Source organism: Cervus elaphus, chromosome 13 (assembly GCF_910594005.1).
Source record: "Cervus elaphus chromosome 13, mCerEla1.1, whole genome shotgun sequence".
NCBI lineage: Eukaryota > Metazoa > Chordata > Mammalia > Artiodactyla > Cervidae > Cervus > Cervus elaphus.
This window is the reverse complement of record NC_057827.1, coordinates 29,404,405-29,465,352: the sequence shown is the minus strand read 5'-3', so window position 1 is coordinate 29,465,352 and position 60,948 is coordinate 29,404,405. Positions and strand designations below refer to the sequence as shown.

The 60,948-nt window shown below is 38.1% G+C and overlaps 1 protein-coding gene across 5 annotated transcripts; it reads right to left on the bottom strand.

Annotated features, from left to right (window-relative positions):
* Positions 1 to 1,922: 1,922 nt before the first annotated feature.
* On the bottom strand, positions 1,923 to 54,389 carry ZFAND6 (zinc finger AN1-type containing 6). Of its 5 annotated transcripts, none has more exons than XM_043921675.1 (7): positions 54,196 to 54,389; positions 25,286 to 25,446; positions 11,251 to 11,421; positions 9,916 to 10,024; positions 8,901 to 9,001; positions 5,119 to 5,232; positions 1,923 to 2,835 (listed from the first exon to the last, which is right to left on the bottom strand). In XM_043921675.1, the coding sequence occupies exons 3-7, from the start codon at positions 11,402 to 11,404 to the stop codon at positions 2,687 to 2,689; spliced, it is 627 nt and encodes a 208-aa protein (XP_043777610.1). In that variant the 5' UTR covers positions 11,405 to 11,421; positions 25,286 to 25,446; positions 54,196 to 54,389; the 3' UTR covers positions 1,923 to 2,686. The 5 variants fall into 5 exon arrangements, with proteins under 5 accessions (XP_043777610.1, XP_043777611.1, XP_043777609.1 ...); XM_043921676.1 differs by lacking the exon at positions 54,196 to 54,389 and adding an exon at positions 43,179 to 43,265; XM_043921674.1 differs by lacking the exon at positions 25,286 to 25,446 and having other exon boundaries at positions 54,196 to 54,385.
* Positions 54,390 to 60,948: the final 6,559 nt, after the last annotated feature.

The following is a 60,948-nucleotide window of genomic DNA, read 5'->3' as shown; positions in this document are numbered from 1 at the left end:
CTGAACCACTTTTTTGGTTAATGTCAGCAACCCTTCAAGCACTAGATACTGCTAGACACTTTTAAATCTTTGTCAACTGAATGGGTATAAAATAGTACCTTAATTGTGGTATTGATTTGCATTTTAACTTTTCCTGGTTTGTAACTTGGCTTTTCACTTTCTTTGATGGTTTTACCATAAGGTATTTTTGGTTTAAAATGCCTCATTTTAATAGACAAATTCATCAGTAACACTTGCAGTCCATGCTTTGTGTCTTATATAGTCCTTCTATACCCAAGGTTGAAGCAGTAATCATCTTTTTTTGAGAGTTAGAAAATTTTGTTTTACATTTAACTCATGAATTTTTTCGCTGTGGTATGAAATAGGGAACAATTTTCACCTCTTTTCTATGCTGATGACCAGTTGGGCTAGCGGTCATGATCACAGTCTCCTTCCCCCAGTGTGGTTGGTGTGCCGTATCTCTTATACCCAGTTCATCTCATGCATGGCTTTTTTGGGGCATTTTGGTCTAATCTGTTAGGATTCTGTACGACCCTTAGTGAATACCATGCTATTTTAATGAACGTGGCTTCATGATGAGTCTTACATAAGAGTGGAAAAATGCTCACCTCCCTGATTTTTCTTTATTGAAATGTCCTAGCCTTGGGCTCATCTTTATCTTTTAATTTAGAATCGCTTTAACAAGTTTCAGGAGGAAACCTGGTGGGACTCTGATACAGACTGCTTTGAATCTATAGGTCTAATTGGGTACTAAATACATCTTCTTGACATTGTCTGCCTAGCCGCAAACTTCTCTCTCCCTACTTTTTCAGGTCTTAGTTATTATCTCTTAATAATGTTTGAAAATTTTTTCTTAAAAAGAGGTCTTCAACATACATTGTTAATTTCCTAGGTACTTGGTGTTAATACTATTGTAAAACGTGTCCTCCAGTTTTGATTGTTACTGATACAAAGAAATGCAACTGGCTTCAGAAAATAAATGTTACACCTACCTCTGTAATGAAACCCTGGTATTTCTGGTACTTTCTCTTTAGATTTGGGTTTTCTACAAAAAAAGAATGTGTAATGTACAAATAATTAGTGTTTCCTACTTTTCATTTCTTACAAAATTTTTTTTCTATTCACTAGGATGGAGATCTAACACAATTTTGAACAAAAGCAGTGATAGTGGAAAACCAGCCCTTTGTTTCTGAATTTAAAGGGGTATGAAATTTCCTCTTTGTGGCAGATGCTTGTTTTTTGTTTTACAGATTTACACAGAAACTATCACCTTAAGGAAATTCCTTTCGAGTCCTAATTTATCGAAGTTTTTATTATGACTGGGTGGTGTTAAATCCTATTATATACTTTAATTGGATCTACTAAGATAGTCATAATGGTTTTCTCTTATTTAATATTTACAGATTCCAATGCTAAGTCATCTTTACATATGGAGGGAGAATATACATACTAAGATGGAATACACAAGTATTAAGTAAACAAATATAAACTTAGAAATCTGTACTGTAAAATACTATTTAATCTGTTTTACATACTATTTCAAGTTTTTAAAAGGCTGGCTGCCAGGTAAGTTTAAAAACCACAGAACAAATGGCTTTTTAGAGATCTTTCTACTCCACAGTTCTCCTGCTCTCCATGTTTGAGTTATGCTCTTTCAGTTTCTCTAATCCTACTAGAAAAAGAAGCTTCTACTAGAACTAATTCGTTGTGACAGAGTTCAGAACAGAGAAACAAACAAGAGCTAGAAAATATGACACGTTCAACTCATGAGAATGTAAGATCACAATTTATCATCGTTAAGTATCAGTCACAGATAGATGTGAGAGCTCATCTCACAAATCAGTAAACCAGAAAACTAAAGGACTAGAAGTCAAAATGAACTACCAGCAAGAGTAACGGAGAAAAAGTAACACAAGGAAACGTTATGGTTTTCCTTTTTATTTAATCAAAGACTGGAGGATAAACATAAATACAGCACAATTACTTCAGATCATTCTTCATATTGTATACACACAGACCGATGAACATCATCTGAAAGAAACCTGCAGTCAGCAATGAAATGCGTACAGCTTTTCCTTCCCTCGCTCAAAAAAACTTAAAAACACACAAACTTAGAATCTCATCAGCACACACTCTCCTGTGACAAATGATTCAGACATAAATAGTGGGTGCAAAGAAACTATATGCTAACATATGTATAACCTTTGTTAAGGAAAAACAGAAGCAGCCATAATGATTAAGATACATTCAGTTACTGGTAACTAGCTGTGCCCTAAAGGACATTATCAAAACAGAAATCGTGCTGCAGAGAAAAGCTATATATACATACACAATGAGAAAATAAACTGCAAGATTAAAGCATGCATGTTTAATACTGGGAAAAATCACAGCCCTCCAAAATTTCTCCACATTTGTTATAAAAGCCCTCTGCACTCAACTAAAATTAAAATGATCTTAAAAGGATAATACTCGTAAAGTTTACTTTTTTCAGCCACAGAAACTGCAATGGAAATAAATGTTCAGAGTCATTTTCAAAACAAAAACAAAAATCTATTCTTCTGATGACATGTATGATTAAAGGTCTATGCAAGATACATTGCTCTACATTCCCAATGACTAGGAAAAAAAACCTCAAGTCAGTTTTTAGTTTGCAGATGGTCAAAGGATTTTGTATTCCATCAGGAGTTCAAATCTTCTGGATCTTTTCACCAACAACTACTGGATTTTCTTTTCTGATTTTCTCAGCAGCATCAGCTTTGTAATTGTAAGAGCAATTGTGTACATCTGAGTAACGGTGTACACCACAGTAAACATTTCCACACCGGCATTCAAACCCTGAAAATGGATTAATACACGTACATGAGTTGAGTGCAAGGTCTAAATATTAAACTCTCTACATAATTAATGTTAAAAAGATCATGTCTTTAGGGCAGCAATCTAAAGAATCATTCCAAACTAGCAGTTGCACCACCTAGTACACTCTCAAATTCACCAGCTGATGGCTTCAGTTCTTGTTACCACCTACAAACAGGTCTGTGCCAGCCCAAGTCACAGCCACTTCTCTGAGCTCAAGTTTCTTCGCCTGAAACACAACCGCTTCCTATCAAAAACAGGACTGATAAACTGAAAATGTAAGACATTTCTCAAATACTACAATGTGAAAAAATAAGCATACTGTCAGAAGACAACCTTAAGATTTAGTTAAGAAAGATGAAACTCTGGACAGAACTGTTACCAAAAAAAAACCAGTACACTAGCTTTCCTTGGCCAATCTCCAATGGAGATGTGAACTGTAATCTGGCTGGGTGACTAAGAGCATGAGATCCAGCTGCGGTTGCCCAAGCATGGATCTGTTTACTAACACAGGCAAACTACCAAGCCTCCCTGAGCCCGTTTCTGCACCTCTAATTCTGGAAATCAGTTATAGTTAAGAATTAAACGAGAAAGTATTACCTGCCTAACATACAGTGAACATGCAATAAATGCTACTTATTTTAGGGAAATGCCCCAAGAATTGAAGCCAAAAGAGAGAAATAAGCAGGGTGAATAGTCTTTAAATAAAACTCGTCCTGCACCCCTAAAAAGGATTTTACTGTATGATGGAATTGTTAGAACACAGGAATCAATATTTTAAATGTTGACATTTGATACAAACTTCTTTTGCCACATTTTTAAAAAAAACTTCCAAAAGATATTCTGTAACTTCATATTTTATTTTTAAAATTTTATTACTATTATTTTGGCTGCACTACACATCTTGTGGGATCTTAGTTCCCAGGGAGTGGAAGCATGCAGTCCTAACTCCTGGACCACCAGGAAGTCTCCTGTGACTTCATAATAATGAATGAAAAATGAAGCCAAAAGTAACACCAGACTAACAAGACTGTACAAGATGGAAATTACCAAGTCGCAGCCTTCTATTCATGAAGTCTAAGTTTCTGAGATTTAGAAACAGTATTTGATACTATACATATATATTATATAGTATATATACATACACACACATTTTAAAATGCCTTATTTGTTCATGTTTGTATTCTTTAAATAAATACATTTGCGAAAGCATAAGCCAGTCTTAAAACATCTTTGATATCAGACTATAAATCTCCTTTCCTCTTCTGTCTACTCCTTAGCCACATAACTTTCCTAAAACATAATTTTGCTCAAAATCCTATCTATTGTTAAGTCAGTTTCTTAGGCAGAGTATTCAGCAGAATGCCCTTCACACAGTAAACAATAAATGGAAACTATTTATAGCTGCCACTCTTCCCCATCAGTTAACCACAGCACACATCATCAGCTTCATCTGATGGTCTCAAACACCCTTCTGCACATATATTGTGCTACATTCCCTATTTATGGTCCCTAAACATGCCCTATTCTTTCCTTTCTCTGAGCGTTCATTCAAGCTATCTTTTTTTCTGCCTGAAATGCTCCTATGTCCATCAGTTGTAAGTTCCACTCATTTTTCAGGACCCAGCTGAAACATCCTACCTTCTGGATTCTTTGATGGGCCTCTGCTCCTCTCCTATGAATTATCAATAACTACACACATCTCTGAACTCCCAAAGCAAGCTACTTGACTGCATTTAAATGTACTTCCTTTGCCAAATAGCCAAGTAGTATTTCAAACATTTTTCCCCTCTCTTAATACCATCTAATAGCTCTGTTACAGCAGTCAGCATGTACTGATTACTTATTGGGTGGCAGGACAGGTCCATCACCTTACATGTATGAACTCTGTGAGCCCGCACCACCAACCAGTGACTGGCCGTTTTACACACGGCTCACCAAGTACTTAAATGCCCTCTCTCACACAATGATCTGGCACTTTAAAGGCAGGAGCCACACCCCTGCCCTTTCACAGCGCCTGGCACACTGACCTTACTTGTCTAACATTCTCAAATGCAGCTAAAATGAATTTTAAAAGAAAAGCTACTCATTTCACTATTAGGTATGTAATTAAAGCTACTTTTACTTAAGAAAATTCAGGAGGTGAAGCATATCCATTATTAACTCACATGGAAACAGAAATAATCTTAATTGAAGCCATTAATATTAAGTCAAGCATTATCTTAAATAAAATCTTAATTTAAACCTTGTGACTCAGGCCCTTACCAGTAAGTCCCACTTTCTTTCTGCACATGAAACAGCGATTCTTTTTCTGTTTTGGTTTTTCAAGAGACTTGCTTTGCTCTTCAGATGCCTGCTGTGCCGTTTCTGATACTGAAGCTGACAAAAATATGAAGGTGGTGAAACTTAATTGTGCAATGAGATTCTGAGGTGAGGTGGCTGCTACCCTCACCTGCCCCCACTGATCTGTTTATTTAGAAGATAACTGAATTTATTTCTTTAACATGAAAAGATGCCCACAGTTAAGTTACAAAGTAGTTTATATAATATGACCCCCTTTTTGTTAAATGCATATATGTATGTTAAGTATGTATGTATATACACATGCAGAAAAGCTAAACTATACATTGAGATGTTAATAACTCTAGAAAGTGCTTATTTTTTAAATTTTCTGATAATTATGTATTTGACCAATAAAAGACATACAACACATAAACACTACTTGGGTATCTGAGGGGGAAAGAAAGAAAATGTGTAAGAAAATGGTCACATGCAAACTTTCTAAATATTGCTGAGTCAGAACTATGTAGATTTCAAACAGTACAAGGGAAAGAAATCCTAAAACCAAGATTCAGTGGACTACTAAGTATGTTCAAAATTCTCAGAATATTTCATATAAAACCTTTAAAATATGGGGAATAAGATATATTGATTAAAACATTACAATTAAGATAGTAAATTAAGTAGTGAACCCAAGGCCATCTGCACCAAAATTCAGGTCAAATTATTGGCCCTACACCCTAACTTATGGGTTTAATAAACTGGAAACCTGTCGTTCCTAACTGATACACATTCCTCACTGTATAAGTGAGATACTGCTGTTTATTAAATCACAAGGCATAATTAAAAGAGAAAGATGCTTTAATATAGTAAATTCTCAATTAAACATGAAAAAAATTCTTCAGAGCCATGAGGACCAAATGGAAGCAGTACCACCCACCTGGTGACAGCGTAACCTGATTATGAGCAGAATACCTACAGAGAAAAAAGCTGTTTCAAGGACACCACTCTGAAAACTCCAATAAACAATGTTAGGGAATTCTGGTTTAGGCACAGAGCGGCTACTCATGTGCCTGCTTCCATTTGGGATGATTTTCCTATCTAATAATAATTCTGCTTGAGGGATACAAGTGGAACAATAAGGAAGAGAGAGAACAGATACCTGGGCAAATCACCAAACCAGCTGACCCTACCCTGGGAACTGAGGGGGGCTGGAGCTGGGAGCAGGAACACACACACACAGCCTACTCTAGGAAGCACCACAGCTGTCTAGTGGAAAGAATAATGGCCTGGAGTCAGGTGCCCAGGTTCCAGTTCCAGCTCAAATGACTACAGCACTTAAGTCAAAGATGTCTTTTGTTTTTGTCCATCTATTAAGTAGATGAAAAAAATATTCTCTGCATTTATTCCTATCAAATAGGGAAATCACAGGTATACTGTGTGTCATGAGTGTGTGCATAGATACACAGTTGTATGAGGGTTTATAATAAGACATTTTCAATTCAACAGTATAAGCAAAAGACTTTTTTAAAAAAAAAAAAAAAAAACTAGCCTAAGAGATTTTACACATGAAAAACTAACCCTCTCAAACTCGTATGAAACTTATACCTGATTGTTCAATGATTCTGCTATGCTGAAATTATGAATGCTAAGTTCTTGAAAGGTACTTAAGTTAATACTGGTTTAAGTTAAATCACTGAAATTACACATGAAAAAAAAAGGAGTCTATACAATTTAAAACCCCACTATTTAAAACCTCAATAGTGGTACAGAACGCGCTTGCCAATGCAGGAGATATGAGAGACATGGGTTCGATTCCTCGTCAGGAAGATCTCCTGGAGGAGAGCATGGCAACCCACTCCAGTATTCTTTCCTGGAGAATCCTATAGACAGAGGAGCCTGGCAGACTATATACAGTCCATGGGGTCGCAAAGAGTTGGACACAACTAAAGTGACTCAGCATGCACAATTTCTCCTAACATAGCATCAAGACCATCTTTTGCATTAATGTGCTCAGCACTAGGTGAAGAAAACTGTTGTTATTATCCATATACCATAAATGAGTCTTCGTATTATAACAGTTTACCAACTTAAAATCTTTTTTTTTGGTCAAACTTGTAAAACAACCAGTTTTATTCTTAAGCAGCATATATTTTCTCACTATCAACATTCTAAAATCTGTTCAACTTTAAGACGTAAATAACACCTTCATGGTTAGCAGCCTGTTTTCATTCTTCCATCCTTGGCTCTCTCTGGAGACTGCCAAGCAACCCCTGTTTCTCAATTCTCTGCATCTGGGGCCTGAAAGTAACCAGGATCCAGATAATGTATCCTCTCCCTGGTGCAGACTTGGTACCCTACCTGCTCTTCTCCATTCTGCCTCTCATCTTGCAAACTGGGCCAAGGACTTCCAAACCTCAGACAGAAGACTGCTCATACATTTAAACACCCATTTACCCACTTACTACCTCCAATTGAGTCTTTTAAGTTTTGAAATGTGACCACTTCCAATTTGCTCTATCTAAAATCTTGTCTCACCATCACTTCTTTCAACTTCCCTGTTGAGAACAAACACATCACTGTCGTTTCAACTGTCATCCAACTGAAAGCTTTAACATCACCCTTGTCTTATTTCCCATGTCTGATGGGTAACTAAATTTTGGGAATTTTTCTATTTATGCTTTAAAAAATATCCTTTGTCTCCGTCCACCCTTAAACTTTTCTATTTAACTAAAAATAATAATAATTCACTTACAATAATCATGAATATTTACAATATTCATAATTGCATGGAATATTTATGCTGATCAGACAGTTACATTTTCTTTCTACAGCAAAATGTGTAAGGAGGCAAATTATGCCAATCATTTGTTGGGCATGAAATCAGAAGAAGGGGAATTAGCTAGCTTAACTAAATTTAAGCTTTAGCAAACTTCAGCTAAGATTGCCAGGTATACCTATCATCGCCCTGTGAACACCATGTACAGTGGAAGGCTTCAATGGGTACGGCATCGTGTCCATTTAAATCATGTCACAGATCAAATGACACACAGCTCATCTTCGGGCTTCTTCCCAGAGTATCCTTCTCAATTAATACATCGTTTCCACACACTAGTAGAATATAACTAACCAAGCATAGATTTTTTTCACAGCATCCTAAATGTCTCCTCTACCAGCTCTGCCCACTAAGAAAGCCTTCATACACATATTCCAGTCTTCCTAGATCCACTTCACCTTGGTTCACATAATGGGGATACAAAGAGCATGGGCAAGAACTTGAGATGCCATGCTATAAATAAGAGTAACTGAGCATGACTGTTGGGCTCAAAGTCACACGTGGGGAAAGGGAGGTCACTGCCAGTCAAAGTAAATAGATAATCCAAGTCCAAAGCAAGAGATTCCTCTTAAACCAGCAGCCCCGGTTCATGGGAGAGGAAAGAGTATTTAGGTTAAAACAGACAAAACAGTAAAAGAGAACAGTATAACACAACCACTCATTCATTTAATTATATTTGTCAAACAAAACAGATTTTTAAATTTCTATGTTGATGCTGATGACCTAATTACATATAAGTAGGAAAGGGCTTCCTATATTTCAGTCAATTAAATACTTAAGAATGTAAAACACCCTGATCATAAAGAAAACAATTATAAAAAATATGTATCAGGCAGGTAATTTAAGAAACACATGCATCTAGGAGAGTGCCTGGCTAGGAATACTCAAACATTAAATAAATGACCAAACATATGCTAGATCATGTACAAACCTTGCAGGTCTTCTGTTTCAGGTATTGCTTTGTCCACAGATGTACTGTCCACTTGGGAAGACGCTACAGATTCTGATAAAAGTGACTGATTTGACACAGGGCTAGAAAAACAAAAATATTTAGATTTTAAAAGATGATCTCTATTCATGGCTAGAAATTAAGTGATTAATAAGTAAGAGTTCAACATTATTTCAGCAGATCATTAAGACAGGAATTAATCAGAAATTAAAAAAAAATAACTTCTACATAACTACAGAATTTTGAAATTTGAGACCAATTTGGACCAGAAATTTTTTAATTTTGAAATAAAGCCATAGAATGTGTCCACTGTGTATGAATTCACTAAACCACTGTGTATGAATTCACTAAATGAACACTAGTATGATAAAGACATGCTTCAGGAACCCTAACACAAAGTTGTATATGATGTACTGATGGACACAGGAGAACCAGAAAAAGGAACTCCAGAACAGAAACTTAGTATATGTTTCCTAACAGCAGGGTAAGAATGAAACAAATATATCTGTGTTTCCAGCTTCTAAAAGACTTCAGTTAAAAAGAAAATACACTACAATACAAATAGATATCAGGACATTATAATATTAAACAGAGAACAGGATCACATGATATTAAACAGAGAACCTGTGACAAACCCGTTTTTTAATACAAAGCACTAGTGTTAGCATCAAAGGCCTATGACTAGAAGAACTTAACATGCTTCAAAAGGACTTCAGGGGTTGGTCAGAATACATTATGAAGAAAAAAAAAAGCTGTCTGAAAAACAACATCTTTTCATTAAATTTTAAGACAACTCCCTACTCTCACCGTAATGTAATACCAATAAAAAGATTTTTTTGACTAGTCAGTGATAATAATGAGACAGATATGATTTTCTGCTAGTTAATCCTAAAGTGACTTTAAATCGTTTTCCTTAAATAACAGAACTGACCAGATACAGAAAAAATGCCTTACTTTTCAACAGCTCTCTGGTCACAGTTCAGAGGCGGCCTCTTACCTTGGCTGCATAGATGAAGCTGTTGAGTCTAGCGCTGACTGAGCCTCTGGGACACTACCGTCTGTGCACTGGACTGGTAAGGACTCAGACAGACTTGTGACAGAAGGCGCTGCAACAGGACCACATCGCACATTAGAGACTCTGTGCCCTGGACGGGCTGGCACCTTATCTAAAAAAACCAAGACCAGTTTCCCACGAAATACAGTATATGGGTTTTGTTTTACTATGTAATATGCTGGTTCATTACTTTAGCTAAAAGTTTTCAATAATTTTCCTATGAAAAGGATGCTAATTTTACCACATACAAAATATACATAGTCAAGACCTAAACGACTGTTTTTTAGGATTATCGCCCAAACTCTTTAATTCATAAATGTCTTCCAAATAATACATAGTGCACAATGAGATCTTTAAAATAAAAAAGAATTCAGTAGTAAGGCAAATGTAAATTCAGAATTAAAATCTGCACTCAGGTTATATTATTTTACCTGTTCTTCATAAGGCAAAAATGTAGATAATGATTTTACAAAACAATATAGTAACTTATATTCACTTGATTCTAGCCTCAAGAATATTTAAAGAAGTCTGGCTTGAACAGGAAGCAATGATGAAAGACTCCACAAGCAATTTTAAATGAACTAAGTAACAGCCTGCACTTATCATTAACCACAGAAACCTACACATTCAGGCATTAACATATATGAGAACTATCCTAGATGAGTAAAGTTCATGTTCAAAATCCCTTTTTACACAATCACTGAAGCAAAAGCCACTTCAATTCCAGGAGAATCCTCTGACATAAAAATGAATAAAGAACTCAAGTGAACTGGGGATGAACAAACACCCTTTTCTCTGAGTCAAACTGCCCCACCTCTCCTTCCTATGCAGAATGGAGGAAGGCTTTCTCTGAAGTCATCTGTGGCTATCTATGTGGAACTCTCTCCTCCTACAATTATGTTGGCCTCAGAAGTCATCCTAGAGAAAAGAACCAAGGTCCTCACACAGCCCCCACTCCTTCAGAGCTTATTTTCCAAGACAACTCTACACACTTGGAGTGTGCATCTATTTTATTAATTAGTAAGATAACAGTTCTCGAGCACAGCACGTAAGTCTGAGATGGATCTACAGTAGTTCTTTTCAATGAGTGGAGATACTCCTCTTCCTCTTACCTTACCAATGATCATTACAATGTGTAATGAGACATTTTCCTGACGTAAATGTAATAATGCAAGTACAGTGTGAAAGCAGAAAGAGGTGCCAGGTATCCTGTGCTATTCAGGTGTATCTCAGTTATGAACAGCGCTGTGTTTTACTTACCAGGTAAGAACTACTTACCAGGTGGACTTATTCTACCATTACTACTATTCTGTCTTTGAAGATGTTCTTTATAGCACACTGAACACATGCCATTCGTACGAGGGTTTCCATAAAATCCGCAGCCAGTGGAACAAAGCATAGGCACTTGGCTGTGATTAGTTTCTTGAGCCATGTTCCTCTGTTGCACACCTGAAATTTACACAGAATGAGCAGAGAACTCTGATACATACTACAATCATACATTATCCAAATCTGCTTTATGTAATAAAGGAAAATGCACATATACTCCTCCCTAAACCACTCTACAGCTGTCTGAAGTAGAGAGAGGGAAAAAAAAAATATCGAAAGGATACAAAAACTGAACTTTTATCTCCGACCCTCACTGTACAAAAGGATTGTACTGGCTCCAACAATGTTATGAACTAGAGAAAGGTATCTGATCTAAAGACTCCATACCATCAGAATGGTAAGAAAAATCCTTTAAGTTTAGTTCAGCTCAGACACCTAGGAATGAGAAATAGAGTTTGCTCTTTGTTGTATTAGTAAGGCCTCATCACTTAACTTTTGCTTAAAAAGTTCATGTTTTAACTTGCATAATGTTTTCTGTTTAAAAAGCATTTAACATAGTATCAATGCTGGTGAAGATGTGGAGAAATACAACACTGGTAAAATGAGAAATTGAGTCAGTCATTTTAGAAAGCTACACTGACAATTCATCTTAAGAGCCTTGTGAAAGATTGCCCTTTTGAACCCATCATCTCCTTCAACAGAATAACTTGGGTAGAATCAGAAAAAAATTATAAATACATATGTATATATACACACATATACACAAGGCATGGATGTCACAGCTTATTTATAATGCTGACAAACCTATTAATCACCAATAATTATAAGAAAGAATAAATCTAAGGATGGGAAAGCTAACAGATTTTTTTTTCTGATGTGTATCTTCTCTGTACTTTTAAAATCCTTTTAAATGAAGTACTACTATATAATTGGGCCAAAATATTTAAAGTACTTAAAATTTAAAAACTAACAATCAGAAGAACTGTTGGGAACCAGAGGCAATAATCAATTACGGCAGACAGAAGAACCCTGTGTGCTGTTTCTCCCACATGGCACGTGGCTCTCTGGCATGAATGACGAGACAGATGGTAATAACAGGCTCTATCTTATTAAAAAAAAAGCCTACCAAATGAAATGAAGGTTACTCCAAAATGGGTGCAGGTGTCTTTACAGAGGAGTCTATGTTCAGACATCATAAATATAAGACTAACAATGAAGGACAGTGTTTTGCCACTGAAGTTTTCTCGAATTGATAAACAATGAAAGAAACCTTCACTGTTTACCACTAACATTTTTTTTTCCACCTGAATTATTTGCAAACACTGTTGTGGATTGAGCGGTGAATGGGGTGGGTTTAATGCAAATTTCAGAACCAAGAGCAATAATGCATTTGACTGGATTATAAAACAAAGCAGGTTTAGCATTTACCTTTAAAAAGAAAAACCTAAAACTGTTGATAATCTTTAGACCTTTAGGCCTAGGAATAGAATCTGACATTTTGAAAAACATCTTTTTACTTTATGAAGCCAAGTCATCTCAGAATCCAATGATGAGTAAACAGCAAAGGTGGTAAGAACCTGGAACCTCATCAAGGAGTCAACCATGACATACAGTACCATTATATTCTTGATCACCATACTGTCACAGCAAAATTCTTAATTTATTAAATCCTGAGACTGAACACACACAACTTGTTAATATTTTGTGTGACAAACTGGGAAATACACATAAAGCATTCCTGCTGCATACAAAGGTATGGTGAGTGAAGAAAAAGCACTTGAACAATTGTTTGAGTTACAAGCCGAGTCATCTTCACAGAACAGGTTTTTTGTTTCAAAGAACTGACAAACTGATTATTTAGACTTGATTATATCAGATATTTTCTCAGAAATGAATGAAGCCTATTACTTCAAGGAAAATAACTAACAGTATTTACTGCCAAGGACAATATTTAAATAATAAAATAAAAAAGCTTGACAAGTAATTTTTAGAGAGTCTCTGAAATGATTAGTGAAAAAAGTGAAAAAAGTGAAAGTGAAAGTGTTAGTCGCTCGGCCATGTCCTAATCTTTGTGAGCCCATGGACTGTAGCCTATCAGGCTCCTCTGTCCATGGGATTTTCCAGGTAAGCCTACTGGAGTGGGCTGCCATTTCCTTCTCCAGGGGATCTTCCCAACCCAAGAATCAAGCCCATGTCTCCTGCATGGCAGGCAGATTCTTTACCATCAGAGCCACCACGGAAGCTGATTAGTGGTGATATTAATGACATGTAAGTATTGGTTCTATTATCAACATTTGGGAGATCTGCATAAGCCAGGAAACCAATATTTTCTAAATGACCAACATACGATGGTACAAAATTATTCATGAACAAAACACTCACTCAAAGGGAAAGATAGACCCATGGGTTTCAGAGTAACTGAACAGAACATTTTTACACAGTATGAGATTCCACACTGCAACTTATCCCTTTAATAAACTACAAATTGTCACATTTTGGTGTAATATCAAAGAAGAGAGATATCTACTATCTGAAAAGGTTATCAAAATACTCCTTCCTTTTCCAACTACATATCTGTATGACACCAGCTTTTTTTTTTTAAACATTGTAACAGACTGAATACAGAGGCAACCATGAGAATCCAGCTTTTTGTTCTAAGCCAGACCTTGAAGAACTTGCAAAAATGCGTAACAATGTCATGTTTCTTACTGAACCCTTTGAAGGGGGAGTTATTTTTCATAATAACTTTTAAATAAATTAATAACTAATAAATATTTGTGACTGTCTCACTTTAATTTGTAATATGGTGAAATTCTCACAAGATATGACAGACACAGGCTAAAGGTTTTCAATGTACTCAATAACTTTTGAAAACTCTAAGGTCCTGAAACCAAAAATTCTGAGACCCTGCTGCTGTAACTAGCACGGCAAGCAGCACCAGCTCAAGAAGACAGACACTGACCCTGGCGATGGGAGTACAAAACCCCTTACTCTGTGTGTATGAAACAGATGCACATGTAATACATACACAGGTAACTGCATCTGTGGGATTAAAATTTTATGGAGGTAGGAAGCCAATAAGGAAAAACTGTTTCAAAAGACTCCTGGGAGTGGGGTGGAGGGCAATAAAGGAAAAAGATTGAGACACAGTGTTCTTACTTATTTTCACAGCTTGCTGGATCTTAGTTCCCTAACCACAGATCGAACCTGGGCCCAGGCAGTCAAAGTGCCGGGTCATAATCACTGGACAGCCAGGGAATTCCCAAGAAACTCTGTTCTAAATCACCAACTATTCTATACTGCATATTAATGACATTAAAATTATATAAGAATTAAAAACTTTCCCTACCAGTACGGACAAATTTTTCAATATATGCTGGCAATTACAAGCATCCAGAAAAGAGAATTATCTTATTTCTATAAAAACTCAAGCAGAGAGTCACAGGTAAGAAGTACAACATGACCAGGACGCTTTTTGTATCACAACCTCTGCTTTTGAACAGTAAGACTAAAATTCAAAACGTTGTAACAATTTCCCCAAGCCAAAATACCCTGCACAGTAGCAAATTAGCAGTAATTTTGTAAGTCAAAAGCTTTCAAAAACAACTATTATCGTGGCAGATAAAAAGCACAAAGGATTTCACAGGAAAAGAAGAGAGAAATAAAAGGAAAAAAATCAGTTTTATTTATTCATGGTTAGGCCACAAAATGTAACTTTCCATGAAGATTCAGAAAAAAGACCAAGAGCCATAAAAGGGTGTCCCAGTTTACCTTTATGTGTAGTGGCAAAGATGGGGTGGCTCTGGAGAAACTGAAAGCCCGGTGTCCCCATGCGCCAGTACCTTTCTGGTAGGTAAATATGAAGGGACAACGAACCTGGCCTTCAGGAGGAAAAGAGGAAAGAGAAGGAGAAAGCAGAACAATTCCTTGATTGCTCTAGGTATTGTGGGATTATAGAACCACAAATCCAAGGAGGTAAAGCCTGAGATCTCAGAGATACAGAGAAAAATGGATTAGCACGGTGGAATTGAAAAAAAAAAAAAAAAGTACGAATTAAAAGAATTCAGAAAATGTGATTTAACTCTTAATAACATTCATAATCAAACCCACACCTGACTGTCCTCTCTACCTTCCTCGGATACTTAGTTACTCAGAGTTTACTACGGGTCACAAACCATTTTTATTGTTTTATTTATATTATCTCACTTAATTCTCTCCAGAACCCTAGGACATCGGTATTACTGATATCCCTATTTTAAATGAGGACACTGATATTCAAAGAAACCTAATAACTTGCCCAAGGCCACATATCTGTAAGCTTTGAGGTCAATGTCCTTTTTTTTTTTTTAAATCAAAAACAAAATTAAAAGAGAATGACTTTTAAAGTCCATCCTGTCCTGCCAAACCTACAAATCTGTGAACATTCATGAATTCTTATTCTTTTCATTTAAAGGTAATTTAAAATTTCATTCATTTATTCAACCTTAAAGTTGAATATGCAGCTTTTAAAAAATTTTAATTATGCAGCTTTAACTAGCTTAACTAAGTTCTTGAGAAACTTTTTTCCTTTATGTCTTTTAACCTAAGAAATTTTCATTAGCATAAAAAATTCAAGATCAAATACTTTTAAGACTACAAAGAAAGTTCATTACTAATTATTAAAATTCTGACAAAAGAACAGCAATGAATGAATCCAACATAGACTCAATTATAACTGCAAATACACATCAAACTTATTTCACTCTGCTTCATTCCTTAGAGTTCAGTCACCAAGTTACAATAATTTTCATTTGGAAATATCTCATGCTCTTTTCTTTTGCATCCCAATTCTGATTCTCATCATTTCACACCTGGGTTATTTTAATAGTATTTTTTCTTCTGTTTTACTGCCTCTCCTCAAAATCCACTTATTTAAATTCTCTTGAACACCAAGTTCTCATCATATTTCTTCCAGTTTAGTTACTCTATATGTGCTCCAGGAAGGAGTACTAGACCTGGGATTCTGAGCTCTACATAATTTACCGTAACCAGTCCAATTTCCCTGCAAAGTAAATGCCAAGTGAAAAGTGAATAGGCTTGGGGTCAGGGCCCAGCTTTGCCATTTTTATTGCCAAAAAAGCTTGAACATGTTACTAAACTTCCCTAGGTTTCAACTCCTTAAAAGGGTGTTCATATTTATCTAACTAGATCAAGTAAGACAATGTATACAGAAGGCGTCCATACAGTGCCTGGCACAGAGTGGAAACTAAGTAACTGCTCTATCTCTGCTCTGCCTAAAAGTAGAGGGTCCTTTGCTCCCATCTGTTTGAAACAAATCATGCTCATTGCTGGAAACAAGAATCTAACTCATACTGCTCCTTCCTTCATAAATGCCGTCTGCTTCTTCACTCTGCCTACGACAGTCCCATTCAGGAATCAGCTTAAATTCTATCTCTTCTGGTTTCATTTCTGTCCACCTCGATCCTCCTCTGTTTTGTATTCCAACAGACACTCTCTGTACCGCCTTTTGGGGGCACTTAAGCTCACCCATTACTCAGATGCTTTACAGGTTATACAAGTCATTTCCCAGGTAATGGTTTCCTTTTCAAATTCCCTTTTTGCCTAATATGAATACTACAAAGTATTTTGTTGAATACATACATTTCATTTTTGTTGGACTATTCACATCAGGCCCCCCAAAAGGGTTACTTTCCATTGAAAGGGGGAGAAAACAGACTGATGAAAAATGTTTCAACCACAGTACCCATGATTCATATATTGAAACAGTCACTCAGCAAGAATGATCAGTAATCCAAACCAGTTATAAAAGGCACGTATAATTTTTCATTTTATTGTTCTCCCTCCTGAAATAAATAGGGAGGATACATGGTTTACAATGATGAGTTAAATACAGAAGTTATGAACTGGCAAACAAGTGAAATCTGACCCACAGGCATGTGCATGTTTGGTTAGCCAGCACATATTAATTTTTTTAAACTAATTGTTAACTTTCAAAAGTTGGGGAAATGTCAAACAAAAAATCCCAGAGTTTCAGCTCCTCTTGAAAACAGCAAAACCTGACAATAGTAGACTGATGTTCCCAAAATTAAACCAATTAGCTGGGATCCTTTCTCAGAGAGAGCCTATACTCTCCAACGCAAGGCTACCTTCACTTTCAGTTAACTGGCTGGTAAGCATCAGAATTTTAATTCTTAGGTTAACACCAGAACCGTTTCAACTTGAAATCGTTACTATTAATTTCAGGAGAAGAAAAAATATACATGCTGAGTTACATAAGAATGCCAACTAAACTTCGAACTAATACTGTAGGCACAAAGTGATAAAGACAAGCTTTCCCTTTGCCCCTGGCCTTTACTACTCAGAACTGGCTAATCTTCTGCAATTTTATCAAATGGAGATCTCAGAAAAGAGCAACATAGAATATTCTTCTATAATTTGTTTTATTAATAATAATTGATCAAAAGAAGAATACCCATTCTGTCACAGGTGTTTGAGATTAATGTCTTCTGGCAGCATACAGTAATTTCCCATAGAGTTCTAAGCATTTGGCTCCATCAGCTATCATATAGGCAAGAGACATGTTCTGGGGGTCAGGAACCTCTGCAGAGGTTACAGAAAACCTAGGGACATTCATAAAGCGAACAGATGAAAGAGAAGATGCGGCGATGATGTTGTTCACTCTGATAGTCTAGGATTACCCTACTCACTCTGAGTTAGGGTTCCTACTGTCCTGAGGGTGCCCTGCAATACTCTCTCTGTACAGCAGTTCTTAGGTCCCTATGTTAGCGTGTCTTTCCTGCCGCTGTGTGGGCTGAAGGACAAAAAGGCTTGAGTCCAGCTAACACGAAGATGACATCCTGGGGGATACCACATATTCCTTCCCGGCAAATAATTAATCCATCAGTTTCAACACACTCAGTTATACAAGGATGAGAGACCTCCGAGCCAATTCTACTATACTCAAACCTCACTTCCCTGGTTATTGACGTAAAAAAGTTTTCACTGACCAGCACAACAGGTCTCACAAATCGAGGCCACTATGGTACTTCCAGGCGAAGAAGATAGGCTTCAGGAAAACTCTGACTGGCATTCCCACCTTAGATGACTCTACTCTGTTGCACCCAAAAATGTGTAAATCAGGGGCCAGCAAACCTTTCTGTAAATGACCACATAGTAAATATTTTAGGCTGCAAGGCCATGCAGCCTCTGTTACCATTATTCAATTCACTGTTGTCACATAAAAGCAACCACCGACAATGTTCCAACAGAACTGTACTTAATGACCACCAAGATTTGAATTTCCTAGAATTTTCACATTATAAAATGCCCCTCTTGATTTTTACCTTAAAAATACACCACTTAAATATGCAAAAGCCATTCTTGGGTCATGTGCTGAACAAAAATAGGTGATGAACGAAAAGTCTGCCAACTCCTGAATTAAATAAGCAAATGGTGTTAATGTAATCATCACCGGTGAGAATGTGGGGAGTCTAGGTGGGCCTGGGACTCCCAGGGGCAGAGGTCCTATTAACTGTGGGACTCTCTCTAATTCAGACAATGTAAATTTAAAGTATTATTTGCTCCCTAAGCTTCATCTCTTAATTAAGTATATGTTCATCACCCAATAAGGGGAAAAAACTATGAAAGGCAATATTTCACACAAATCTTTAACAGCAGGTATAATTTACACAAAGAGTTGTAGCTATGATGGGAAAAAATGACAGCAATGCTCTTGGTACAAACTGTCCTCTATTTAGCACACTGCTTTCTATTCACCAAGGCTAAATAACATCCATGGTGTCTTAATAATTATAAAAGCATTCAATAACTGGACATGAAGATATCATATTCCTGAACTGACAGTTTCTGTCTGCCTGGTACATCTTCCTCCTTACCCTTTCAGATAGCAGAACCTCTCACTTGCTGGGATAGGCCTAACCCCGCCTCCTCAGAGCCACACCTGTCTCAGGGGTGGGCATGTGATCCGAGTCTGGCCTATGACTCAGTCACTCCTCCCTGGATCTCACTGGTACTGCAGGGAGAGAGGCAGGCTTTGCCCTGTGAGGACACTGAGACAATACCATGTAAACCAGGTGCCAGCCTCCAAGACGACCCCCAGAGAGCCCAAGGATTCCTGGCATTCAAGCCCTTGGTAGTCCCCACCCGCATTTTCTGGGTGTTGGTCTGGATAACAACAGAATGCTGTGCACGTGATGGTCTGTATCTGAGTCTAGTCATGATAGATGCTGCACGCTGCGGCTGCTGGCTTGCTCTCTCTCGTGGATCACTCGCTCTGGGCAAGGCCCTATGGAGCTGTAGGGAGGGTCCCACCTGCTCAGTCACTGAGGCCTCAGGCCACGAGGCATGTGAGTGAACCTGGAAGCAGACCCTTCAGTCCTGGTGAAGTCTTCAGATGACTGCAACCTCTGCTCACATCTGAGCTGCAACCTCATGAGAGACCCTGAGCCAAAATTCCACAGCTAAGTCGCTTCTCTATTCCTCACAGAAACCATGCAAGACAATAAACATTTGTTGTTTTAAGCCATTAAGTTTTGGGGTAATGTGGTATACGGCAGCTGATAACCAATACAGTTATTGATACATCTGTCTCCCCTGCTTCTCTTATTACGTTCCTATGGTGTCTTTTCAACACAACAGCCAGTGATCATGTTAACTGTAAAACAAAGCACACTGCATGCTTGCTCAAAATCCTCCAGCTGACCAAGTAAAAGCCAAACTCCCTATCGACATAAAGGCGCTTTATAATCTGTTCCCCCATTACCTGACCTCCTCTCCCACTCCTCTAGATCACGCACACTGCCAGGGATGCTCTGGTCTTAAGGCCTTTGTAACTGCTGTAACTTCTACCCTCCAGAATCACTAGGAGGACAGGAGTCCCTCATCTCCTTCAGGTCTTGGCTCACCTGTCATCTTCTGAAGGAGGGTTTCCCTCATCCCTTTATTTGAAATAACCAACAGCATCCTTTATTACCCTATCCAGTTTTATTTTTCTTCAGTGCCCTTATCTTAATGTTTACTATTAAATTATACTTATTTCATCTATCTTCCCTCTACTAAAATGTTACCTCTGCAACAGCAGTGATTCTGTCCATTTTGTCCACTGATAACTTACAAAAATGCTTGGCACATGGTAGATATTCAGTATTTGCAGAATGCGTGAATGAAACTGTGCTGCAAAGTAGCAGCCATGTACTACAACCTGCAGTAACCAAGTATTTACCCCAAAGCAAATAGGCTGCAATAGGCTCCTCCTAAAGAAACTGAATTTGCTGTTCTAGACAGGATCTAGGTTTACCAGCAAGGACCACTACATGTTATACAGTTTGTGCCCTAAACAAAGACGCTTAGACTCATGCTCTTGAGCTTCAGGATATTTTTTCTAATTCAGTTCACTCAGAGAGGGCTTCATTTAGCAATGTGCTTAAGCTGGCACACCATGTTGTGATTTTATAATGAAAGTTGTAGTCAATTTTATATTCTCAATTTTATGCAGGTTCCATACTGCATATCTTAAAGAAGTTGACATAGTCATTATCTGCACAAAACAATATCATTTTTTTTTTCTGGCAAAATAGGGAGCCCACTCAAATTTTCCCATTGGTTCCCACATTTATGTGTTTTCATTTACTTTTCTTCTCCAAACGACTAAATAAGTGGGCATAGCTGTGTTCCAATAAAACTTTTATTAACAAAAAGAGGTGGCAATGGGCTGCAGTTTGCCCATTTCTGTTCCAGAGCAATGGCAGGTACACAAGAGGCACTCAAATATAAGACAGATGAAAAAACACCTTCAAAACTATGCAATTTAGAGTGTGATCAGAAAAGATACAGCAAAATTACATGACTATAGGTCGATTTTTCTTTCTTTTATCCCAGTTCTTCATTTAAGGGGCCTTGCTTATACACTTGTGCTGCGTACTGCTCTCTGAGGTACCATGAAAGATGAAAGTTATAACAGACGGCTCTGCTTGTAAGGATCAGTGCAAGTGTTAGGACAGGAATACAGATGTGTGACTTCCATGTATATACACAGATGTCCCTTTTAATTTCAATAATCCCTGTGAGCCACAAAACTATACAATGTACCCAAAACACTCTACTTTCATACAGTTCCTCCCTTCTTTTTAATCAGTTAAAGAAACTAAACTTAGGCATGCCAATTGACTCCATCAATTCCTTTTTAATACAGTCTGTACAACCTACAGGTCTTAACTCTAATTGCCCCACTGGTACCATGGGATAATATTTCCAGAAAAGTTAAGTAGAGAAGGGTGAAAACCTGACCCAATGACTCAATGTGAAAAGGTGGTGGAGAAGAGGAAGAACACCAAACACAGAAAAATGTACCAAAGCTGTAAACCTCTTGCCAATTCCTTGAAATTTTTCACATTTCTTTTAAAATAACCTCCCTAATTCCCTTTTTCAGTTAGAATGGTTATCTGTTCCAATGTGTTCTGTCCCCTGATTAGATTCCAGAAAACATCAAGATCTTACAGAACATAAAACCATGTTTCTACTTCTTGCTATCAGAAGAAGCAGAAACACACACACACACACACACAGTGAGTGATATAAGGTTTAGCAGGACCATCTCCAACAGAGGAAGATTCTCTTATAATAAAACACTGATACTGAGTCTTTCCTGAAAGACTTAAGTCTGCCATCCATTACACTGCCAAGCTTTCAAAAGTGCTTCTAGATTAGAAAGCACTCCTCCAGCATTAAATGTAAAAAGTAGCTCACTTTAATCCAAGGAGCAGTCACTACTGACAGAACCCAAGACCTTCAACACTGCTTAGTTCATCCATACATGCCTTTACTTTAAAATATCATTATAATGACTCTTGACTTAGTCAACACTATGATTTTTCCAGTAGTCATGTATGGATGTGACAGCTGGACCATAAAGAAAGTTGAGTGCCAAAGAATTGATGCTTTTGAACTGTGGTGTTGGAGAAGACTCTTGAGAGTCCCTTGGACTGCAAGGAGATCCAACCAGTCCATCCTAAAGGAGATCAGTCCTGGGTGTTCATTGGAAAGACTGATGCTGAAGCTGAAGCTCCAGTACTTTGGCCACCTGATGCTGACAATTCACTGGAAAAGACTCTGATACTGGGAAAGACTGAAGGCAGGAGGGGAAAGGGATGACAGGGGATGAGATGGTTGGATGGCATCACCGACTCCATGGACATGAGTTTAAGCAAGCTCTGGGAGTTGATTATGGACAGGGAAGCCTGGTGTGCTGCAGTCCACGGGTCACAGAGTCGGGCACGACCGAGTGACTGAACTGATACTGACTTTGCTGAACTGCCTAAAAATCACTTGACCTAAAACTCAGAGAAAATATCCCTAACTTTAACCAATATTCTTCAGTAAGTACTTTTGCTTCCTTTCTTCCTCTTTTGTGGAGTTACATCTGACACCAAGACCAATCTTTCATGTTCTAGACAAATATAGCTGCGTGTCATCAAGATATGCCATGTTTAATGTAAATATATTACAGATTCAAATCCAACCATCTAGAACAGCACTGTCCAATACAGTTAGCCACATGTGTCTACTGAAAACTGAAACTTGGCTAGCTAATATAGCAGAATGAGAACAGAAGACAGGAGAGTAAGGTTCTCTATTCTACTGGTCAAGAGAGATCTTCCATGATACCCAAGTGAAAATATCCTCCTTTTTGAGTTTCCAATTCTAGATCCTGAAGCCTTACAATTGATTACTTTAAGGACTTGGAATAGGCCACTTACTATTAGTCCTCTCAAAGAAGAAACAAAAGATTAAAATAAAAGCAATAATTTGTAAGTATCAATGACTCACTTAAACCTCACAAGACCCCATATCAGGTAACAAATTATTACTGTATCTATTTTACAGATTAGAAAAGTGAGTCACAGAAAGGTTTAAGTCATTTGTTCACTATCACGTTAGGATCTGAATCAGGCAGCCTGACTTACACCCTGGGCCCTTAACCATGTTACATGGCTTTCAGTGTAACTCAGGAACTCCATGTTACTACATACTGCAAGACACAACAACATAAGAAGTTAAAATGTACATATGATCTAAGCAAAACTCTGTCACAGAAGTGAGTGCAAGATCAACAAGAAGCCTATGTGGTGTGCTAAGGGTAGGGCAGGCCAGGGACAGAGCAGAAGCAGAGTTTACAAGCAGAGTTTACAAACGGTGCTCACTCTCTCCTGCAAGCACTTCCTAGCCCAGGAAACTTAGTTTCTCAGCACTCTGCTCTACCTGCTCAGCAGAAGTATAACACAGACACAAAGAATCATCTCAGAGCGATAGGAGGAGAAATGGAAACAGGACCAATCTACTGGCATACAGTTTCCCCCAAATCCTCCATAGTTATTTATATATAAGCTTCTTTTGTTTCCTACTGTGTGTCCTTTCTGCCTAATTTCATCTTTAAAAATCAAACTTTCGCCCATGGCTGATTCATGTTGAGGTTTGACAGAAAACAACAAAATTCTGTAAAGCAATTACCCTTCAATAAAAAAATAAATAAATCAAACTTGCACTAAGTATGTACTAAAGGCTTCCTTCACCTACATTTTCTTTATTCGACAATAAAGAAACACTAAATAAAGAGAAGAGCATAGAGTGCTAGAGTACTGCACAAAATAGTACCAAATTAAACTCACCCTCTATAGGGGAAATGCCAAATGACTGTAAACTGAAGAGTTGAACCTCATATTATAGACCTTAAAACCTCACTAAAGTGAGACTTGTCATCATTAAGCACGAGTTCTTTAGAGCCACTGAAAAATTAGGACTAAGGTAAGCCCTGGGGATTCATACAGGACTGTCCATTTACTGACCAGCCCAGAAAAGAAAAAAAAAAAAAAAAAAAACCGACCAGACTGAAACTTCAAGTTTTTTAACTACTTTTAAAGGTACCCACATTCCTCTCTTCATTTCTGGCATGTAACCTTTGACTACTTTCATAAGAATATCCATATTCACTACATGTTCTTCATTATGCTTTCTAAGAGACTTCTCACTCACTGATTCTAAAATCAGTCAATTTTTATTTCCCTTCAGTCAATACATTCTGATGTGAAAGAGAAAGTAAGCTCATCTTACTGCAAACAGCATTTCTTTTATTTCATACTTCCCTAAATAGTGAGTAAGATTTGATAAATCTTAACCTACACGTTCATCACACTGCTCATGGCAATGTCTTACATTTTAATTATCTTTTCTATAAAACTGCATTTCTCTACTATGGGAAACATTTCAATTAAAGAATCTTACTCCTAAATCCATGGAGGAGGAGGAAAAAACCCAAAACAAAAACAAAAAAGAAAGTAGAAAAAAAAATCACACCCCTCTATCCCAAAATGATTCTTAAGGTGATAGCTTTTAGTAAGAGAAAAAGGAGAATCTTCTTTCCACAATATCTATATTAAGGCACTTTTAAAAACAGAGTTGGCAAGTGTAAAAGACTTCTAACTGCATTCAGTAAACTAGAGTTTCTTTATTTTGAAGTATATACTCTCTCTGATTAAACAGTTATTATAAAAATTATTAATTACAATTTAAGTTATTAAATTATTTCCAAGAGCTATTTTCTATATTAATATCTAACATCATACTTCCAAAATACATTTTATGATTGATTAAAATATTAATTTTAAAAGGATGAAATCAACTATAAAATAGAGTGATCTACAGAATTTTCTTCTTTTGCTTCACAATAATAATGAAAAAAGATGCATGGTCACTAATGATACTTAGTTGTTAAGTTTTATTCTCGAAAATACTTTGTAAATAAAAACCTATCACCCACTCCACCCTCAACATTCTACCCACCAGAAAAAAATAGACCCTAAAAAATACCTCATCATGCTGACTTAAGTGTATCTTTAAGTACTTTAGATTAAAAAACTGTAAGTTATTATTATGCCTAAGTACACAGTGTTACAGGCTTAAGTCTACTCACACAGTTGAGGTTGATGAGCAAACAGCTGTCCTGTATCTTGAGACAGACATTAGCTTCCTCCCTTCCCTATCCTCATAAGCAGCTACTTAAAGTTTGAGTTTTATGCAAGAAAACATTTTAAAGCCTTCAGTGTTTTATTGCAGCAGACTTCAGATTCATTCCTGTAACACATTTAACATGAAAGAGAGTTGAGACAGTTCAAATTAACTATGCACACTTTAATTGTCTAAAAGTTTAAGGAGTGCTTTCACTCTTACAGCTACATAAAAAGGGTTGCAATGTAAAGTTAAGGGTAACATTTCACTTGGTATCTGACACCAATGTACAATATGTAACTGTAACATAGATTTTTCTACCTTTTATAATCATTTATACCCAAAGTGAGCAAAACTAGGTCTTTCTTTGTTTCCTAAAGTTTAGCTTATTTCTTTAGCATAAATAACCACCAATGAAAGAACTTTTTATAGAGAGACAGTCAATGGGGTACCCTGAGTGTACCAAGAATATCCCTGGGGACCTCTGATTGAGGAGAATATGACTCTTGGTCCTGTTGTGACAGAAAGAGGAGCCATACTTCTAACATTACAATGAAGGGTTACAGCACATTTCCCTACAGACTCAAATTCCTATAGTATCATTATTGAAACAGGTTCTTCAAGTGTTCTAGACAGCTTATCTGGAAAATAAAACTGCGTTCAATCAAGATGTCCTAAAATACCTGGGTAACTATGTTCCCCCAATATTGTGTATTAATAAACTCAGTTTCTACAGTAAATTTTAGGAAAAGTTTTAGGGTTTCACAAAGTCAATTTACTATTTATATTAACAACATGGTTTTAAAATGCCGTAAGAAATAGCATACAAACACTCAAAATTCACTAATTTTTAAAATACTATTTAATGCTGAAAAACTGATTGTGTATTTGCTATGCAATAAAAGGCTAAAGGTTTTAGGATTCAGTCAAAATAACTCAAATGTTTGTGTCTTTACAATCTACTTATAATGGGCATATAAATAATTTAAGAAATGACTCTAAACTTTATCAAAGTTGTCAGTGATAGAATAATATTCACATAAGTTAAAATATTTATTCAAGAGTCTAACTGTGCTTCAGTAGCACTTATTGAAACTTTCTGATTATCACCACAGATTTAAATGAGCCTACAATAAAAAACAAGAGCTAAAAATAAATTCCACCAATCTTGGGTGTAAAAATAGAAGCATCCTTTCTATATAATAACAATAAACATTTGATAAGTGATTGCAGTGCAACAGACACCATTCCCATAATTTTACATGCACACTTAATCCTCATTCCCCCCTAAAAGGTAGCTGCAATTATTACCAACTCTTTTCAGATTGTGAAACTGAAGTTCAGAGATGTTATGAACCTGCTGAAGAGGACAGAGCTAATAAGTGGCAGAGACAGGACTTGAAGCCAGATTTACCTGACTCCAAAGCCTTGTGCTCAAGCTAGATTATAAGCAACAGCAATCTACTGTATTGAATAAACCATATATAAAACTGGTATCTGGATCTGGTGCTAGATCTATGATATTGATAAACGAATGTTAGCAGGAAACCAACAGTATGGTTATAAATTCAGGAAAGCTCTCTCACAAGAAACAACTGTTAGAAATGGGAGTAGTAACTGAGAGAAAAGACAAAAGTGGAATGCATTCTGAGGGGTTGTTATGAAGAAGAAAACAGCAGGCTTATCTCACAAGTAGCATAAAAGTACAAAATTTGAAATAATGTGTCAAAGTCTCAGAAGAGAAATTCCAGTTCAACACAAAATACTTTATAAAGCCAAGGAACCCAACAGCTGGAACAGACTCCCTCCTATACTACTGGGTTTGTGCAATCAAAGATTTGAACTTCAACAACCATACTAACGATAGATTCTGGCAAAACTGCCAAAGAATGTTAAAATTTTTTGAGGATGAAAGTTTGATGATGAAGAGATATATTAAGTCTCAAAGTATCTCCCCAGAAATTGCTTACTGGAGAAAAAAAAAAACAGTAACTTTCCCACATTAATGGGAAGATCAAAGCTGGTATCACTGCAAAGAGGACAAGTGGATACACTCCTCCTGATGAGAGGCCCTGAGAATCACATGCAGTATCACAGCATTCCTGCTCACCTCCTACATTCAATCACAAGGACACATCGGACAGACCCCAATCGAGGGAGATTCCATAAATAAATGGTCTGTCACTCTTCAGAAGTGTCAGTGTCATAAAAGACAAAGAAAGGCTAAGGATAGGGTTGTGATTAAAAGAAACTAGAGACATGACAAGTCAATAAATGATTGAAGATTGGATCCTAGACTGGAAAAAAATTATTAAAGAACATTACTGAGGAAACTAGAGAAATCTGAATGTGGGCTGTGTATTAGAGAAGTATACTGTATCAGTGTTCAATTTCCTTGATAACTGGAATCTCCCTGAAACTATAAGAATGCTGTTCTTAGATAATATACGTCTTTAAGTATGACATGGTAAAGGGACAGGGTGCACGCAACTTCTCAGAAAGTTCAGAAAAAAATAAAATGACAGCCCGAATGCAGCAAAATGCTAACAATGAGTGAATCTTGCCAGGGGGTAGATGGGAACTATTTGTATTATTAATGCAATTTTCTATAATTTCCAAATTAAACCTGAGAAAAATAAATATTTGGACCTGATGTTCTAAAGGAACTCAACCAGACACCAAACAACAAGAGAACCATCATTTCCTATTGCTATCTCTATACACTCAAATCCAACCCAACATCAGGCTAAACTGATTTGTGACTATCCATTTTAGTCAATTATAAGCAGTGCTCTCATTTAAAACATCGATGTGAGAGCTAGAGAGTCAAGTGAATGTCTGCCTCTTCTCAACCTAAAGAGTCAAGTGAATGCCTCTTCTCAAACCTGTTACCCTATGCAGTTAAAGAGACAAACTTTTCCCAAGAAAGCACAGCTGTTCTTCAATTGGATATGCAGTGGTGGATGTGTCCTTGCTAAAAACTCCAAATTAAGTTAATTTCTGGGTATGCCAGGTAGCAAAGCATTACCAAAGTCAAGAGATAATCAGTGATCAGTAACCTAGAAGGGAAATACTGTTAATAAAACAAACGTCCCACCCAAGCAAATCCTGCACTGCCCACAGTAAGCGGACAATGCCACAGTGACTACAGAGCACCTGGAAAAGACAAGAGAATGTTAATCACTGAAAGGCCAAGGGATAAATGGATAGTATACAACATTTCAGTGGTCTAAATCTACAAAATAAAGAGAGGGAGGAAAAAAAAGAGGAAAGGGGGAGAAAAAAAAAAAAGAGAGAGAATAAAGGAACATAGCAAGAAAGGAGAAAATCCTGACAGCAACATACCACTTCACTGATTTCATGTTCTCCTCTCTCTCCAATGGCTTAACACACTCTCTCTCACTTTAACTTATCTTCAATTGTCTTTTACTAACTCTAAGAGTCAGTCTCTGTAAGACGGCAAGAACTGTTAAGAACACAGCTTTGACTATACAATCATTATCTGCATCCTATGCCCACACTCCACATTTTTGTTTTACTTGTCAGGAGGCCCAGAACAGTAGTCTCTCTAGTAGGAAATCTCACAAACAGTTCATCTCGAAAAGGAACAGAAAAACACATCACCTTGCTCACAGCCTAAAAGAGACAAAGGCAGGAACTGGAGGGAAAACTGGTGTCAGGACAAAGAAGAAAGGATGAATTTTAGTCTCCTATACTAATCTGGATACACCCTCTGTCAGGTATGAGCAACCTAACTGGTAGAATATTCACTGGTACTTGAGCTAATTCCAAGTCAGGAGCACTGTTACTGAACCGTGGCCTTCTTTCAGGCAAGCTCTATATCAGATTAATCTTTGATATAGCACCAAACACTACCTTGTTTTAAAAAAAGGCACTTTAGTAGGCACTTGTAGAACTGCTGTTGTTCAGTCGCTAAATTGTGCCTGACTCTTTGTGACCCCGGGGACTGTAGAGCACCATGCTCCTCTGTCCACAGGATTTCCCAGGCGAGAATACTGGAGTGGGTAGCCATTTCCTTCTCCAGGAATCTTCCCCACCCAGGGATCTAACCCTTGTATGGATTCTACCCAACTACAAAGCAGGCAAAATTATTTTATCCCAAACCCTGCCTTCTCTCCCTTTTTCTCAGGTAGCATGTGGCAAATACTCTCCCCTACCAAACCTATCTGCTAGCTCTACAAACTTTTCCTCTGATCTCAATTCAAAACTCCAATTTCCTAAATGCTGCAGGTAAACACTGTTATAATAAAAGGATCAGAACAACTCATACTGTGAATGAAATATGACCCACTCAAACCTAAAAATTTAATCTAACTTTAAATCTAAAATCTCTAGCTTAAATATGGGATGTGCACATGGGCATCTCTATGTATACCTATGTATGTATTCTGGAGGACAGGGAGCAAATTTTCAGGTATCACCTACCTGCTTCTAAATCAACTCTTAACCTACACTGCCAAGGAGACTGTAACACATACACATGTGAGTCAGAAAATGCAGCTCACTTCAGAGGCTTTATTAAGTCAGATCAACATGGTCTTCATCTGAATTTCCAGCAAACCCCTAATACAGGACATGACAAATCATGAACCTGTATCTGTATTTGCCATATTTCCCTTAGCTCTTCTGTACTATACAGGTCCCAACTCTGAAGAGAAAGGGAGTGCTACAGAAAGAAATGAAAAAGGCTCCAAGACATGTTAATACACAAGTCACTTTTGTGGTCAAAGTTATACCATGTAATTCAGCTCACTATATTTTGATAACGGTACATTTTAGGAGCCATCTGTCTTGTTAACCTCTGTATTTCTAGTATTTGGCACACCTACATAGAACAGGTGTTCTAGGCACTCAAATATTTATATAATGGATTAACACTTGACTTGCATTTACCCACATCACAAAAACAAACCCTGAACCCTTATATATCAATTATACAAAATCCAATCACCCATGTAAAAATCAAATTACCAGTATCTCCATCTTTAATTTTTAGAATACGGGAATGCTTTAACAGTGTAGAACACACTAATCCAGTTTAAATTAGTTCCCTTCCCCTTTCCAGGCCACTAAATAGCCAGCAGATTAATCTATGACAATCTAAAAATAGTATGCCAGATGAGAATTCTGTGTTTAAAACTTCCTAATTTGTATGATATTCTTTTCAAGAATTTAATGTAACCCATAGGTCATTTAAGAAAGACATTATTACTATTCATAAGTAAAATGAAGGGCTTCCCTTGTGGCTCAGCTGGTAAAGAATCTGCCTGCAGGAGATGTGGGTTTGATCCCTGCATTAGGAAGATCCCCTGGAGAAGGAAAAGGCTATCCACTCCAGTATTCTGGCCTGGAGAATTCCATGGACTGTATTATGTATTATTCCATGGGGTTGCAAAGAATCAGACATGACTGAGCATGTCAGTGAGCATGTCCACTTTCCCTTTCAAGTAAAATCAAAGTAGTACCTTTTCCACACCATTAAAATATCCTATGTGTATCTTTCCACTACTTCAAAAGCTGAAAAAAAAACCCAGTAATTTTCAAGTCTCCCTAAATTAAGAAAAAAAGCAGCATATTAATTTTAAAACTACTTAAAAGTTAACACACGAATCTGCATTGGATCTTGTTTCAATAATACATAGAGGTCATTCTGATAATTTTAAGTTCCTGTTAGGATACATGCCATTTCAAGATCAGACTTTTCTGTTTCTATGTGTAGTTATGAAACACAAAACAAACTGCTAGGCACCATACTCTTTGAAGCCATTCAGCTGAAATTGTTTCTACTTCATCACCAATGGGCCCTTTAACAGCTCCTTATTTGTCTCACATCTGCTGGATGAAGTCCAACTAGTTCCAATATTAGCCTCAAGATACTGCCAGCAAGTTAAAAGTCCCAAGAACCTGGCTTTAAGTCATATGGAATCAAAGACCAAGGATTTGTTGTTTTTGTTGTTTAGTCGCTAAGTTGTGTCCGACTCTTTGCAACTCCATGGACTGCAGCCCACCAGGTTCTTCTGTCCACTGGACCTTCCAGAAAGGAATACTGGAGTGGGCTACCATTTTTTTCTCCAGAGGATCTTCCTGACTCAGGGATTGAACCTGCATCATCTCCTGCATTGGCAGGTGGATTCTCTACCTCTGAGCACCAGGAAAACCCAAGACCAAGGAAAGTATGATTCAAAATTTCAAGAGATAAGCAAGTTTAAAAAGTCTTGAGTTTTCCTCATAGTCAGAACACTCTTTGACCTAAATTGTAGCAATTTTTTTTAATCCATCCCCTAAAACAAAGGAAATAAAAGCAAAAATAAACAAACAGGACCTAATTCAACTTAAAAGCTTTTATGGATAGCAAAGGAAAAATAACCATCAACCAAATGGAAAGACAGAGTACTGAATGGGAGAAAATATTTGCAAATGATATAAACAGTTCATACGACTCAACATTAAAAAAAAAAAACCACCAGATTAAAAAATGGGCAGACGATTTGAATACATTTTTCCAAAGAGGAAATGCAGATGGCCAACAGGCACAGGAAAAAATGCTCAATACAACTAATCACGAGGGAAACACAAATCAAAAGCACAGTGAGAGTATCACCTTACACCTGTCAACAGAAATGGCCATCGTCAAAGAAGAAGGACACAAATAACAAATGCTGGAGAGGATGTGGAGAAAAGGGAACTCTCATACATACACTGTTGGTGGGAATGTAAATTGATGCAGCCACTGTGGAAAACATGTGGTTTCTCAAACAACTAAAAATAGAACTATCCTATGACCCAGCATGCTTTTGAACTATGGTGTTGGAGAAGACTCGAGAGTCCCTTGGACTGCAAGGAGATCCAACCAGTCCATCCTAAAGGAGATCAGTCCTGGGTGTTCATTGGAAGGACTGATGCTGAAACTCCAATACCTTGGCCACCTCATGCGAAGAGCTGACTCATTGGAAAAGACCCTGATGCTGGGAGGGATTGGGGGCAGGAGGAGAAGGGGACGACAGAGGCTGAGATGGCTGGATGGCATCACCGACTTGATGGGCATGAGTCTGAGTAAACTCCGGGAGTTGGTGATGGACAGGGAGGCCTGGCGTGCTGCGATTCATGGGGTCGCAAAGAGTTGGACACAACTGAGCGACTGAACTGAACTGATGACCCAGCAACTCCACGCCATATAGGATATATACATATATAAATATAAACACTAATTCAAAAAGATACAGGCACCCCAATGAGAAAACAAATATTTTAGAGAGAAAAAAGCACCCTGGCATCACACACTCTGCCTCAATCCTTTCCAGAGGGTGAGAACCAAACCACATGAGAATACTGTCAGTGTTACCCTCCTGTACTAATGGAAGAGACAAAACAAGTCCTTCAACATGGCTATTTCTCATAAACAACTAAGGATTTTATGAGCTTTTCTGTTTTTTTTTTTAAATAAAAAAGGTAACATATGCGACACGTGGGGCTTCCCCAGTGAGTGGCTCAGTGGTAAAGAATCCACCTGCAATACAGGAGACACAGGAGATGTGAGTTCAATCCTTGGGTCAGGAAGATCCCCTGGAGAAGGAAACGGCAACCCATTCCAGCATTCTTGCTTGGAGAATCCCATGGACAGAGGAGCCTTGGTGGGCTACAGTTCCTAGAGTCTCAAAGAGTCGGACACGGCTGAAGCGACTTAGCATACACGTGAGACAGGTATACAAATGTCTGTATACAAATTATGCCATTACGCCAGTATTATTCCAAGGTGGGTGTATTTTGCAGAGAATAACTTCTGTGGTTAATGTGGTTTCTTTCCCTGCTTTTTCTAAACTTCTAAAACCAACTAACTATGCAATAAAGGTTTTCCTTAAAAAGATGGAATGTCCATTCAATATATACATTCCAATTAAGCAAACGTGAATTATGAAATAATTAGACCTCCTGGGATTATGATCATTTAAAAATGCTCAGCTGTGGCTAACACCTTACAGAAGCTCTGGGGTACAATTATCTTGCTACCTATGTACTTTGAACATTACTTAATACCTTTTTATCTCTTCTAACTATTTAAGGAGCTAAGTTTAACAAATGACAGGTAATGAAAAAAATATTTTACCTGCAATACAAAATAATTCTTTTTCCTGTTAATAGACACTCAAGTTTCCTTCCCCTCGGCTTAAAAAAAACAAAACAAAACAAACTGACAGCCACTTTAGACTCATTTTACATGCAAGATTTCTGGTTAGTATGAAATATATTTGTTTCTGTGTTATTCATATATATTTTTTTTTGTTTTGTCTTTGTGCTAAGTCACTTCAGTCATATCCGACTCTTTGCAACTCCATGGACCGTAGCCTGCCAGGCTCCCCATCCATGGGATTCTCCAAGCAGGACTACTGGAGGGGTTTGCCATTTCCTCCTCCAGGGAATCTTCCATTCCAAGGATCAAACTGGAGTCACTTATGTCTCCGGCATTGACAGGCAGGTTCTTTACCACTAGCACCACCTGGGAAGCCCCTGTTTTGTCTTAAGATGGACCATAAATGTGAAATCAAGCAAACACAAGCAGCAAACCAGGATATTGTTCTCTCTCTATTAACACACATCCTCAATTTATGTAGCACTCTCATTTTAAGAATTACGGTACTGAAAATACAAAACAGCTTCCATCCCAAAATGTCAACTAAATAATCACTGCAATTGATTTGGTCTTGAGAAGTAAGCTTCCTCACTGTATCAGACAGTAAAATTTTAAATTCTAGAATGTAAAATTCTAATGCTCACAGTCAGAGTGAGGTGTTAAGAGATACCTATAATTGGGACTGTTTGTTTGTTTTTGGCTATACCACAAGGCATGCACGATCTCAGTTCCCTAACCAGGCAGGGACTGAACCACACCCTTGCAGTGCAAGTGTGGGTGTCCTAACCACTGAACCACCAGGAAAAGTCCCAGAATCTGTTCCTTATTAGAGACAACCAAACCAAGGATATTGGTGACAAATCAGCAAGGTTCTGTGCTGTTTTTCAAGACTGGATAAAATATAGCTTGGAGTTTAATCATACACAAATCAGCAATTAAACATCTAGATTCATCACAGATTCTTGTGATTTTTTTTTACATTTTCTCTCATTATCATTTACACTTCCTCTGATTTCAGGTGCACCTCCCTTTACCCATCTTCTCTGATAAATCAGTCACCTAATGAATAGTGTCTGACATCTTACTGACTAAAAAGACAACACAACATTAAAGAAATCTTACTCTGGAATTAATTCCTTTGATGATTTCTCTTCCTCCTACATGTTAAATGGGGTCACACTTATGATGACCGTTATCTTCTGAAACAAAACCTAGAATATTTTATTGAAAATAAAAAAAGTACCGTCGGTAAGGGTACAGGAAATGGGCAGAAATATCAGACTACCTGAAATTTCTATACTACTTCCAGGTATGTGACTCTGCATTTTATGGATGCCAAAAAGTTGGTATTTCTGAAATATTTCAAAAGTTGAGAAGCCAATAAAAAAATACTTGAAAACTGAAATGTCCAAAGGTGTGTGGGTCCTGGACCTGTATCTCAGTATCTCATCACCTGCAATTTGTCTTCTTATGTACAAAGTTCAAGTTTCAAAGCTCTAAGTAGCAGCTCTACGCAAATGTTTTCAAAACATGACTCGAGCCCAGACCTTTCTCCTAAAATGCCTCTCTTTGCTAACTGTCTAGAAATTCACTTAGATGTCTCATCAACTCTGCCAGTAAAAGATCATGGGCCAGGACAAGCCAGAAGCTTGTAGCTAAATCAGAGTAGTAGGACAAGAGAAGAACAGAAATGAGAGGGTCCATGATAAATTCTTTACCTGCAATGTCTCCTCCAATCTTCACAATAATATCTCTTACAAGTAGGACTATTATCATCTCCACTTCAGAAATGAGGGAACTGAGGCTTAGTGAGATTATGGAACTTGCTCAGGTCAAATGGCTATAAGCAAGTGGTAAAACAAGGATCTGAATCCAGCAAGTCTAACTTCAAAGCCCAAGCACACATACTTTTAAAACCCCAAAAGGAGACGAGATATATATAGATTCTAACAGGTAAGGTGTAGTCATTGGTCAATTCAAGAAGCATTCTCAGAGCACCAAATATGTGTCAGATACAAAGGAGACCAAAAAAAGAGATCTGAATTTAAATCCCCATTTTACCACTTAATGGCTGTATAGCAACCTGGGTAAGTCTCCAGCTTTACTCTCAAATGACTCAGAAAAGAAAATATATATACTCCTATATTTTTACACAGAGAAAGAGAGAGAGAGAGAGACAATATGATAAAGCAGATGGGTAAAAGCATAACAATTAATTGAGAATCTATGAAGAGGGAATGGGACCTTTTTGTACTGTTCATGCAGCTTCTATGTAAGTTTGAAACTAAATCAAAGTAAAAAGCTACAGAAAAACTCACAGTGGTATCAAAACATAAAATTTTGTGACTTTCTCTGGTTGCATTCAGTGGCTTAGGTTTAAAAGCAGAGTATATAAACGGTAGAACTGCTCCAAGACTAGAAGCTAAGAATACTAGGAAGAAAAATGATTGAAGAGGGAACTGAAGTGAAGGAAAAGAAAGAGGAAGTACTGGGAGTGAGATGTTGATAGAGCTTAAGACTAAGTGTGGGGAAGGGGAGTGAGAATTGGAATGACAGGAGGCTAAAGCCAGAGAAACAGTAGATAGCATTCAACATTTGTCATTTAGGAAATGTAAATTAACTCCACAAAGAGATGCCACTTCAAGTCTACTAGAAGAGTTAAATTTAAAAAGACTTACTACTGTATCAAATGTTGGCAAGGTTAAAGAGAAAAACACACATTCCTGATGGGAACATAGAACACAACAGAAACTTAGGAATACAGTTAAGCCATTTCTTATAAAGCTAAACATGCAGTTATCACACGACCCAGTAATTCCAGCCCCAGGTTTCTACTTAAGAGAAACAGAAATGTATGCCACACAAAAACTTACACATAAATGTTCACAGCAGCATTATTCAGATTAGCTGAAAACTGGAAATAATCCAAATGTCCATTCGGAGAAGGCAATGGCAACCCACTGCAGTACTCTTGCCTGGAAAATCCCATGGACAGAAGAGCCTGGTAGGCTGCAGTCTATGGGGTCACAAAGAGTCGGACACAAATGAGCATCTTCACTTTCACTTTTCATTTTCATGCACTGAAGAAGGACATGGCAACCCACTCCAGTGTTCTTGCCTGGAGAATCCCAGGGACGGGGGAGCTTGGTGGGCTGCCGTCTATGGGGTTGCAGAGTCGGACATGACTGAAGTGACTTAGCAGCAGCGGCAAATGTCCATTAATCGGTAAATGGATAAAGAAAATGACTACTATCTAGCAATAAAGAAGGACTAAGCCAAGATAATTCAATGGGAGAAAGGACAGTCTTAGAAAGGACAGTCTTTTCAACAAATGGTGCCAGGAAAATAGAATATCCATGCAAAAGAATGAAGCTGAACCCTTTACCTTATACCACGTGCAAAAATTAACTGAAAATGGATCAAAGACCTATGTAAGAGCTAAAACTACAAAACTCCTAGGAGGAAACACATGGCAAAAGATATAAATACTTAGTATCTAGAATATATAAAGAATTCCTACAACTTAACAAACAATTTAATCCAACAATAGGCAAAGGACTTGAACAGACGTTATTTCCAAAGAAGGTATACCCAAGCATGGCCAATAAGCACATGAAAAGATGCTCAACATCACTAATCATTAAGAAATACAAATCAAAACCAGAATGAGATACCACTTCACACCATTAAGATGGCTATTCTCAGAAAATCAGTACATTTTGCTGAGGATGTGGAGTAACTGCAACTCTTCTGCATTGGTGGTAAGAATGTAAAATAGTGCAGCCTCTAGGGAAAAGTTTGACAGCGCCTCATAAAATTAAATATAGGATTACTTATGATCCAGCAATTCCACTTCTGGGTATATACCCAAAATATTTGAAAGCAAGAACTAGAACAGATATTTACAGTGTTTATACCAGCATTACACAATGGCCAAAAGGTAGAAACAACCCAATGGAGGTGGATGGATAAACAAAAATGTGATAAACATACATATAATGGAATATTGTTGCCTTGAAAAGGGATGAAATTCTCATATATGCTACTAGATGAATGAACCTTGAAGACATTATGCTAAGTGAAATGGGTCAGACACAAAAGGATAAATACCATTTGATTTCACTTAGATTAAAAAAAAAGTGGGGGGGGATGGTGAAGGAAACAAGAAGGGAAAAAAAGAAAAGGCAAAAAAAAAAAAGAGAGGGAAGGACCAAGCTAATGACAGACATTGCAACATGGATATACCTCACAAAAACAACCTAGGTGAAAGAAGCCAAACTCAAGACCATGTATTTAATGATTCCATTTATATCAAATGCTGAGAAAGAACAAATCTACAGAGAAGAGAGCAGGCTATTGGTTGGTTACCCAGGACTGGGGATGGAAATGAGACCTGTTTAAAAACACTCAAAGAATCTTTTTGGATGGAAATGTTCTAAAACTGGAATGTCCAGCTAATTTAGACAAGATTAGCTTAAGTATTTAACCTTTTTTGATGATACAATATTTGATATAAAAGAATACATGCAGCCTATTTCCCTATCTGTAACTTACTCAGAAGCTTATATGACTTGGGTTCACAGGTAGATTCTTTATACACCTGGATGCAAAGGAACACAAGGTTCTGGCTAACATCTATTTAAGGAGGTTATTAGCATTTTAAATTGCTCAGATGAAGTGCGTTCACACTTTGGCTAATCTTCCTCTTAGACAACCAGGTCTCGTGCTTTTATTATATGTGAAGAATTCAACAGCTATGAAATTCAAAACTAACCACACATGGAAAACTACCTTAATTTTTCCTATATTTCAATATTTTATCTTCTTACCTCCTAGGGATGCTAAAATGTTCTCTTTTTAGGCATGTTCCAAAAAACTGTCAGAAATACATCTTTGAAAACGTTCATCTTTAAGTTCTGGCAAGTTGTTTGTTTGTTTGTTTTGCTGAACCTCACGGCATGCAGATTCTTAGTTCTCTAACCAGGGATGGAACCCATGCCCCGCTGCCCTTGAAGTACAGAGCCCTAACCATTGGACCACCAGGGAATTCCCTCAGGCAAGAGGTTTTGAGTCTGTCTTAGGAGGGACTGCTAATAGCTCAGAATGATGTGGGGGGGGGGGGGGGGCGGGCAGGGGCGATGCATTAGTAAGCAGGGGTTAGCCTAGTAAGTCACACGGCTGGGTGGTTAAAAGGGACTTTGATATGGCAAACTTCAGTTCAAAGTATGCTAGCCACTCACCAGCTAAGGCAACCCTAGACAAATTATTAATAGGAAGTGTTTCTAAATCATCTCACTTGTTAAATGAAGGTAACAATACTTCCCCCTCTTAAGGTTGTTGGGTAACTACCTCAGAGAACCCTTAGGACAGAATCAGCTGGTAAAAAATTCAAAAGGCGATAAGAAATCTCTTAAGAATTGTAAGCAGAGACAGACGTGAATGAACAGTGAAGAATGTATTACAGACAGCCAAAACTAAAAGTGAAGATTGGTCAGGGTGCTGTTTTAGTCATGCATTGTCTTGTGTGGTCAAACAGTGAAGGTCAAACAGTGAAGGAAGAAAAGGATTGATTCCAGAGTTACTGTGGATTTTAAATCAAAGGGGAGTTGTGGCTAACAGGGGAAGAAGAGAAGGAAGACTCAGAGTGACACCTGGGTTCTGATATGGATGGTAATACCACCGCACATTTAATGTGAGAGTAGGGGAAAAAGGACTTGAAGGACACTGCTGGGGAGGACAAAATAAGCCACTTAGCTTTGAAGAGTTAACACAGGTGTGGAAGAAACATTCATGGAGAGTTCGGTGAACAAGAGTCTTAAGTGCAAACAAAAAATCTGTATTTAAGATACTAATGTCAGAACCATTAATATAAGAAGATGTTAACTGATGATATGGGACTGGAGATTATCCAAGAAGTATAAAGTGAGAAGAGTGTTAATGTTAAGGTCATAATCCTACGAAATTCCAATACTTAAAGGCTGTAATGAGGAAACAGCAAGGATAGAGATCAGAAACAGAAGGAGGCCCAGGCACATCACTAAACATAGGGGAGGAGTCTCAAGAAGTAAAGAGTAGTCAATATACTAAGTTCTGCTAAGAAATCACGTACTTTCAAAAAACCTGGGGGTAGGGGAAGTAACCAAGATGCTTATTTGTGGAGGAAGAAAATGGGTATAAGGATAGAAAGATCTGTTCGCTTCTACAAAAACAGTACTAACCATAATGTTTTGAGTTCATTTTTTTCCTAATGATATACAAACACAGAAAATCAGATTCAGCCAAAGAGGTTAATATACATTATTAGTTAATAAATAAGCATTTTCAAGTTACAAAAACAAAAACCTCCTAAAACATTTACCTACTTTATGAAGAAGCCATAAAGGGAAAACATTGCAAAACTGTAAAGTCCCCTTTTACACAGAACAAAGAGACATTGTAACTAAGCCACAGTTTCAAGGCTCTTTCACATTTTACCAACTTTCTGTCCGTTAACCTTTTCCTCTGTCATTAAGAAAAAGAAATCAATGCATTCTCCTTGAATGAAGACTAACAATAGACACTGAATGCATTTAACATCCTTCCTCTAGATCACTTTTTTCCTTCACTCTAAAAGAATAAAATAGAATTATTGATACTGTTATCTTGTCTCAATATTAGGTCATTTAGAGATTCTTCTCCCTCTAGAAAATTGGCCTCTACCCTAATGTAGAAACTAATGTACTAAAAGGATACTCCTTAGTTCAAACTGTCCACCAAAAATCAGTAGTAGAGGTACAGAAGAGAAACAATGGAAGATTATCTGTTCTCAAAAGCACTGCAGGCAGATTCTCCACTGTCTGAGCCACCAGGGAAGCCCAAAATTCTGATTTTACCAGAGTACTGGAGAGGAGGTAATCTTTATCTTGCCTACTCACTAAAATATAATCTATAGCCAAATGTGAAATGACTTTCACTAAAACTGTTATATTTACTATTACCTTCATCTCTATCTGGCAGCAATAATATGAATCAGTTAAGAAAAAAATTAAATACATTTTCTTAAATTCAGAACAAGGGAAATATGATACAAATGTTTAAGCACCAACATAAATTTTAAATATTTATGTGAAACAATTGTCATGAATCAAGTATTTAGATTATCTGTATAAAAGCCTGACACACCTCGCAAATTTAAATGCAGAGAAAATGTATTTCACAACAACTGCTTCATTAATTAAAAGTCATCAGTTTTTTTTTCTCTTCCATTTCAAATGTTAAGAAAACCAAAATACCTGGGGAAAAAAATCACTCCTAAGCCACAACAAACAAAACATACATGAAAAAAAACTTCCCCCAGAAATACACAAAAAGCCAGAGATTTAAATTTATCAGCAAAAATTTACAGAAAGTAAATTATTTAAACTGAAAAATGAGCTGGACTATTTAATTCAAGATTATACATACATGCTTAACTACTGGCTCCACCGGTGAGTTAGAACTTAACCCATGACTTATCACTGACTCCTATTTATAAATTAGATTTTTAAAATGTCTTATAGAATTTTGCTTTAAAACAACTTTTTAAGTTTATTCTGGAACATTAGTTAACAAGTTCACATCCTGACAATCCTAGCCTATTCTATTTAACAGACTAGCTGCCAAACATATACACAATGCGGTAGTTATTGCCAAAGAATGCTCTTAAGACAATTGGGAAGAACACAGGACTAGTAACACATTATGTGTATATAAGGTCATCTTACCTTCAATGAAAACCTAAGAAATACTAGAAAGGTGCTAATATTTTAAAACCTAGATTTATAACACATATCTATGTTTCTATATTGTACTTAAAATATCAGAAATGCACAAAGTGACAAAGGCTATTCACATCTGTTCAGAGTAAAGTATTACAGCTCCCTCTCTAAAAATGTTTCTGATGTTCTTTCTTAGAAGAAAATCCTCTGATACGTGCTACCAGAAGAAATATGTACTAAGGAAAACTTGTGTGAATAACAATTCCAATGCAAAACATTAAGCCCTGTACTTAACTGATAGCAACACATACAATACAACCAACAAAGATATAATTGCTCACTTAAGTAGGTAAAATGCTCCCAATTTCCTTCAGCTGATTTTAATGTCCAGAAAATGGATTCAGAGTCATCTACATCTTGGAAAATGGAATTTAAAATAGCCTATTAGTTTAGGCAAAAACTAATCAACAAGTCAGACACCTTCAGAGGCACACTTTAATGAGAACACTTAGGGGCTACCCATTAGAAAAATTCTGAAGCACATTTTTCTGGTGGCAATATAAACTGGAATAACCTTTTTGAAAAGCAATTTGGCTACTGAAGTACTTATAGCCTTTGATCTAGGTAAGCCCACTCCAGGGGATTTTCCCAAAAGAAATAAAGAGGAAAATATCTTAAAATTTACACAAAGAGGTTTGTTCAGCAATACCATTTAAAATGGTGAAAAATTAGGAACAATCTAAATGTAAAACAGGCAAAAGACTAGGTAGATCAAGGTCCCATTAACCTAAGAGAAGTCTATAGCAAATGAAAACAATTTTAATAATAGATGATAGTTTGATAAAAAATTAAAAACTGTCTTTATTCACAATTATGGGAAAAATATAAGAATATGGTAAGGTACAGAATAGAATAGGGAAAGAAATAAGACTACCTCACAATGATCTTGTGGATATTTGGGTGATTTTTCTTGATTTTATTACTATTATAGTATTGCTTATGCAATAGATGGAGCAGAAAGCATTAATTTAAAACATTTTGCGTGATCTGAAAGCAGCAGCATAGTAAATACAAGTATACTGACTGAAATAAATGCTTAGGTGGCATTTGGGCCAATTATTCAAACTATTCTACACCTTAATTTCTATGAGATCAAAGAGCAACAATATAAAAACAAGAGCCTCTAAAGGAAACTTCTGGTACTGAAACATAGTACAATTATTTCTTAAGTAAGAAATGTCAATAGATTTATAGACACTCTTTAAGTTTTGGCAGCCTATCTATACCTCTTAAAAATATAAATTCATTCATTTCCTGTTTCAAAATGGTGTTAATTGCTTATGTCTACCTTGAAAGAAATGAAGTTTGGAAGAAGGACAAAGTTTTACCTTGTTCTATATAAAATGAATCTATGACCTTTTAAAAAAGCAAAACTAAAATTATGAGCATAGTAAAAAGCACCAACACATTGGTAGATTTAAAATACTCTGAAGTTTTAAAAGGGGGGATGTATGCTGGGGGGTAAAAAAAAAAATTAAGCATTTCAATTCTTTAAAAAGGACACATCTAAACCTACCACATATATCTGTCTTCTGGCAACTTCACATCTTAAGTTTAAGGAAAATGACATAAACAGACCTCCTCCTCAAGATGTCATTTATAAAAACTGACAAATGACTCTTCAAACATCCAATCCGAGAAAAAAGACTGTTACTGGAGAAGATTTTTATGCAAGTATTTTTTCATGACACTTAAATTCTGAACTAAAAATAATGATAAAAGAAAGTCAAGTTTGATTCTCTGAACACCTATTTCCTGTCCAAACAGCCCTTTTGTTCTGCTTCCCTGCTTAATTTTAATGTTCAGTTTGCATCAGAAAATAGCAACAATGACAAAAGCTAGCATACACAGAAGCACAAAGGAGCAAAAGTGTAAAATAAAGGATCATTAAAAGATTAGAACAAAAATCCTACCAACAAAACCTCCACAATTTTCTGTTTGCTTCACCTCAGATTAACTTCACTTGAAGCTGTACTCCAAAGCAACCAAACCTCAATACCAAGCTCCACCTTCTCCAATTCTAGTGGCTGAAGAGTAAAATCTCCTCCCTGTTAGTGAAACTGATAATTGTGATTGGATACGGCTAATATCCATTATTTTAAAGAACTTTTCCTTGCTAGCAGGTTAGGTTAAACATACTAAAACCCCCTGGATAAGCTGGTTTCTTAAAGAAACAGTAGGTAATGTTTCAGTTTTCCCATCATATACTATTTGCTTCCTCTTTTGTCTAGGTAAAAAATAAATAAACCAAGTAACAGCAATGAAAATCTCACAGAAGAAGTGTTAATTTGCAGTTCAATGACCAAGTGTTTAAAATACAATGCTTTTAAACGAAATTATTTGATTTTTTTTTTTTTACAGAGCTTGAGGGTGAAGTTATGCTTTATAAAGACAAGATTCCTTTTTCAATACAGTTCACATTTGGTATGAAAATTCTAAAACAGCAACAGAAATCCACTGCAAAAATTTTGCTAATGAGAACAAAATAGTATTTTCTCTAAGACTTAAAACATAAATCTACATCTTAAATGAAAATACACAGCACTAAAATATTGAATGCAAAAATTTCTAAGTTATTAAATAAATATCACAATAGAGTAAAATTTTCAGTGACATCAGACTGATATTTCTACTTAAAACTGAAGAAAAATCAGGTAAATATTATTTCTATGTCACCACACTTACAGGTCTGATGTCATGTTTTGCAAGGTTCATGCTTATCCATCGCAAAAACAAAAGGAGACGACAAGTTGTTCTAACGAACATGTTCAAGTATAAACTTCAGGATGGTTCAAGTCATTTTCTTTTTTAGTTTTTTTAAAAGAAAAGTGGACACTATTTTGCATCCTACTGAGATATTACTCTAAGGTGGCATAGTAACCCTAAGGGAGAGCTGAAGGGTATCCTCCTCTTAAAATATAAGTTACGTTAAATGTTATTTTTACTACAGAGATTCTGACTTCTGAACAAAGATCTTTGGTCACTTTGTACATTACAAAATTTGTTGTATTTTTAAATTTGCTGTATGCTTAAATTAGAACCGTTTATGTTTTTAGGAGTTTGAACGTTAACTATTACTCTGGTATTCATCATTATCTGATTGAATGACAAACAGTATTCACCTCTACCAAAAATTGACTGACATAAAAACAAATTCAAAATTAAAACAAATCAGAGTAGCTCCTTCTTAAATATACTTTCAGTTACTTTATGTAAGAATTTTTCATTTAAATTTCATTTTCTAAGTTAAAAATCTTGCAAGCATTTTTCCTGAAAGAAAATTCATACATTAGAACAACACAAAGCCAACAAACTTATTTTGAATACAAAGGGAAGTCTTTGTAAGAAACTGAAAATGCACATAATTGCAACTCGACATGAATATGGAGTAATACCCCATAGAAGCCCAAACAGCTGCATAATCTATTATGCCTTTTAAGTGGACAAATTGAAAGAGCCAATTCACAGAGGTCCAGTCCCAAGATCCTTTGCAAGGATTCACAGCTTTCAATGCCCAGTACTTCACGAGTCAAGTTCAGGTTTTCTTCCCTCTGTGTGGACACATGCAAAAAGACCCTGGGAGGAGAAGAGGTACATGAGCAGACAATAGAAAAAATACACAATTTGAGTTACAGCATCAAACCTGAGTTACACCATAAAACAAGTTTTAGATGGCCAAAATTTTATAGGGTTATAGAAAAAGAGATAGCAAACATTTTACTTTTAAAATTTGGCAAACATAAAATTAGTATTCAGCTATGGGAACCAAATGAACCTTTGTTCTAACATCAACTTTTCACATCAAAGTTAACTATTTGTGTACAAAAAAGACATAGAACATACACTAATCTAACACCAAAATCCTCTCCAATTATAACCAGAAGAAAATATAAACTGAACTATTCCAGATGGTTCAAAGACCTCCAGGACCTATTTAAAAGAACTGCAAGTTGATAAATATCATTTTAGGTGGCTTACAGATTAAAAGTAAGAGTATTTTATTCCTCTTCTAAATCCGCAATAGAAGAAAGCAACAGAAAAAAATAAAAAGAGAGTGATACCACAACTGAGGTTATCTGAAAATAACACTGCTTCCTGGGAACAGGGAGGAGGCAAAAGGGTCAAGGCTCCCTCAAGGCTCCCTGATTGCATGTGAGGACACCACTTTTCCAACATCAAGTATTCAAAAGGCGTACTCTTTGTGAGAGTTAAGAGGTTTTCACAAACCTATCAACTGAAAACAGTTTAGAAGAGACCAAGCCACTAAACAACTTGGTCTCATTTCACTTATTATTAAAAAGACCCTATATAAAAAGGCAATACCATCTTGCCACAAAAAATAAAATAAAAAGGCAATACCTAGACTATTAGAAATAACTTTTGGTACGTTCAGAGCAGGGGGAAACTTCCACGGAATTTTTAAGGACTGAGAATGGCTCAAAATGTTCTTCCTACAACAGAATTTATTCCTTGGCAGTAATATCCCTGAGTGTTACAGGTTGTTAAGGCAATAGCTGGTGAAAGGTGGTTGGTGACAATAGCAAAACATGACTAGGGTCACTAAGGATAAAGTCTGAAAACCATCCACTGATGGAAGAAAAAAATATTTAAGAAATATTTCCCTGAAAAATACACAGTGTCTACAAGAGTGAGGTATGTATTTGAGTTTGCAACTCCTGATGACTATCTTCTCATTAAGAGAAAAAAATACAAAGTGAGTATGGGGGAGAAGGAGGGGGGCAGTGAGGGTCCATTCAGGAGAATACCAAGCACAAAGGAAACATTTAGGAAGTAAACAGGTAAAAAAGCATAAACCAAGCTTAAAAAGAGGTATCTTTCTGTAAGACAGTAAATTGTTCTAAGTCTAAAGAAACAGACAAGGTCACCAATAAATGTAAATTAAAAAGGAACAGGGATCATAATGTGGAGACCAAAGTATAAGTAAAAGAAAAGCATTCATAGTCCTCAATTATTTAGATTTAATAGTCATGAATTTTCATGTGCCAAACAACACACAATCGATCATCTAAGTAAACTGCTACACAAAGAAATGACAGAAAACAGGTTGGCAGACTTTAAATTCCCTCTCTGGTTAGCGGCCTAAGCCAGAAAAACATAATCAAAAGATGAATGATGCACAGCAATTATTTAATAAGGACAGTTCTATATACAGCTATCAAAAGAAAAGCTTCTTTTCTCAACAGTCATAGGGAAAAAATTTTAAATTATAGTCCAGAAGAAAACCAACAATTTTAAAAAGCAAACGTTGAATAGGTAGTGTTTTCTACCTATTGAAAAGCTTATTCATTCATCAAACATTTTGAACACCTACTATATATATGCTGGGCACCACTGGCTGCTGTGAAAGCCACAGCGAATTGTCCCTCCATTGTAGAAACTTACTGTCCAGAGTCACACCAGTGCTGACCACCTAGAAAATAATGCGAGTCACATGCAATCTTCCACTTTCTGGTAGCCACATTAAAACACTACAATAAAATTAAATTAACTGTCATAAATATTTTAACAGGAAATATGTAAAGTAGCATTACTTCAATATGTAATCAATATCTTAAAAACTGAGCTCTTTTCCCTTTTTTGTGCTAGAAATCAAGCTTATATTTCATACTTGTAGCACATCTCAATTCAGACTTCCCATATTTCAATAGCCAGATGTGGCTACTTAAACTTAAATACTGTAGCTTTTAGCCACATGATTATTCAGAAATTAAAATAAATTTTCACTACTGCACAAGACTCTATCTCCGCTGTTCACTGTAACGGCCACTAGTCGCACATGGATACTGAGCACCTGAAATGTGACAAGTAAAACTGAGGACATTAATTTTTTACATTATTTAAATTTAGTTAATTTAAACAGCCACAAGTGGCTAGTAACTTACAAGACTGAAAAGTACAGCTCTAGGAGAAAAAGACTGCTGAAACAAATCACATGCATTTAATGAACTGCAGTTGTTACAAGTATTTACAAAAGAAATGTCCAATGCGAAATGGGAAATGAGTAAATATACCCAACAGAGAACTTAACCTGTTTTGCCAGCATTAAGGGTTAATTCATCAAAGGAAATCACAATTTAGCAAACGAGGACAGCCTATGCAAAGATCCTGAGTGGGAGGAAAGCGAAAACACAGTAGAAATAACAAAGGAAAGTACCAAGGAGAAAAATAATCCAAGTTATTTGTAAGTGACCAATTTGGATCACAGACTATAAACACGATAGGAAGGTGGTGAAGCAGAAGCAGCCTGAGCACTTGGAAATAAGTCTTGCAATAAAGTGTGCCCCACTCTCTTCACTCAGTAAACTCCAACCATTCCAATCTCCGGTCACCTCCTAAATTGAACCAGGTTCTTTTCATCCACTTTACTTGGGAAACTTGCCCCAGTACTTTTCTGATCTTAGAAGTCAGAATCACAGTTCCAAAATTTCTATTCCGGACAGGGTTTGAGGCAGTAATCCAACTGGAGGATATGGCGTGGAGGGGGTGGGACAGGGCCTTGAACCTGTTTGCAAGACAATTTTTACAAAAAATGTTTACAGAACCAATTCAATGGGTCCCTTTTTTTTTTTAAATGTTGTGACAGACTGGGGAAGTTAAGAAAACTTCCCCATCACTAACTTTAAACATTACATTCTCAGAACAAACATCCCAACTAGCACCTTCCAATCTCTATCAGCACACCCTACTTCTCTCCTTCCCAGCAGTTGTCAAAACCTGAAAACTCTATGCAGTGGTCTGTTAACAGCCTAGCTTTTCCAACGGACAGTAAAATCCATGACAGCAAAGATCCTGTATCATTCATCTGTCTCCTCAACACTTAGCACAATGCCCAAGTAGCATAGAGGAACAGCTGAAGGAAACCACAACTGCAGGGATTTTAATAAAGATATTACAAGTTAAATTTAAAAGAAAAAATACCTAAACTAGGCTCAAAGGAAAACTTAATGGCATTACATTTTTTTCATTATACAACATAAAACATTAAGTGTGGAAATAACAGTATTTTTTTTTCCATTTATTTTTATTAGTTGGAGGCTAATTACTTTACAATATTGTAGTGGTTTTTGTCATACATTGACATGAATCAGCCATGGATTTACATGTATTCCACATCCTGATCCCCCCTCCCACCTCCCTCTCTACCCGCTCCCTCTGGGTCTTTTCAGTGTACCAGGCCCGAGCACTTGTCTCATGCATCCAACCTGGGCTGGTGATCTGTTTCACCCTCGGTAATATACATGTTTCGATGTTGTTCTCTCGAAACATCCCACCCTCGCCTTCTCCCACAGAGTCCAAAAGTCTATTCTGTACATCTGTGTCTCTTTTTCTGTTTTGCATATAGGGTTATCATTACCAACTTTCTAAATTCCATATATATGTGTTAGTATACTGTAATGCTCTTTATCTTTCTGGCTTACTTCACTCTGTATAATGGGCTCCAGTTTCATTCATCTCATTAGAACTGATTCAAATGAATTCTTTTTAATGGCTGAATAATATTCCATGGTGTATATGTACCACAGCTTCCTTATCCATTCGTCTGCTGATGGGCATCTAGGTTGCTTCCATGTCCTGGCTATTATAAACAGTGCTGTGATGAATACTGGGGTGCACGTGTCTCTTTCAGATCTGGTTTCCTCGGTGTGTATGCCCAGAAGTGGGGTTGCTGGGTCATATGGCAGTTCTATTTCCAGTTTTTTTAAGAAATCTCCACACTGTTCTCCATAGCGGCTGTACTAGTTTGCATTCCCACCAACAGTGTAAGAGGGTTCCCTTTCAGTATTTTCTAAATTAAAAAAATTCAAGACCAAAAACAACCCGAAGACCCTAAGGAATCAACTGAAAACTTGAGGACTAACAAAGCAACAACTAAAAATTGTAGGGGGAGTGGGGCAAAGAGGATGGTAAGACTTAACAATAACCAAAGGAAAACACATTATTACTCCCAGTTACTAAAACAGTGTGCACTGACTGGTACTGAATAAAAGCTAAAAAGAACCAAACATAAATATATTTAGTATTATGACAATGGCAGCTTTATTTAAAGGCTAAAGAAAAAGTTTTCTTTTATGGGGCTAAAATAACTGATTAACTACTAAGGAAAACTAAGGACAATTCTTTCACTTCACATATTAAGTCAAAATAAATTCTGGATGAACAGAAGAGAGAGATGTGAAAAATGAAACCACAAAGAACTAGAAGAAAACAGTTATCTGGGTAGAAGAGTTCATTAAATATGAAAAGTAGAAGCTGTAAAAACAATGTTATTAACCTAAACTTCTTAAAAGACAAAACTTTTAATTATTAAAAAAGTAAATAAATAGGTAAACAAAAGGCTAATGAAGAGCAAGGGAAAATGTTAGTAGGATGAGTCAAAGGGTGGCTATCCTAAATATAAACACCACTCCAATGAGCCAAAGACAAACCAGAAGATGTCCAGAACCTATACCTCTATTCATTATCATAACTCATTAATCTAAGAAATAAATTACAAATCTTACAAAAAGAAAAAGAAGGGAAAAAATATTACTTCTGGAAAGATATGGAGGAAAGGTGTACTCTCTCATATTTTTCATTGAACTTCATACAGATTTGGTCAACTTATACTACAATGTTAGTCGAACTTTTAAGATAAGATTTGTCAGTATTCATGAGAAAAAAAAAAAGTTCATATACTTTAAGCAATTTTAAGACAGGCTGAACCCTAAAGAAATAAGAAGTACATAGGAAGATGTAGCTCTTAAGATGTTCTTCACCAAATTAACAGTACTTTCATAAGACAAAATGGCATGTACCTTTTAAAAATCTTATTTTCAATATATGGGGACCTAACAGTAAAGCTGTTTTTTTTCCAGTAGTCACATGGATGTGAGAGTTGGGACTATAAAGAAAGCTGAGTACCGAAGAATTGATGCTGTTGAACTGTGGTGTTGGAGAAGACTCTTGAGAGTCCCTTGGACTGCAAGGAGATCCAACCAGTCCATCCTAAAGGAAATCAGTCCTGAATATTCATTGGAAGGACGGATGTTGAAGATGAAATTCCAATACTTTGGCCACCTGATGTGAAGAACTGACTCACTGGAAAAGACGCTGATGCTGGGAAAGATTGAGGGCAGGAAAAGGGGACGACAGAGAATGAGATGATTGGATGGCATCACCAACTCAATGGACATGAGTCTGAGTAAACTCCGGGAGTTGGTGATGGACAGCGAGGCCTGGCATGCTGCAGTTCATGGGGTCGCAAAGAGTCAGACACGACTGAGCGACTGAACAGTAAAGCTGAGGAAATCCTTGCCCACAAGCAGTTTACTTCAAGCAGGGGATACAGACAATAACCAGATAAATCACTTCAGATGTTAGGTTCTCAAAGGACACAAAGAAGGTAACAGCCAGCTGACAGGGAAAGTGGTCTGAGACGGCGTCTCACAAGGAGTGACATTTTGAGCAAAATACAACTGGGTGTTCAGGCAGAAGGAACAACAATTTTAAGAGAACTAAGCCTGGCATACAGCACTGCTGTGGGTGCACAAGTCAGGGTGAGCAGCACAAGATAAGCCTGTGAGGCTGATGGGCAAGACAGTCTAGATCAACCACAAACAAGGCCTGCCCAAGAGGTACCTTAAGAAGAAAACACACAACCAATGGTGAAGATGGTCTGAAAAAAGGTAAGTAAAAAAAAAAAAAAAGGTAAGTAAAATATATCCCTTTAGAAATTTCTTACACTGACTACTTGCTGAATCACAGTACTTTGGGTTAAAAAATATTTCACCTGTTTCTCTTTGTAAATGTGGCTATTAGAAAATGTTTAACTACTTATGTGGTTCCCATTTGTAGCTCCTATTATATTTTCATTGGACACTGTAGGTCAAGAGTATAAAAAAATCTGAATTTGTTTTGAGTCTGAGAATAAGATCATCTACTTTACACATTGCAACGATTGTTCTGCCCAGGAAAGGGAGAGAATCTTGAAGCAAGATACCAGTGAGGTGACTACCACCACCATACCATGTACAACAAAGGTGTTGAGACGGATCATATTTGGTTTAAGTTTTGAACACAGAAGCAGCCTGGTACTTCTTAGAATTCAACGTTTAATTGTTTAGGATAAGAAAAACAGAAACAGAGAGACTGGTGGGATACCTGCCAAAATATTAATAATTACTCATTCTTTGTAACTTTTCTGACGGTTTGGGGGGGTGGGGGGAAGCTGCCCTCATAATCAAATATAAAACTGAGGTTTGTTTTTGTTTTTTTTAAGCAAGATAAAATAGTCCTATCAAAACAAAGCACCCTGACATTTGTCTGCAGGCTGCATGCACTGTTCTTAAAAAAAAAACACTTCTCACGCCTATAAATAAAAAAGTTTATTCAAAGATATACATAAACTCATATTACTTATACACACACCATTTTCAGGAAGTTAATACTGCTCCATAATTTATCTTTGTGTTGCTGTTCACAGGATAAATTCCAAATCTGAGGCACGGGGGTGGGGGGTGGGGGGGGCAATAAAAAGTACTTAAATGTGTTGCTAACATATCCTGATCAATACTCACCACACTCCTTTCTCAAAAGTGTTCCAAAGGACACACTCAATGTAATTCCAGAGAATAACACCTTGGCCCTAATCATTTTCCTTAAAAGCTCTGCCATTTGATAGGTGCTTCACTTAACTCAAGTCTGCATAACTGTTAGGATAAACTCAGGACAGGTTTCTTTTACACATGTGTACTACGGCACAAGAGAAGTTTTAAGAAACTCGCCAGAGATAAAAAAGTGGGAAAGGGAACCCCAGAAAAGTGATTTATCTTATACCCAATTAAGTGTTTTTTCTACTATATTTACATTTTTGCAGTGAAAAAGTTGACAGCAAATAGTGCCAGACTTCTTACCATGGGATTTCCAAGGACAAGATTCATTCAGATTGACAGGAATCCTGGTTTCTCATGCAGATGGTTCAAAAACTATGAACCAATTACTATGGATATGAATTTGCCATTAAAACATAAAAGAGAATCCTAAAGTTTTTCATTTATTTCTAGTACTTCAATCTATTTTACTCCTGAGTACCTAGAATGTCCCAATGAAATCTGCATTCACTCTAAAGCAACTCTTGCATTTGTGTGCCAGGATCCAGGAAATGAGAAATGTTCATGGGACACAGCTGGTGACAGCAAAACAGAATCAAAGACATCAGCTAAAGGCCCATGAGTCGTGGAAGATTGACACAATATTAATCTTTATATTAACAGAGCAATGAAACGAGTGAACTACAGCTACATATTCTTTTTATAAAAAAGCTCAAAAGAAAGACAAACTAAACACACAGTTTGAGCACACAGACGTTGTTATGAAACTTAAAAAAAAAAAAAAAAAAAGCAAGGGAATGGTAAACAAAATAACACTAGACTGAAATGATTACCTCGGTAAGGACAGGCAGAGGTATAAGACAGATAAGAAACTCATAAACATATGCAAGTTTTGGTAATATTCCAACTTTTGGTTTGGAGATGGAAAGCATGGATTTTTATTACATTTTTATCTCTTTATACTCTATTGTGTACAGCATACTTTAATACTGTGTTGTGTGTGTTCATACCTTTGTGGCATTAAATATACTTTGTATACTTTGCTTAAAAAACTGTAATTAACATACAATAAACTGCATATACTTAAAAGTGTAAAATGTGATGTTTTGACACAGGAAATTATCACAATTGAGATAATAAGCCAACAACCCCGAAATTCTCCTCCTGTACACCTTTGCAATCAATGTTTCCCTTAAATACATTTTAAAATGCATAAGAAATAAAAGTTTAAAAGGTAACCTGTTTGGGAAATATAAATGTGCATATTCTGCAGAAAGAAAACATTTTCCCTTGAAGCCCTGGACTAAGGGTAACTCGGCAAAATGTCCTAAAATTGGTAACATAAATATTACGTAACTAACCTTAAAAGTCTATGGGCTTTTACATTAAAAAAACAAATTTCGAATTTGATTTGATAGAGGACTTTAAACCTCTTGCTCGAAGCATTAGATCATTAATAACGAACCAGTTTTTTAACCACCAAACAACTTATACATGGTCTGCGTGTAACTTCTTCACACTGCTGAGCAACTAATCTGAGTGTGAAGATAAATCATCGCAGCGTCTTAATCGTGTGGTTGGTTGGTTTGGCACAAAGTTTCGACATAAAAGTTAAAATCATCTCAAACGCATTATTCTTCTGTTCTTGTTTACGTAGTTAGACGGCAACGTGAAAATACTACTCCAGAGGAAAACTGAGAAATTCTGAGTCCACCCAACAAACGCAGAGGAAAGAGAGACCCCCCCGCACACAACCCCTTTTCCTTGTCTGACTTGCTAGACTTTCCCCCTGGCCGGTTGCTGGAAACACGGCAGGTGAAAAACCCTTCCAAGAGGGCTCGGGCTGGGAGGCGTGAGGCGAGGAACTTGACCCGGGCCGGTGACAGGGACGCGCCAGAGGGCGCCCGGGGTCCCTCCGGCCCCCGCCCGCCAACTGTTCGGAATCGGAGGACAGCAGCGGCTCCCCACCCCCCGAGGTCCGGGGGTAGTGGGGGGGTCTCACCTCCGCGCGCCGCCCTCGCCCCCAGCGGGAAGCCCGGGACCTCGAGGGCCCGCCGCGCGTCCGGGGGAGTCCGCCGCACCTCTGCCCCTGCCCCCGGGGCCAGGAAGCCCCTCACCCCTCAGCAAAAGCCCGGCCCCGGCCCGCGGGCCGGCGGCCGACCCACCACCTGCTGCGCCCGCCGGCCGCCCTCCGCTTCCTGCTCCCCTGGGCCGGGAGGGGCCGGGGGCGGGCCTGGCGTCGCCTTAGCCGGTGGGGGAAGGGAGCGGGAGGGGGAAGGGAAGCGCCGGTCGCCCGGGCCCCACGGGCCCCGCTCCTCACCTGGCGGCGGCTCCTTCCGCCTGACGCGCTGCCTGCCGCCGCCGGTCGCCGCCGGTGAATGGGGACAGGTGAGGCCGCCAAACCCCTGATCGCTCCGGCCCCGCCGCCGCCGGCCCCTCCGTCCGCTGTTTATTAAACTTTTCTGTTTGGTTGTTCGGCCTGTGACGCGACTACGGGGCAGAGCTCCGCGATTGGCCGGCGCCCGGCGCTGACGCGGCAACCCCCGCCCGCAGCCTAATTATTACCGGCCGGGGCGGAGCCGCAGGCCGGACCCGGCGGAGAGGGGCGGAGTCAGGGCTCGGAGCAAGCGGCGATTGGCTGGAGCGTAAGAGGGGGCGGGGCGAAGCGAGGGGGAGACGCTCCTCCGGCCTCTCCGCCTCCACTGTCCTTCCTCCGCCTGGGCTTCCTCCCAGCAGCAGCGGGGGCGATAACGGGAGGAAGTTTCCTGGGGTCTAGAGGAGATTCATCGAGTCTGGGGCGGTAGGTTCAGGTCTCTCTGCTACCTCGAAGGGGGCTGCATGTTCCTGTGCCGGATCGAGTAGCCCGAAAGAGTTGCGCTTCACCTGTCAGTTGTGAAAGAAGGAATTCTGAGCTTTCCCCCACGTGCAGCATTGTGTCACCACCCCCAATTTTTGCAAGTGCAGAATCCAAGGCCTGGGGCACTACTCTGCCCGGTCCTGAGCCACTGCTTGGAAAGATTGGAAAACTAGTAGAAGCGAGCATGCACAGGTGTGTCCCTCCCCCCACACACACACACATGCTTGGGCGCACACGCCCCCACAGGCACCCGGACCCCTTTGCAAAACTCTTTGCAGAAATGCACGTCCACTTCCCAGCTGAGTGGACCTACCAGCTACTGCGCTGGTGCGTGGGGTGCTGAGCAGAACGGCTCCCCCGCAGCTTCTCACCCTTGGGCTCCAGTGAAGTACAAGAAGTACAAGCTCATAGTTCGAGGTCGTTCTGTCCTGCTATGATTGTAGGGGTTCAGATGGGGCTGGCAGGTAGAAGGTGGACCGGGTCCTGCGGGTCCTTTTTAGTTTATATTTGATGTTTTGTTTAGGAATATTTTGGAAGAAATTTTCATGTTAAAAAAATAGAGTAAAAAATATTATTTGATTACTGAGCTTTTTTGGTGCCCCTTAAATTTTTCCGTTTCAAAAATCTCACTATCTTCACCCTAGTTGGATCTCACTTGTGGGGAGAGAGAGATTGATGTGACTGACTAATTTTGCAATAGGACTTTGGGATAAGAAGAGGTTAGTTATAGAGGAGAGATAGGGGCCAGAAAGTTTTCAAGGAGGAGGTGGCATTGGTTTTTGGCACTGAGAGTGTGTAAGGCTCAGCCTGCTGGCAACCTGGAGAAACATTTTCTTGCTCTCCTAAAGAGGCTGGAAAATGCAGTGTGGGGTTGGAAGAACAGAATGTGAAAGGTTGTGAGGTTACAGACAGATGCTTTAGGGGCAAGGTAAGGAACATCCTGTAGAGTTAAACCTCCTGTGAGCATTAGAAGGGGGACTTGCCCAGGAATGTTGATTTAAAATGCACTCAAATTTAATTGTAAAAACATACATACAAACAATGGACTCACCCAGCACAAGAGGATTTTGCCCAAGGTCATCATCCCTGATAATGCAGACCTGGAGATCAGGTTATGGAGACTAGAGACCATTTTAGGGTCAGTTATTTGACAGATCCTCAAAGCCACATTGAGTCCTTGACTTAGTGGGAAATAGGAAAGCATCATAGAATAAGAACTATAAAAAAGAGAGGAAATGGTGAATTAGAACAATTTGGTGGATTCTTCCGATACTAGGAATAATTTTGCAGCCTGGGCCTCCTGGGGTACTTTCAGCTGTTCACTGCCCTCTTGTCACCAGGTGGAAGAAGTATATGGAAAGAACTTAAGATTTTGGCCAGGATTCAGGTTCCTAATCAGATGGGTCACTCAGTGACCTTGATCAGTACTGATAACCTCCTTGGGTCTCAGTTTTTTAATGAGTTTGGGAAACCTCAGCAAACAAAGATTACTCCCTTTATAGATTCTTCATTCTCATTGGGGAAATATAAATATAAAACACAGTTAGGTCTTTTTGTTGTGAGTAAGAAGATGGTAAGTAGTACAGATTGAAGAAAAAGTAGAGCAGGGTGGTGGTTGGGGGAGGGTGGGTCGCCCTGTTCAACAGGGTTGTTAAGGTGGGCTTCAGTGAGAAAGTGTGGTTTGAACAGAATTGTAAGAGATGAAGGTATAGTCATGAAAACCTGGGAGAAGAACATTCCAGACTGAGAGAATTGTTGCAGGAATGAGGACCCCCTTCCAGGGCCCGAGAGTGGGCTCTTTAACACTCAGAAATGAATTGTTGGAGGAGACACACAGGCTGACAAAGCAAAAGACTGTTGGAAGGGGTGCCCAGGTAGAAAGCAGCAGGGTGAGGGAACTGAGGAGACCAGCTCTGCTATGTGGCTCACAGTCTCGGGTTTTATGGTGATGGAGTTAGATTCCGAGTTGTCTCTGGTCAGTCATTTGGCTTGGCCCGTATTTGGTGACTCAGGGTCCTTCCAGTGGCGGGCGCATCACTCAGCCAAGATGGATTCCAGCGGAGGACTCTGGGAGGTTGGCAGGACATGTGGCATCTCCTTTTGACCTTGCCCGAATTCTTCTGGTTTGCTGGTGGCTTGTTCTGTGTTTCTTAGCAGGACCTCCTGTCATGAAATAACTCATGCACCTGCTTACTGTGGTGCCTGGATAGGGTGGGTGGTTTCAGTGTTCCCCATAACAGAACTGCTAGAACATGGGTCCCCAGGCAGGAATGGCAAGGAAAGTGACCCTGAAACCAGGTGAGCTGGGAAGAGTAGTAAAGGAAGTTAGAGAGGTTGGGAGGACTTGCTCACATAGGACTTTGGGGGCCAAGGCCTTTGACTGTGAGTGAAAGGTGGAAGTGCAGCCAGTGCAAGGTTTTGAGCAGAAAAGTCACATGATCTGACTTAGATTTTGTAGGATCATTCTGCCTGTCGTGTTGAGAGTAGACCAACATGGCAAAAAGTGTAGAAACAGGATCTTTTAGGACAGAGTGTCGGCATCCACATCTTCCCCCGTGGTTCAGTGGTAAAGAATTCACCTGCAATGCAAGAAACACAGGAGACGCAGATTCAGCCCCTAGATCGGGAAAATCCCCTGGAGAAGGGCATGGCAACCCACTCCAGGATTCTTGCCTGGAGAAGCCCATGGACAGAGGAGCCTGGCGGGTTGCAGTCCATGGGATCGCAAAGAGTCAGACATGAATGAAGCAACCAAGCACGCACGCTCGCACATTAGCATCCATGTGAGAGATAGTGGTTACTTGGATCAGGTAACAGTGGAAGCAGTGAGAAGTGGTCAGATTCTGGGTATAATCTGAAGGTAGAACCAACAATTTACTCATAGATGGGATGGAGGGTGGGTGAGAGAAGAGGTAAAGGTAATATCCAGGTTTGGGGCTTGTGTAACTGATAGAGGGAGCCAGAAGGGAGATCAGGAGATTCTTCTTGCACACACCGCACTGGATATTCTGTCTACACATCCCAGTGGAGACATCAGGCAGGCAGTTGGATGTATAACCCTGGAGTTTGTGGCACAGGTGTCGGAGGGTTACAGGTTAGGGAGTCATCATCATAAATGGCACTTAAAGCCTGGAGGTGGATCAGGAAATGAGTACTCAGAAGACCAAGAACTGAGCCCTGGGGGTTCTGAGAACTCAGAGTTCATGGAGAAGTGTAGGAATTCACCGGGGAGACCAAGAAGGAGGAATCAGAGGATGAAGGAAAACAGAGTATGGTGTCCTAGAAGCCAAATGAAACACTGTCACATAGGGAGTGTCAAAAGCTACTGGTCCTTCAAGTATGAAGAGGACTGAGAATTGACTGTTGCATTTAGTGACATGGAATTCACCTTGGAGAGTTATCGCTTTGGTGGAGGGTAGAAACCTGATGGGAGTGATGATAAAATTTTCTTATTGGGGATTTGGGGCAGGGGGGCAGTTAACGCAACACAGTAAGTCTCCTACATGCGAACCTTTAAGTTGCAAACTTTCAAAGATGTGAATGTGCACGCCAGCCCCATGTGCCAGTTGTTATACTGTACCTTCCAAGGTGCTATATTGTAAGATTCAAAATGTTTTCTTTATTTTTTGTGTTTGTTTGTTTTATTATTTGTGTGAAAAATACTATAAACCTATGACAGTACAGTATTATATAGCCAATTGTATTAGTTGGGTACCTAGGCTAACTTTGTTGAACTTTCAAACAAATTGGACTTAACCAACTCACTCTTGGGATGAAACTTCTGTTTATGTAGAGGACGGGGGCTTCTCTGGCCATTCAAGCAGTAAAGAATCTGCCTGCAATGCAAGAGACCTGGGTTGGGAAGATCCCCTGGAGAAGGGAATGACTAGCCATTCCAGTATTCTTGCCTGGGAAATCCCATGAACAGAGGAGCCTGGTAGGCTGAAGTCCATGGGGTCACAAAGAGTCTGACATGACTGAGTGGCTAACACTTGCAGTTTTTCACTTTTTTTACAGTAATATTTGTGAAGGATCTTTGTGAACTGGCAAGGACATAAGCAAGTTCATAGGGATTTTGTCTTAAATTTCATTACACTCCTTACCCAGTGTATCATTGTATTAACCTTGGCACCTAACACAGTTGGGTATTCATGTATATTTGTTATGAATTTACAGAAATTGGTTTCAGTGGCCTATTCACTCTTCTGTGTCCCAAGTCTGTTCTGAGAGATGACAGCATTGCATAGTGATTTGGAATTCAGATAGATCGCTGCCCCTAATTAGCTTTATGAAAGTGAAAGTGTTCGTGTCTGACTCTTTGCAACCCCATAGACTGTAGCCCGCCAGGCTCCTCTGTGCATGGAATTCTCCAGGAAAGAATACTGGCGTGAGTGGCCATTCCCTTTTCCAAGGGATCTTTCCAACCCAGGGATCGAACATAGGTCCCCAATATTGCAGGCAGATTCTTTACCATCTGAACCACCAGGGAGGCCGATTAGCTTTGTGGTCTTGTGCAAATCATGTAAAATGAGCAAAAACCTACCTCAGAGGGTTGTTATGTGGTTTAAAAGCTACTGCATTTGTATCCATCCAGTGAACATTGCATGCTGACTTTCTGCCAGGCTGTGTTGTTAAGTACCAGGATGTAGCAGGAAGAAAGAGAGCTAAAGGCCCCCCTCTCACTGACATGGTTGTATAAAACTTACTGGCAGGGTGTACATAAACCAGCGTTTATAGCACAGGCACTTAATAGATACTCAGTAAATGATAATTTGCTTTATTGTCTCCAGTCCTTCCTCTTTCCTGTGCTCCAGACTTTGAGATCTAGTGTCTGCTCATCAGAGGCATTCGATGTGTCCAAAGTTCATTTTCTTGCCCCAAACACATTCTTACCTCCTTTGGTCCCAGTTTTGACCAATGGCGACACCTCATTTTCAGTAGTTAAAGCTAAACCTCATCCTTTTCCTGTCTTCATAAAATTTTTTTAAGAAAACCTTTATTGAGGTTTAATACACATGCTATAGAATTCACCCATTGAAAGGACACAATTCAAAGAAAGACAAATATTACATGATATCACATATGTGGAATCTAAAAATACAAATGAACTTATTTATAAAACAGAGACAGACTCACAGATATAGAAAACAAATTGATGAAAGGGGAAGAGGGGGAGGGATCAGTTAGGAGTATGGGATCAACAGATAACGTGACTATATATAAAATAGATAAAGATTTACGTGGAGAAGGAAATGGCAACCCACTCCAGTATTCTTGCCTGGAAAAGTCCATGGACAGAGGAGCCTGGCGGGCTGCAGGCCATGGGGTTACATGACTGAGCACGTGTGCATGAGGGTGGAGGGAGATGGGTTGGTAGCAATAAAGTGGTAGAACTAAAAAAAAAAAAAGAAAAGATTTACGGTATAGCACAGGGAACTTTATTCAATACCTTGTAATAACCTATAATGGAAATGTTATATATATTATGCACTCAGTTATAATATATATAACTGAATCACTTTGCTGTACGCTTGACCCTAACACAATATTGTAAATCAACTATAGTTCAGTTTTTTAAAAGGGTATAATTCAGTAGTTTTCAGTATATTCACAGAGTAGTACTCATATCACCATAATCAATTTTAGAACATTTTATCACCCTCCAAAAAAACCCTCTACCCATTAACAGTCTTGCCCCCCCCAACCCTATATAACCACTTATTTTGTGTCTCTATAGATCTGCCTATTTTAGTCATAAATACAGATTCACACAATACACGGCCTTCTATGACTGGCTTCTTTCACTTAGCATGGTATTTTTGAGGTTCATCTGTGTTGTATCATTGCTTTATAGTCTTTTTTGTTACTGAATCATATTTCATTATATGGACATACCTCATTTTATTTATCTATCAGTTCATGGATAATTTGAGTTGTTTCCACGTTTTGCCTACTCTGAATGGTGCTTCTCTGAGCATTTGTATACAAGTTTTTGTGGAGGCATATGTGTTCATTTCTCTTGAGTATATACATACCTAAGAGTGGAATTATGGTAACTCTATTGTCTAGTCGTTTGAAGAAGTACTAGACTGTTTTCAGAGGGGCTATACCATTTTATACTCCCATCAGCAAAGAGTGAGTTTCACTTTCTCCACACCCTTGACAATGTTATTATTATTTGGCCACACTGGGCATCATGTGCAGTCTTAATTCCCT

What these genes read in the sequence shown, in the direction of transcription:
- ZFAND6 (XM_043921675.1), bottom strand. Translation starts at nt 11,404, where the DNA reads ATGGCTCAAGAAACTAATCACAGCCAAGTGCCTATGCTTTGTTCCACT. An exon ending in TGGTAGAATAAGTCCACCTG is followed by an intron (nt 10,025 to 11,250) that starts GTAAGTAGTTCT and finishes GTCCTGTTGCAG; the next exon opens with CGCCTTCTGTCACAAGTCTG. An exon ending in GCTTCATCTATGCAGCCAAG is followed by an intron (nt 9,002 to 9,915) that starts GTAAGAGGCCGC and finishes TTGTTTTTCTAG; the next exon opens with CCCTGTGTCAAATCAGTCAC.